Source organism: Rhipicephalus sanguineus, chromosome 10 (genome assembly GCF_013339695.2).
Source record: "Rhipicephalus sanguineus isolate Rsan-2018 chromosome 10, BIME_Rsan_1.4, whole genome shotgun sequence".
Taxonomy (NCBI): Eukaryota; Metazoa; Arthropoda; class Arachnida; order Ixodida; family Ixodidae; genus Rhipicephalus; species Rhipicephalus sanguineus.
In genome coordinates this window covers 76,695,515-76,767,603 of record NC_051185.1, presented here as the reverse complement: position 1 = coordinate 76,767,603, position 72,089 = coordinate 76,695,515, and the positions used below count along the sequence as shown (strand labels likewise).

The window sequence follows — 72,089 nt, the reverse complement described above, 5'->3', positions numbered from 1 at the left end:
ATTCAATGCCAGCAAGGAGCTCGGAGACTACCTACGAAAACGGAATAACCATGCACCATGTGGGTGTGCGCACCGGTGAGTGAAAATGCACTGCTTTGCATTTTAATATAGCTTTTTTTGCATGCGCTACGGTTTTTGTCATTTCAAAAGGTTTCACGACTCGTCCAGCTGATCGGATGCACCGCTTGTGGATTACAATGACATTTTCTAAGATTATTTACTTCATTCTCACTTTTGCAAAAAATATCTTTACCGCTAAACTTTGTAACACAGATCACAGCATAAGTTTTACCTATTTCTGCGCAAATTAGTCTTCTGAGATAAATGCTCATAAGTCCAATGCATGGTAAAGCCAAGTGAACTTATAGTACATTTTCGTAAGTTTACAATCATACATATTACATTTGCACATACCATGTAGTTTATAGGGTTGGGAAATTAACTAACTTAGTATCCTCTAATTGAGGCTTGGTCAGACACGGTCCACTGAAGGTCACCACTAAAACAAATTCACAACAAAGCAATGTTATGTGCACACTATTTTTCTCATGCAGTGCTCTCATATACATTCTTCTCAGACATGAATCGCAATCCACTCACGCTTCTACCATAGTAATCATTATTTTTTCCTCTTCCAACCCAACCACAGCCTCCAAGAAACTGCTCATATCAGCACACGCTCGGATGCTTTATCTCTGAACCTACCTCAAGTCAGCAGAGGATTTTCCACTACTGAAAGTAAATTCGTCGTCCCAAATCCTCACAAGGTATGGTTGTGGACACTTTACTTACTGAACCAATTTTTTTTCTTTCATCATTTCTTTCTTGCTTTTTCTCATGACTCAATTTTTTTTTCTTCTCAGAAAACTGGACAAAAGAGAGATCATTGGTTTCCAAGCTACCCACACCAAGTCGTAAGAAGCTCAAGAGTCGCCTATCCACCACCAAAGTTTACCAGGCGGACAAATGCAAGCCTTATACTGAAAAGCAGTGATAGTGTACGGTATGTTGAAGCATACAAAACTGGGTCCACAAATTATTGCTTCTTGCTTCATGAATTACTCAGTTTAGAGGAAATGTGCTGGCTTCAAGTTTCTTGGATAGTGCATGTGATGGGGTGAACATACTGTACTTTAATCTACGTGTGAAACTTTGCATGGAGTATCACATGTAACTTGGTAGCAAGTGGGCCAGTAGTAGTGCATATTTAGCAGCACTTGGCTTTTAGCAGCACCCAGTGAATATAGTTTTGCTGCAATTGTGGAGGCTGTTGCAAAGCAATGGCAGGGAAAGCTACAGTAGTGCTGAAACAAAGAGTTATGTGTACCGATTGCTTGTAGGGAGGGACATTGTGAAGGTTCTAAAATAGAAAACTGTGTGCAAACATTCGTGCCTTCATTAAACAAGGCATTTCGTGTAGTGGTCACCTGGAGAATAGTTTCAGGGTCACTACTCTGGGATAAATAACGTTTGATGATGGTAGCAGGAGAATAGAAGCATGTGCATAAGGACATTTTGGGCAGTGTCTATGAAACAGGCTGTTGAATTTGTAAAGCATTTGAAAATTTAGTCTTTAGTTTTATTCAATGAACTTCGCCAGTACATTAATGGGATGATATGTAAACAGACACATCCAAAAAAGAGGGTACAGCACTGTTGCATTTGTGCAAGCAATTTGTTTTGTATGTGAAGTGGAACCACAGACAAGTAGCAAATAATATTTGTTCTAGATAACAGACCTGACACATGACACGGAGTTTTTAAAAGCATGTTTATTTTTAACAGAAAAATAAATGAGTGCACTCAAAAGATACAATCAGAGTTAATAGAGTTGGCCAGTGTTTTTGCATGTTACAGATTTGAATGTGTAATAACTGCCATTTCTTTGATATTGGCGTGAGCTATATATCCAAAAAAGGCTAGTTTTGTGTTCATGCTTGTGATGCGCTGCAGGTAGACACGGACCAGAAAAAACGAGAACAACACAGGGTGATGCGCAACACCTTGTGCTGTTCTCGTTTTTTCTGGTCCGTGTCTACCTGCAGCGCATCACAAGCATGAAGACGTGCCATCTAGCCCCTGTTGCCGCCTTATTAGTTTTGTGTGACACCCGTGTTAAGAGTGAGGCAGACAATTAGGAGGTAGTGAAGAATGAAAATGTAAATTCAGCTTCTGCAATCGTTCATCGTTTAAGCAGTGTCTTTCACGACTATGCACTATTGGCACCAGAAAAAAATGGACTAATTTATTTATTTTTCAGTGCGAAACATAGCAGTTAAACAAAAAAGCTAATTATATACATTTCACAGAAATGATTACTCACTGCCTAGTTTCCCAACATTACTACTATTACTTCCAGCACCTACTAGCTGTCTAGTATACTACTGTTCCAAATGTCTCTATTGTGCGCGCACACATCATGTGCAGTCGATTGTCGGTGCTGTCCACTGGTACATCATTCTTTTTTATTTATAAATGAGTGCTTTCAGGAACACGCGCAGGCATCCGCTATCACATACGTCAGTTGATAAACAGTGGGCGAGCAAGGGTAGCTCACTTCTCGAAACTTGTCTTCCGTGACAACCTTTACAGGAATGTTCACTTGCTGAAATGTTGGATTCAGGCTAAGGCTTTCCTTATTCGCCAACAGTTACTCAACTGAAGTGTTTGTCCCTGCAACCTCTTTTGAAACATGAACCAAGCTTCCTTTTTCAACCTGATACCGTAAATGGTGTTTTCCCAGAACACACGAGCTTAGCTGAACTGAAAGTTGAGCTAAATGGTCGGAATTCATCGTAAAAAGATTGGCGCGCAGGCACGAACACAAGGATATTGAGCACAATAACGAGAACACGTTATGTACAGGAATAGCTAGCACAACAGTGTGGTTTCACTGTTTTTTTTTTCAGCGCCGAGTGGCTCTCGCCAATGTGTTGTCAAAATAGTACGTCGGGCTGAAGCTAATCTTACTGACACTGCATCTTTTGCGAGCTTTGATGCTGTTTGTTTATTACCGCTCAAATCGTCAAACGCGCATGTGTAAGTGAGAAAGAAGACGGGCAGCACTGTACGCAAGTACTGTGCAAGGGTCACCCATCGTAAATAGTATCGTCTGACGCTTCGTTCTGCGTACTATAAGAGGTATGCTGAACGAGCCAAGAGACATAGAGTTGCTCAGTTTCAGCTGGCAATTTTATTAAGCAGATGGATATTTCTGTTTCTTGTATGTATTGTTCAACTCTGTAACTGACAGTGCTGCTTGTTTACATGTATACTGCTGCATTCACGATTGCCAATAAACAATGTAAGCTTACTTGCTTGGCGTGTTTTCTGCCAGTTGAGGCCGTTCGGTCACCTGACGACGTAACGAAAATATTTGTAGTAACGATAGGCTGCCGCGGCGCGCGAATACAACCTCCGGACAGCAGTGAATAAACGCCCAGAACCAGCGGGCGCGCACCGCGACCGCCCGCACCCGCCAGCAATGCGGCATCCATATAGCCCCGGCGCAATGATGATGATAGTTTTCGCAGTGCCATCTCTTGGTCGGATACTTTAGTTCACAACGCCACCGCTACCCTTATTTCCGTTGCACTGTCAAAGGTACAGTTTCCCTTCTGTAAATGGTAGTATAAGTGTTCTGTGATACTACCGACCTCGCGTCGTGGAACGCAAAGAGGGACGCTGCGCGCGTCGTATCTTCCATCTAGCCTGGCCGTTAATTCTCACAGGGCGAGCGGGGAACGCGGTCGACAGGCGGGCGAGAGGGGGGCAGCGTAGGAGAGGAGAGAGAAGGGGAGGGGACGCGCATGCGCTCGAGCTCACCGCGGCGTTTCGCAGGAGAGAATTTCGGCATGTCTAGCCCGCGTTTCAGAGGAAGAGTGGAAAGGGGGAGGGAGAGGGATATGGGAGAGGGGGAGGGGAGAGGTAAAGTGGAGAGGGGTAGGGATAGGGTATGCGCATGCGCAGTAAGGGTGGTCACGCCGCACACCACCACCACCGGATTGAGCTCCGCCTTAAGATACTTCGCATCTAAAAGTCACAGTTTCGCCTCAAGGGCGAAGCAATGCATGCGATAGCAAGAAATTGGAATGTTACAGGAAGATCAAGGTCCATCTAAATAGGTCGTGAAGCTTCGGGCGAAAAGCGGTTAAAGACCTATTGCCAACGACACCAGCAAGGGGAGTTATGGGTAGAGTGACCTAGAATAGGGGGAGTGTCCAAAGCGCCGCGCGAATACATGGGAGGAGCGAGGGCCTTTTGCGGTGAACTTACGCGCCGCGGCGCGGCCGTGCCGGACCCGTGGGCTTTCTCCGCGGCGGAAGCCGCGTCAAAGCTGCGAGCGTCTGCTACGCGCCTGATATTTTGGCCGCTATCGGCTAAAATTGTGGAAATTTGAGCGACATTTAATACTGCGTCACTGCAACATAATACTGCAGCGACTCATCACACAGAGAACTCGTTCGTGTGTTGTGAAACGGGGTTTTTATATATATCTTTGCAACTGGTTTGTCACCGCATTGGTCCACACTTCCGCGGCTGTTTGAGGAACGCATCCTGCGCGCACTTCATTGTGAGAAAAGGCGCTTAGCTTACTTTCGTGTGGAATGACGAACGTAAACTTGCTGCAGGAGAGAATAAACAGGAGATAACCAGCAGAACGTAGCACATATGCACGTAGTAAATAGCTCATGCATGCTAACGCATTTGCACCCTTCATATCCTATCTTTTATTTCGTGCATTCGATTTGTTTTACAAGGCTGCCTCCGGCGCTCTGCTGTTTCAAGCCATTTCATGCGAAGCCGAATGTGCCACTCGGCGTGGCCGCGGTACCAAAAGTAAAAAATTACTCGCGTAACTCGCGTCTCGTTCACTTGGTATACACGAAAATTGGCACGGAGGGGCACGAATGTACGTATGCCCAACCCGACCGATAGTTCATGGCATCACTAACTTTACATGCTTGCCATTTGCGTAACGACTAACAATAATAATAGGGTGTGTGGCGCGCAAACCCGCTTTCAGCCAGAAATAATTCTGACGATGTGTGGTCTGACGATTTGTTTCCGTCAGGTTACAGAAGACGTGGTGGTCACCAATATCGATGTCAACATGTTAGACTTACCCATACATATTGAAGAACTGACCGCGTAGGTAAAATGTATGCGAAAAAATTACATGAATAAAAAAAGGCATGGTCCCTTATGCATTCGCCGGAGATGACTCGAAAACGAAAGCCACCTCCCTCGCCCCTCTCCGAAAGCTTTCGGCACATAACGTGGTTTCGGACTGCCCACAGGATCGAAGGCATTGCAAGCTTTCTGCACCTCACCTGCTTTTACATTGCCTACATCGGAGGCCGATCACGGAGGCAATGGAAAGCGACCATGTCATGTGATGGCATTATCATATGACGTCACGTTGAATGACGCCATAGTGACGTCACAAGTTCTGTCGACGTCATCGCGTGATGATTTTGTGCATCACTCGTGTTGGCTACGCGGGACGCCTACGGTCAATTTTCGTGTTTGATGAGGTATCTAAGGCGTTAGCGTTAAAAAAAAGACAAACCAAAGAAAATGAAACGATAACAGTTCAACATCGTGTATGCCTCACTTCATGTTACGAGCGATCGCCCGAAAACAAACGTGATTCTCAGTTCAGAGCAGCTGATTGCACTCGTCTGCGTGACAAAAGAGGCTTGCTTTACCCGTCTGGTCATCTCTTTATATTTATTCAAGAGATGAGCAGACTCGCTATTTAAGTACCCCGGAGCTTCAGCACGAAATTGTGGTGGACGCTATATTGAGGTCATCAGGAAAAAGCGGGAAATTGCGGTTGGGTGCCCTGTTGGCGCGCACTCAACTGCCGCAGAAACAATGGTATTTTATGTAATTACTCGTCCACATCTTCTCGTAAAGTCTCTGAACCGGGCGAATACTAACCTCCGAGAACCGTGAAAACATCTGAAGTTGAGAATGAGTTGTTTGAAACTGTTTTCATTTCATATGGTGAAGGCTTGAAGCAATGCACGCAGCTCGCGCGAACGTTTCATACTGACGTTCAGCGATCCAAAGCAACATGCGATTATATATATATATTATGTATATATATATATATAAATATATATATATATATATATATATATATATATATATATATATATATATATATATATATATATATATTAATGAGCACTAACAGACAATAATGCCAAGGAAAGTATAGGGGATGTCTTTTAGTAATAAATGTAAGGTAATTGTGAAGAAAGAAAAGTGGACGAAAAGATAGCTTGCCGCGGGCAGGGACCGAACCTGCGACCTTCGAATAACGCGTATATATATATATATATATATATATATATATATATATATATATATATATATATATATATATATATATATATATATATATATATATTTTCTTGCAGTATTTTCGTTCAGGCAGCTTGTACAGCAAGAATGGGGGCATTTGTTTGCAACTTTGTTTCATGATGTCTGGATATTTGTAAAGCATTTTCTATATTACGCCTTTTATGCAAAAACTTGTGCAATAAGGTTAGTTTACCTGGCATTGTTTTTCTTTCAAATGTTTGCGCACGGTGAGCATTGTTGTACGCTACCTCAGAAACGAAAATAAGCCAACAGCGTTGCGGTCGTATGGCCGTCTCTACTCTTTTTTATCTTTTTTTTTGTTTCCCTTGCGTCTTCCCGGTGTGCTCCGTACATAATAAAGAGCTTTTGGAGGCTAATAAATTGTCAAATAAAGCGGTGTGCATATGGCTAGCAAACTAGTGGCGACTATGAGTAAAAAGCTCATGAAGTGACTGCGCGCAAGTATTTCAGCTGACTGCGCGTGCAATTTACTTTTTTCATTACTCTTAAGATTGCTCGTGCGAATAGGTTTTTCTTTTTTCGTTCTTTGCTTGTGCGTGTCCGCTTTGCGCGTTTTTACACACGCACCAACGTTCTCGAACTCTGTGACCGGAACTAGGCCACGCTGATGCTGCTTGACACATGATTTTTTGCTTTCTGTTGTTGCCCCAGCACTAACACAACGCTTAAAGATGGATAAGCTCTATTCCGCACCACATTATAAAGGTTAAGTAGACTTGAAATGCCCCGTGTGGAAACGCGGCGCAAGAAACTACAGCGCGTAGCAGACGCCCCTCGCTTTCCGCGCGCTTCCCGAGCGCGGAAAGCCCACGGGTCCGGCGCAGCAGCGGCGCGGCGCGGGAGTTCACGACAAAAGGCCCACGCTGGAGCCGGCGCTTTGGACAATCCACCTATTCTAGGTCACTCTAGTTATGGGCATGGAGATGGGGGTGCGACTGTTTTCACAACAAATCCGTGCAGGGCGGGGCCTCGCCTCTATGACGTAGGCACCATTTTCTTTCTTTTTTTCTCTCCGTTTGGCGGCGCCGGCGTCGCGGTGGTCACAATTTTTGTCTTTTTTTTTTTCTCTCCGTCTCTCTCTCTCGGTTTGTGGCGCGAGTGCGGTACGCCTTGCGGCCTTACTGGCTTTTCTCGAGGATGCTGAACTATGGGCCCTTGACTCTAGGGACCCTAGCTGAACTCGGACGCCATTCTCCTGCCCCCCCCCCCCTCTCATTTTCTTTTTTCTCTCTCATACCTTTTTTTTTCTTCCTTTGCCATACTCTTTTCACTCTCACTGTCCCTTCATTCCCCAATCCCCCGTGAGTGTATGCACTCCATACCCAATTTTCATTTCCATTTCCTTCTTTAAGAATCAACCCCCCTCCCCGGCGTGTATGCGGCGTGTTTTGTCTTGTTTCGCTTGTGGCCGAAGGCGCGGAATGATGCATGAGTCTTCTGACCGTCAGAATGTGATCGAAAAATACCTCCAAGGGTTACATCATCATGAAGACGGCTACTCCCACGGCTACCTGAAGTCAGACGATGAGCTTAAGCTTTTTGAAAGGTCCTTGGCTGTCGTCAACGAGAGGTATGCTGTACGGCATCAAGAGACCTGAACAAGTCGTCTAAATGTAAGGATGTATCGATTGCTTCTTAATGTGTCGCTATGCGCGTTGACTTAGCATTGAAAAACGCAGTAGTAACCCGGCAGAACGATTTGTTTTCAGTGAGGGTTAGTGCAACACTACACGAACGATTTTGCGGTTTTGAAGATCGGGTTATCATTTTTCTGGTTACCAGTTTAGAGTTTTCCTGGCACCGATTTATTTCGGTTTGAGACTTTGAGTGGAGTGTTGTTCTGGTTACCGGAACATTACCCGAGCTTCAGAAATTTAGATAAACGTAATTGGAACTTAGCTGTTATTTTTCCGGTTGCAGTCATGATTATAACCGCGCATGCAAGCAAAGGTGAATTGTAAATCACCCAGACTTTTTTGTGAGGTTTTAAGAAGTAACAATTTGAAAGGAGCACCAACAAGCTACCGTTTGGTTGGGCCTTGGCACTTTAATATAATACGACAAAAAGCTCGGCGCCTTGCTCTAGACGTCTAATTCACACTTCTAGCAGGACCACGGATTGCGCACACGGCCGTGTGCCGACATGGAGTACTGTCATACTGCAAATAGTGTCTCGTATTGCGCACGATTGCTTTTTCAATGTTAAAAAAAATGCACAGATGCATACAGAACAAACGCCCAAGCGCAGCTCTGCCTAGAATTCAAAGCACTTATGTGAAGAGCACAGGGGCAGACTTAATTCTTTTTTAAGTCGCGATTTGCTTGCATGCGCGGTTATAAATCATAACTGCAACCGGAAAAATAACAGCTAAGTTCCAATTACGTTTATCTAAATTTCTAAAGCTCGGGTCATGTTCCGGTAACCAGAACAACACTCCACTCAAAGTCTCAAACCGAAATAAATCGGTGCCAGGAAATCTCTGAACCGGTAACCAGAAAAATAACCCGATCTTCAAAACCGCGAAATCGTTCGTGTAGTGTTGCCCTAACCCTCACTGAAAACAAGTCGTTCTGCCGGGTTATTACTGCGTTTTTCAGTGCTAAGTACATACCTCTCGTTGACGGCAGCCAAGGACCTCTCCAAAAGCTTAAGCTCATCGTCTGACTTCACGTAGCCGTGGGAGTAGCCGTCTTCATGATGATGTAACCCTTGGAGGTATTTTTCGATCACATTCTGTCGGTCAGAAGACTTGTGCATCGTTGCTTTCCGCGCCTCGCTAGCGCCACAAACCGAGAGACGGAGAAAAAAAAAAGAAAAAAAAATTGTGACCACCGCGACGCCGGCGCCGCCAAACGGAGAGAAAAAAAGAAAGAAAATGGTGCCTACGTCATAGAGGCGAGGCCCCGCCCTGCACGGATTTGTTGTGAAAACAGTCGCACCCCATGGAGGAAGGAAAAATAAGGAGAGGCCCTGACGTCACGTTCGTGAAGCCTGCACATCGCAAACACCCGCATCGCCTCCTAGCGAAGGAGCCTCGAAACATTTCGCGACTTCCGCCGTGTCGTTTGGAAGCGCATGCGCGATTAGAGTGACCTAGAATAGGGGGAGTGTCCAAAGCGCCGCGCAAATACATGGGAGGAGCGAGGGCTTTTTGCGGTGAACTCCCGCGCCGCGGCGCTGCCGTGCCGGACCCGTTAGAGTCACTTTAGGTAGCAGAGTTGCGCATAGGTCCGGCTAGCAACCACAGCTATGCGGTGAAGTCGCACTTCGTTTTTACAGGCGACATGCCTACCGTGACGCCGATTAACCTGTCTGGCGTGTCGAAGACCGGCAATAAACATTGGCTGTCGATGGCGAGTGTTAATTCAGTTCGCTGCAGCGGCGGCGTCGAGAAATAAAAAAATTGGCCCAAGCGGCAGCTTCTCCGCAATGCATGGTTGCTAGCGGCTTTGGAAGACAGATGCGCAACTCTGCTACCTAAAGGTAGCATATACAGTAACTCTAGGACCCGTGGGCTTTCTCCGCGGCGGAAGCCGCGTCAAAGCGGCGAGCGTCTGCTACGCGCGTGATATTTTGGCCGCTATTAGCTAAAGTTGCGGAAAATTGGGCAATATTTAATACTGCGTCACTGCAACATAATACTGCAGTGACTCATCACACAGAGAACGCGTTTGTTAGTGTGTGTGTCATGAAACGGGGATTTTGTATATACCCTTTCAGCTGGTTTGTCACCGCATTGGTCCACACTTCCGTGGCTGTTTGAGGAATGCGTCCTGCGCGCACTTCATCGTGAGAAAAGGCGCTCAACTTACTTTCGTGTGGAATGACGAACGTAAACTTGCTGCAGGAGAGAATAAACTGGAGAAAACCAGGAGAACGTAGCACATATGCACGTATTAACTAGCTCATGCATGCTAACGCCTTTGCACCCTTCATATCCTATCTTTTATTTCGTGTATTCAATTTGTTTTACAAGGCTGCCTCCGGCTCTCTGCTGTTTCAAGCCATTTCATGCGAAGCCGAATGTGTCAGTTGGCGGGGACACGGTACCAAAAGTAAAAAAATTACTCGCGTAACTCGCGTCTCGTTCACTTGGTATACACGAAAATTGGCACGGAGGGGCACGAATGTACGTATGCCCAACACGACCGATAGGTCATGGCATCACTAACTTGACATGGTTTCCATTTGCGTAACGACTAACAATAATAATATGGCGTGTGGCGCGCAAACCCGCTTTCTGTAGCCAGAAATAATTCTGACGATGTGTGGTCTGACGATTTGTTTCCGTCAGGTTATAAAAAACGTGGTGGCCAATATCGATGTCAACATGTTGGACTTACCCATACATTTTGAAGAACTGACCGCATAGGTAAAATTTATGCGAAAAAATTACATGAAAAAAAAAACATGGTCCCTTATGCACTCGCCTGAGATGACTCAAAAACGAAAGCCATCTTTTTCGTCAGTCGATGAATTGATCCACCCTCGCCCCTCTATGAAAGCTTTCTGCTCATTACGTGGTTTCGGACTGCCGACAGGATCGAAGGCATTGCAAACTTTCTGCACCTCACCTGCTTTTACATTGCCTTCGTGATCGGTCTCCGATCACGGAGGCAATGCAAAGCGACCATGTCGTGTGATGGCGTCACGTTGAATGACGTCATAGTGACGTCCCAAGTTCTGTTGACGTCATGGCGTGATGATTTTGTGCATCACTCGTGTTGACTACGCGGGACGCCGACGGTCAATTTTCGTGTTTGATGAGGCATCTGAGGCTTTAGCCTTAAAAAAAAGACAAACCAAAGAAAATGAAACGATAACAGTGCAACATCATGTATGCCTCACTTCACGTTACGAGCGATCGTCTGAAAACAAACGTGATTCTCAGTTCAGAGCAGCTGATTGCACGCGTCTGCGGGACAAAAGAGGCTTGCTTTACCCGTCTGGTCATCTCTTTATATTTATTCAAGAGATGAGCAGACTCGCTATTTCAGTACTCCGGAGATTCAGCACGAAATTGTGGTGGACGCTATATTGAGGTCATCAGGAAAAAGCGGGAAATTGCGGTCGGGTGCCCTTTTGGCGCGCAGTCAACTGCCGCGGAAACAGTTGTATTTTATGTAACTACTCGCCCACATCGTTTTGTAGTCTCTGAACCGGGCGAAGGCTAACCTCCGAGAACCGTGAAAACATCTGAAGTTGAGAATGAGTTGTTTGAAACTGTTTTCATTTCGTATGGTGAAGGCTTGAAGCAATGCACTCATCTCGCGCGGAGGCTCATACTGACGTTCAGCGATCCATTGCAACATGCGGCTAGGTACAAAAGGTATCTTTGCATTTGAACAATTTTCTGAAGTGATTGAGATATTACACTTCCATTTGTCCATTTCTCACCGTATTTTCGTTTCGGCAGCTTGTACAGCAACAATGGGGGCATTTGTAACTTTGTTTCATGATATCTGGATATTTGTAAAGGATTTGCTATATTACGCCTTTTATGCAAAAACTTGGTGGAATAAGGTTAGTTTACCTGGCATTGCTTTTCTTTCAAATGTTTGCGCACGGTGAGCCTTGTTGTACGCTACCTCAGAAGCAAAAATAAGCCATAAGCATTGCGGTCGTATGGCCGTCTCTACTCCTTCTTTTTTCTTTTTTTTTTGTTTCCCCTGTGTCTTCCCGGTGTGCTCTGGCCATAATAAAGTGCTAGTGGAGGCTAATTAATTGTCGAATAAAGCGGTGTGCATATGGCTAGCAAACCAGTGGCGACCATGAGTAAAAAGCTCGTAGTGTGAAGCGGTCACTGCGCGCAAGTATTTCAGCTGACTGCGCGTGCGATTTACTTTTTTTTATTACTCTTAATTCGTGCATGCGTGATGCTATTGCCCGATTACTCGTGTAAATAGGTTATTTTTTCGTTCTTTGCTTGTGCGTGTCCGTTTTGCGCGTTTTTACACACGCACCAACGTTCTCGAATTCTGTGACCGCAACTAGGCCACGCTGGTGCCGCTTGACACACGATTTTTTGCCTTCTGTTGTTGCCCCAGCACCAACGCAACGCTTAAAGATGGATAAGCTCCATTCCGCACCGCATCATAAAAGTTAAGTAGACTTTAAGTGCCTTGTGTGGAAACACGGCGCAAAAAACTACAGCGCGTAGCAGACGCCCCTCGCTTTCCGCGCGCTTCCCGAGCGCGGAAAGCCCACGGGTCCGGCGCAGCAGCGGCGCGGCGCGGGAGTTCACGACAAAAGGCCCACGCGGGAGCCGGCGCTTTGGACACTCCCCCTATTCTAGGTCACTCTAGCGCGATTCGAGCCTTTTTTTTTTTTCGCCGTGCAAGCGTCGCCGCGGCGCAGTCGATTCACGCGTGCTGCTCCTTGTGTGTGTTCTTTAGGAAAGCTACGCAATGCCTAGCTGTTGCGTGTGGTTGCGTATACCCGGTGCAAATCGCGTGCACTGCGGAAAGTACCGGCTGTCCGTTTTCATGTGTACGTACACGTTCGCTTCATTGCTGATCACTAATGCTCTCGGATGTGCGCTCTGTTGCTTCTTACTCATTGTGTCAACTCAGAACACACGTGAACTTTTGTTTTTGGCGTCTGACGCGCCGTACATAACATGCGCCGAAGGCATCGTACGTTTTTAGAGGCTGTGTCGTTCAACGAAAGGGCAATAAACTTATGTTGTTGTTATCGGACTACGTGATGTATGTATTGTGCGGTGTGCGCTCGCTGCGTGCTTGTTGTGTGCGCACTGGAATTACAAACTTTACGTGCACGATCGCGTATACAATACAGCGGTGTCCTCTTTTCGACGTGAAGTTACGTCAACTATAGGTTGGCGTTGCGCCAAATAGCTACAACGCTCACTCCATATACACGAACAAAGAACCGCTAATCCGGCAACAGATCGAGCTACGAGAAAGGGAAAGCCTATAACGCCCAGCAGAACGCGTAAGTCAGTGCTGGGTGAGTTCGAATACGATGATGCAGGGGCTGTACGTTTTTGATCACGGCACGTACCGGTATTCTGTACTGTTGCACAAAAACACTCCACGAAGAATTTCAGCACGCAGCGCTCGGGCCTGCCACGCACGAACAGCCTGGTAAGCGTCTGCTTGCAACATTTTACTGCGTGCGAACCAGGGCCTCTCCTTAGCATTCCTTCCTCCATGGTTATGGGTACTGCGATTGAAGCGCGACTATGTTTGGAGGGAACAAACACCAATGCCGAAAAAGCAAGCTTTTTTTCAAGGGTAAAGCAATCTTTATGTTTTACAAATTACATTTCTTTCCCGAACAATATTATGTAGGTGCAATGTGCCAAGAATGTACGACAGCGTTTAATTATTGCGAAAAACTTTTTTTTCTTAGCGCCCCTTGAAGAGAGGCGCACGTCATATTTATTCAGTGCAGCCCTTGCGGTGCATGAAAACGCGCGCTCGTAAGTTCTTCTGCGACGACGCGTCCCCTCACGTGTTCTGGTGTTTCGAACTTGCATGCGTTGTGCGAATTATTGTGGCGAGAATTTGATTGTTGCTGTGCGCGAAGTAGCGAGGTGTGTTTCATCGTTGGTGAACGTGTTGGTTACGGTGTTCAACGGGCAATGGCACGACGCGGCTAACATTTAACGCCGAACGCTTTCCTCTGTACTTGCGGAGACGATGCGGTGTTCCAAGGATGCAATAGCAAGACGCGTACGCCTGGCGAGCCCTCTCTTCTAGATAAGACACCGGGCCAACGGTTCGGAGTAGTGTGCTTGCTGGGATTTTCATGGATCAGTATTCCTGCTGCCCGGTTTCCTTCGTGAACACGCGGTGCCTACTATATTTCCTGTTATCGGTGAGCACATCGCTAAGTTATCTGTCGCGCTACAATTCGCATGCCTTGATACATTACACGTAACGTTAATTTATCGGAACATAAGGCAGAACATTGTGCACGTAGTGTACGCACTTCTTGTACTTATTACGACATTTGTTGCTCATTGTGTAGGGTGTGATCAAATTGCACTATTGTGACGATTGAATAAAACTGAAATATCATTATTTTAGCGTAACCAGGCGTCATTTCGTCTCGTTAGAACTGAAGCACACATGCAATGCGCTCTTTAAGTCCCCTGCGCATGTGCGAAGCAAATGAGTAACGCTGCAAACACGAGAGGTACGCTGTTGCCTACTTTATTCACGCTGTGGAAGATGACACGAACGCAGAATAAAAGCTCCAAGAATAAGGTATCCTAATAAAACCAAGGCGAATTAACGACGGTACACTTAAACACCGCTGTTTAGTCACGAGTCGATATTAGTTTTGCTAGCATTGGCTTCGAACGCACACGCCAAGGGCTTGCCGGCTCGCCGTAGCGTGAGTCCTTAGCGATCAAGGGCCTAATAAAACTATTTTGAGGTCAAACTTCGTGCTAGTGCAAACAAAATGACGTCATTTTTTTTACCGGATGCTGCGTCACATCCGCTTTACTTTTTGTTCCGCTGGAAGTATTCCCTCCTCAACAGATGGCGCTAAGCCCCATGAGCAGCTGATGATCAGCCATTTTGTGAACCCCCCCGTATGGGCTTCTATGAAAGCTTCGCTACCAGTTACATGTACCTTAGGAAGATTGCCAAGCAGCTAGAAACTTGCTGCGCGCTGCTCAAGCACAAAGGACGCCGGAAAAGAACACACACGAGGCGAGTGCGCGCTAACAACTGTCGAAGCTCGACACTTGCAGCGCGCTGCTCCACCACGAAGAAGGACGCACGGAAAGAACGCACAGCAATACACAGGATGAGCGCGAACTGTCACATTCGTTACTTCAACTAGCCCTTACTTTGACTGTTCTAGCTAGCAGCTCACTCTTTTAAAGGAAACGCGGCCGCTGCAGCGAGCAAAGTGTCCTTCGTGCGGTCAACAGTTTCAACCCAAACTTTCCGGTGAAAGCGCAAGACGTACAAAGCCCCCCCCCCCCCCCCCTCAAGCGATAATGGCGCGAGCACAGTCGACCACGCCCTGTATGTCAGAGTACAAGTCGAAGGCGCACATCTTCCCAACTCCGGCGAAACACTAGAGATTTTTAGAACTGCGGACCCAAGAAATGTGCGAGCCGCCAGGACGCATGCGCAGAACGCAAGGCACTGTGGGACTCTTTCGCTCGCATTGTCCCAAGATCCTGCAACGCCTTCCTTTGGGCGGTGAACTAAACCGGAGAGCGCGTGACCTCAAGAGAAGAAAATAAAAAATTGGCCGCATATCTGCGTGCTTCGCTGCAAATGTCGTCTAAAGACGATAGAAGAGGCGCTGCGTGCGATATGGACGCTATCTGGCAATACGTCGGGAAACATGAGTGCTGTGTTGCGGGCTGGTAGTCCCGGCGCAGCAGCAGGCGAAGACCGGCGGTGACCAACGCGACCGGCGGGGACGCCAGCCAGCCCGAATACGCGGTTTGGCGCGAAGCGCTGAAGCAGAAGAAACGTCCGCACTCAACGAGTACTCTCCACACACTCTTTTATTTACACGTCGCCTGCGTAAAACAGGAATGCCAGAGCGGCGCCCCATGGCATTCGTACAGTGCAATACAGATCCGAAACCGAAACACAACAATGTGCTCGTGCAGAGGGCACGGAGGAAGGCAAGTTACAGCGCTGTCGCATTTTCAGCGCAACTTAAGAAACTACGGTCTTTAGAATTACATATGTATGCATTTTCTATTAAAGGAACACCCCACCTAATACTTACCTAGTGATGTTGCGCCTCAGATATGCGTGATATTTACTTTTTGATCGACAAGGTTCACAAGTATGAACAGCCGTACCAGTTCAAGATGGCTGGCCCTTGGGCAAGTGGTTCAACTTTGGCTGGGTGGTTGATCGAGTGACGTGGCGACAAACAGAAAGACAGTCCAAAATTTCTCCTTAGAAGTATCCCAAGAAAGACTATGGGCTTTAAAACTGTTTAAAACGGCACTTGGCAGTGACACGTGAAGTCCGGCTCATGTTCCCTGCGGGCGTCGATTTTGGTCAATAAAGTAAAACTTCCTTTGGGTCTACTCGGTAGATATTCCAGATGCTAAAATTACAGCCCAAACGCACTTCTTTGTCTTTCTCACTTCTCCTTTACTTCTTCGTCCCTGCAACCAACTGAATATGGTTTCATGTTTTCGCGTATCCCATCATTTTCGTTACACGCTTTGGTTTCACTTCTGAGGTACTTTAGTCAAGAAAACATTTTATGTCTGCTGTTGTCGAATGAAATGAAATCGTAGATAGGTATTCAGAAAGAGAAAGCAAATCAACAGCAGTCTAAGCTTCAATGCAATCGAATGAAGAATGCCTGCATAGCGCTTTCTGCTGCAATGGTTTAAATTTAAGACTAGTGTATGTTCTTCCTACTAGGAACCATGTTTAGTGTGATGAGTTCAACATTCATGTAGAAGTGGCAGGAAAGAGTGAATTGGTTCAACCAAACATTTAGGTGAGCTCAAATATAGAGCGTCGAATAACTTAGGTCTTCTTCTACCAATGTTAATTGTGCCTTGCAATAAGTTCAGCACGCATTCTGTGCGTCCCGGTTGCATCTTCTGCCTCCACTAGATAGAAATTACGTGCTTATTTCGGTGATGACAACCGCACTGGTGCGTTTATCTATTTTTGCCGGGTGTACATCTTTATTTTTTTAATGCATACCTGTAGAAAACCTTATCAATATTTTTCTCCATGGGACGTTTTACTAACAACAAGTTGCAAATATTCAAAAAGGACTTTTAAAATCCAGTACTTGACCTGTAGCCTTTTTTTGTGTCAGGTGAAGTGCTGAATTGCGAACAAAATGTATGCTCCACAAAAAGAATAGTGGTGCGCCTGCGTTTCGCCTCTGGAAGGGAGTGGTGTCAGCTGGTTTACGTTCGGAACGTAAGCACGTTCTTTTTGTGGAAGTAAATAAAGGCATATTGCAGAATAGATATTGTTCATTTGTAGTTGGTAATGCCTTAGTGGTACAACGATGGCTGTGGACGGAGCTTCCATTCTTTCTTAGGCTGTAACAGACTTCGGATGTTTCAAACTTCTGCAGGCTATGTGCATGGCTTACGTGTCTTCTGCTTGAACGATCTGTGGAGTACTTTTATGTTTGGCTTGATAGCTAGAGTGTATACCGTATAACACAATTCCACTGTGCTCTACCTTGTGGCAGTGTTAATTTAGCAAATGTCTACGTAATAAAAAAAAACTACAGGTGCAGGAATGGTTGCGATAGGGACAACTAATGTTTAGTGCAGGACAACGAAATAACATAGCGGCTATATTGACTTGATAATTCATTCTCTCATACATGTGTCACATGAAAAAAATGTGGTTTATTTAAACCGTAATAGAAGACGGCTTGGCCGACGAGCACCGATTTTTGTTTTATATAGACAGTTGAGTGTCTTTAAAGAGATACATTACATACAAATGTAAAAAGTCCAGTTATTATGTACGTTAAAGCAGTGAGAATAGGAACGGGAATTCGCCAGATTTTCACCAGAAATGGTAATTCGCCAGATCACCAGATTTTCGTGGTGGTCTGTGCATCCCGATGGCTAGTTCATGTAACAGTATCCCTTACACCATGGATTAGTGCTGACGCACCTTGTGCATGGACTTGGGCAGCTCTCAGGCCCGCAAGTCTGCGAAAAAGAAAACACAAAAAAAAGAATGAGGACATTTGTTGTTCGTGTTGGGTTGTCTACAGTTTCATATGAAGCGGCTTTAAACTTGCCACAGTTGATGATTATCTTGCCTCTTGCTAAGTGTCACGCCTCTTGCTGCGTGTTACAGAGTACGAGGGTTAATTTGCCAGTACTCATGTCGTATTCCGAAATGACCGGCCTTCAAGAAAAGTTCATGTATTGCGCATTTTGTATCCGTGATGAAACCTCCAGGTGGTCATTAAAGCAAGGTGCGTAACCAACCTATTCCACGATAATGAGCGCAGCGCGAAAGCAGGCAAACTGTATAGGCGAACAAGAACGCCGGTGCTTGTTTCCGTCGCTTCCTTTGCATGTGTTTACCGTCGCCCCGCTGGACACCTTACAATGCCAAAAATTACTCCTTTGCTGACAGTACTACCGTCTATTACCTCAGCAGCCATTACTTTCACGCAATGATCTGTCTAACCTATAAAAAAATGAAGATACGAGAAAAATCAGGTTTGTGCTTTTTGTAACTTTTATGAACGACGTGACGAAAAAAAAATTTACGAAAGGAGCAAGCACATACTCTAAGGGCTGCTTCGGAACTTAATGCCACAAAATGTTCTTTTTTTAATTGGTTCATAGGAAACGCGTAAAATTGCTAATGGAGTGCCTAACTTCTCCCTAATTTTTGTGTTGCGCAGTGACTGAGTTCGCGAATAACTTTCAATGAAATAAGCATCGTTAATTGTACATCTTCGATGAAAAGGTGCAATTGGTGCGTTAAGGTTAGTACTCCACCACGGAAATAAGCGTAAACTGACCTGCTGCTTTTATCCTTTTTCAAAACGTTATAGAGGCCATCACATTGTCAATTTTGAAAATTAGAAGCATCAAAGTCACCATGTTATCTTATTAGATAGATAGAGACTTATTTAAAAGAAAGAGAACTGTTTGCTTGCTACCGATGTCCATACTTTTCAAGCACAGGAAATTACATCTGGGGAGCTATTCTCGATGTGTCCGTGTAATGTACGGCCCATTTCGGCCACCGCTGATTGGCTGGAGCTCGGCGTGCAGTGCACCCCCTGTTTCCAGTTGTTCTTCCGCAAAGTCATTTCGACGTTATGGAATTTTGACAACTCTCGACACAAATCAGAGGGACAAAATGCGCTTCAGCGCAACGAACGTAGCCTCCAGAGATCCGCTTTTGGGTGCGCGAATCTAGGAAGCCGTGCACGAATTCTGATTTCGTGATCGCCTTAGCGCTCGAATTAGGTTTAATGCGGCCGCCCATCTAATGCACCTTCGAAGGCTGGTGCGCATTTCCTGCATCATTCTCAATCATCTGGGACACGCTGACATGCAAGGACAGATTTCTCAAGCTTGTTTAGGTGTTCTGCAACTACATATCCCCGATTTCTTTATGTTTGCGCCGGAAGTGCGCCGCGCCGGTTCTGTGCGTCGACGTGGTCAAGAGAGCGGTGACGTCACGACTCGGTGCTTTCTCGAGTAACTGAATGCACTCCGCAAAAATAGACATGTCTATTAGATAGATACATCGAGAACAGCTCCCCTGGATTTCCTCAGGGCTGTGTTTTGGTACTATTGCTCTTTTTTTAACACGGGAGTGTTTGACGCCACCGACCACGGCGGCCGCACTTTCGATGAAGGTGAAAATGATTGAAGCCCGTGTGCTTAGAATTAAGGGCATGTTAAAGAACCGCAGGTGGTCGAAATTTTCGGAGCCCTCAACTAAGGCGTGTCTCATAACCATATTGTGGTTTTAGGACGTTACACCCCCACAATTATTAAGTGTTTGATGCCGGTATCCACCAAGACTTCACTGACGTACTACCGTAACGGAGATACGTCAGTGAAATACAAATGAAAAAGTAAACGTTTCGTTAATTTGGATGAGCTGGTAGTCGAACCCACACTCTCTGTCTAAGAAGATAGGTGCCAGGCGCTCTATCTACTGCGTTACTTGCACACATGCTTAAAACTCACAAACGCGCCCTAATTCTCTCACACCTTCTCCCTCTCATGGCGCTCTTGGTCAACGTTACTAGAACAAACTCAGTTTCAAAGCTCCGTATCTCCGCCAGCGGAGGAGAGTGGTCCGAACGGCGGTCGCGAGAACTAGCGGCGCTGCAGTTCCGTCTTGCGCCACTATCGGCGCGCCGTCTGCTGCCACGGCATAACGCTGCGGTCCGCCGCGCAGTTGCTCGCGGCAACTGCGCGGCAACTTTCTTATTGTACTAGTTAGGCGGATACTTAGGTGGATATGCATAAGGTCGTCTGTATGCATTGGCCCGCGTGCGTTGTTCATTGATTGGCTAAGAATCGATGTTCGGTCTATATTGCCACGCCCACTTCTTGTTTTATTTTGATGTATTCGGGTTTGACCAGCAAGGACGGTTATCAACCTTCGACGCTGTCCGCGAAGCAGTGTTCGAGAAGCTTCGCGATTGTAGTAGATCGTTTTGGTAAGATTGCGCGCTGCACGCGAATGTTCCAGCTTTGTCGAGAGATAACGCCGCCACCAGCGATATCGCTGGAAAGTTCGATAGCGCCTGTATAAAAGCCGACGCGCTTGACCGCTTGTCAGTTGATCGACGGTCGACGCTCTGTTCGCCGCTATCAGTGTATTGCTGTAGTTTGACTTTCAGTTTCCCGGCCACAAGTTCGGCCAAATAAAGAGTTTCATCTCGGACCTACTGACTGCTGCCTTCGTCGACGTCACGACCCTGTGACAATATTTGAGCTGTCTACATTGCGCTTAACTTCCAAGCATAGCAGTTTCTAAGCGAATGAGGGTTTTCAGCGTAATTTTTATAACTACCACCACAATTTTAGCCGCTGCCGTCTTATCTAGACCAAGAACAACCCAACACGTTTGTAAAAGCCTTCATAGTGTACAAAGAAGCGTACTTACTCGAGATACAAAAACGTTCTATAAAAACAGTACTCATGTTTCTACAATTTATTGAAAAAAAAACTTTCTCGAAAAACATCAATGCTTTGCAATGTTTACAAGACACGTTTTCGCGACGGTTAAAGGCATACTGACCCAAAATCGGAAAATTTTACGAGAACTCGGTAAATAAAATCTCAGTGTGCGATTACATCGAATAGATGTCGTCTCTGAGCAATTTTTTCAGCGGATAGTTGTATTTTCGGTGTCTCATCTTTCTACGGTGCCTTAAACAATTCGAACAGAGCGACCGTGATGTGAGCACCGAGCAGTTAGTTATTCGCGCGTACTCTGTCGCTAGGAGAGTCGTCAGTATTCAACTTCAGTTTTTCAACTTCACCGAGCAGGTGTTCCATGCCCGCAGCACTTCTTACACTGTACGACAGCCGTTTGCGTTTCGTGCTGTAGCCGTTCACTACGCAGTTAAACTGCTCGTCAACTACAATTATATTTTGCACAAGTAAGTCTCCGTTCCCGAAGCAAAGTGTGGGATTGGGCTAGTTGGTATTCCATTATTAAACTGCTCAGCGCAAAAAATTTGACACGGCACACATAGAAAAGACAAGGACCAGCGCTGGTCATCGTCTTTTCTATGTGTACCGTGTCAAATATTTGCGCTGAGCAGCCCGTTCCCGAGCCGGCGATTGTAAAATATTCCGCACATCTTGTTCAATACCTCGTCGTAAAATCTCTCGAAAATCCACTACTTTGAAGGCATAGCGACAGCTGACAACTGATCGAATGTTAGTGTGATGCAACTCTCAATCTCGATAGCGTATATAGGTAATCGCCTGCCTTTCGTTTTGCTGTTCTATTTCTGGAGCAGGGGCGTAGCCATGGGGGGGTTGTGGGGGTTCAACGCCCCCCCCCCCCGAAATTTTTCAATTTTGCTTGCGTATATATACACGCACACATACAAACGCACGCACGAACATACATAAAGTATGGTTAACCTCCCCCCCCCCGAGAAAAATTTCTGGCTACGCCCCTGTTCTGGCGGCTCCTCCAAATTGGGCACCGGGGTTTCGCGGGACGCCGTGCGCCTTGGGGGGGGGGGGGGGGATTTGCGCCTAAACCCCGAACATTTTGGCTTTGAAATGTGGGGTGGAAGTGCTAGGAACAAGCGCGGCACGGCACCTGGCCCGAGTTCCCACTTTCCACGTGCCATGGGATCAAAACTTCTTGTCCCGCAACGACACGACGATAGTGCTTTACAATGTCGTCACTCTCAAAATGAACGTCACAGACCTTGCGTTTCGCAGTAAGCTTTCTATCTTTGCGATGCAAAGCTTGAATTGCGTAGGGTCTTTTGGAGGTCCGAAGAAGTGTCGTGAAGCGGAGTCGTCGTTGCGGTAGCCGCTCTTACAGCCCGGCGTAAAGCAAGTCGGCATACCGCACTGTGAATCTGTTCGCCCTCGTTACGCTTCGTACATCATGCACGTGTCTTCGTACAAGACGCTAAGCCTGCTCAAGAACAGTCGCAAAAATGACGAGCTAACAAAGCGCAGACGACGCTGTAAACCACGTGCGCTCGTACATCGGCGGCGCCGATCACAAGCGCCAGCCGCGGGAGCTAGACGTGACTGCAGCGCCATTAGTTCTCACGACCGCCACGCGGACCGCCTCTCCGGCGGAGCTTTTAAACTGAGTTTGTTCTAGTAACGTTGGCTTTTGGTTTGCGGGCGGTGTCGCCATCTATAAGCAGTGAACGGAAGTACTGGATCATGATACTAACGAGCGCTGACAGGGGGCGCTTCAATAGTGTCAGCACTAGAGTCACTCTATATGCTACTCTATATGCTACCTTTAGGTAGCAGAGTTGCGCATAGGTCCGGCTAGCAACCACAGCTATGCGGTGAAGTCGCACTTCGCTTTTGCAGGCGACATGCCTACCGTGTCGCCGATTAACCTGTCTGGCGTGTCGAAGACCGGCGATAAACATTGGCTGTCGATGGCTAGTGTTAATTCAGTTCGCTGCAGCGGCGGCGTCGAGAAATAAAAAATTGGCCCAAGCGGCAGCTTCTCCGCAATGCATGGTTGCTAGCGGCGTTGGAAGACAGATGCGCAACTCTGCTACCTAAAGGTAGCATATACAGTAGTTCTAGTCAGCACTATTATGGTGGTTAGAGGGGGAAGTGTGACGGGCGCTGTATCCCCGCCGTGGGACAGGGATGCGCGGAACGCAGTGAAAGTTCTGGCCGCCGCAAGGGGCGCTTGTGTAGTAGTAGGTGCTCGCGCTCGCCGCGCTTGCGTTGGCTCGTCTGGGCTCGTTCGTTGTCTTCTCACTGTGCTGTGCCGTCACCTTGTTCGGATGCCTCGCCTTCGCTGTCGTCGTTCTTTTTTTTTTTACCCGCCACTGTAACCACGTTTTCTGCGAACCATGCCGTCAAATCGCGCAAGTAGTACATGCTTCGTCCCTGGCTGTAAAGGCGGGTATAGATCGTGCTCGAAGCTTTCAGTCTTTAAAACCCCGAAGGATCTCTCAAGGCGAGAGCAATGAGCTCGAAATATTAAGCGGACTGACAAAGAGCTGACGAGGGACAGCGTTGTTTGCGAGCGGCACTTCGACGTGAGTTTCATCGGAAGGACATACCAACACATTATAAACGGTGAGGCTGCTGAGATACCCGCGTTTGTCAGAAGACGCTGTGCCTACGGTGTTTCCGGACGCACCGAAGTACTTTACCAAAAAAGTAAAGCAAACAGGAGTGTCCAAAGGGAGCGCGAAAAACTTGAAGTTGAGTAGGGTCAAGTAATTTGACCTCTTAACGTGATAGGGAAGTATGTGATAACAAATGTCTGACATAATTATGGGATGACAAATGTGTGATAAATAAACATGTTTTACCATTTCCGTTGCGTGTATTTAGTATGCATCTAATGCCGTAAGTTAACAGAAATCAATGGTCCTTGCATAGATAGAACTATCGCTAAAATATTGAAATAAAATGTCCAGTATCAAACAGCCTCCAGCTCCAGCATTCCGATCGCCACTTCAATTTTCTCAAGGAAAAGGAGCCGGAAAATGTAAATGCTTTGAACATTTCGCGCTCAAGAGAACCCCCTACAAACAGAGGAAATGAAGGGAGGGGGGGGGGAGAGAAAAAACGCACTGCACTGGAGCCAATATACTCGTTATGAACGATTGTAAACAAAACACTTTAAAGTCAGCTGAGCTAATGCAGCCGAGTGAGTGGTTTAGTTATGGTAAAAGAAGCGCAAAAGGAACACGATAATAATAAGAACGACACAGAACCAGCGCTGAACAGTTCAGCGCCTGTCCTGTGTCGTTCTTCTCGTGTTGCCGTCTTTTTGCGCTGCTTTTACCATGAAAATCAACCAAGTAGCCCAGTTTTTGCACACTGTTGCAGATTAAACATGTCAAAGCAAAGAGATATTAAGAAACATTTAAATACGAATACCTGGAGGCACGCCAGTACCGTCTGATTTAAAAGCGTTCCTGGTTTTCTTTTTTTTTTCCGCTTGCTTAACACCGCTCAGAACATGCAACACATGCTTATTAGCGAAACAAACACGTAGCGCATTTAACAGCACGGGCGCGGGGTGTAAGCGATTATTAGAAACAAGTGAAACTAACGTCTAGCGGCCATACGCAAAGCAGGCAAATGCCGCCGCAAGCACCTACGGCGCAGGTAGCGCCACCTGGTGTGACCGCCATCTTTCATTGGGAATTCGTACAGCCTTCCGCTCTCGCCCGTCACACTTCCCCCTCTAGCCACCATAGCACTATAGTGACTGGAAAATTTTCAGAGTATCGCATCTGTTTTCTGCGCGCCGCCGCGGACGCGATTGGCTTACTCGCATCACGTGACCTCTCGCCGCCATATCCCTTCCAAGCGCTTTGGTTGCAGGCGCGTTGAATGCAGAGCGTGGCCGGACATTTAGCAGTACAACAGTCCCTAGAAGTACTTCGTCGCTTTTTTGAAGGCGTCATGCAGATGCCAGTGAGTAGCTCACCAGCAACGGAAGGTTACTGGTGAGCTGTTAATGTTTCCGACACGGAATGCAAAAATATGCGAGATTCCCGGAGTAGCTGACCAGCAATCGAACGTTGCTGGTGAGCTACTCCGGGAATTTCGTATATTTTTTGCATTCCGTGTGGGAAACATCAAAGAGCGTCATTCTACGTAGCTGCATAGTTGGCGGTGGAATGAATTCGCCCCCCTCGAAGAACACTCCTTTCCGCAGTGAACTACACACACTTTGCTGGAAAAGCTCTCATGCAACAGGATACTTCACCTTTTCGGTTCGCTATGTTCAGCGATATTGAAAACTACATACCTTTCTATTTGGTCGGCTGTTTATAGTATATTGATCTGTTCAACAGATTGTGCATGCATTTCGAGTTATAAGGGTGTCACGCACGAGAGCGAAATCGAAGAGTTAATAAAATAATATTTGTTTACTGTATACCTTGAAGGCAATTGTGGCATGATCATTTGCCACTGCGCGAAACTGAAGCGTGGAACTCTGTTAATAAACTTGGTATAAGGCAATGTCATTAAGCGTATTTTTTTATTTTTTAAAAAATGTTGGTAATGCTGCATTGCGCCGAGCGTACCCTTACAGTACTGTTTACCGGGTGAGAAATGGTCACAGCAAAAAAAATCGGCTTATCCTCCCACGCATTGAGGGAATCGATTTCATGCGAGCCCTAGGTCTATATATACATACTGTGTTGCAGTAGCGTGCGGGTTAAAAATTTTCGGGATGCGCTATTTATGATCAAAATAACATAAAACAGAGGTAGTTTTAACAAGAGTGCATCAAGAAAAACAAAAACACCAGCTGTTTACGCGCTGGCAACGCCAACAAAAAAAAGAACTGTTTGTCGGCACACATCAAAATATTCGCAAATGCACTGTAGCGATGGGAATAATAAGGAGACAAAAATAGGAAATTTATTAGTATACCCCCAAGACCCAGAGGGTGTTACAGAGGGTGTGGGTACAATATGAGCGTAGCAAAAATAATAACAAGAGTGAAGAAAATACAACAAATAACAGTAGTTGAAAAAGAGAAAAAACAACAAAAAAACGAAAAACAATAGTGTGCAGTTACACCATAATGTGTCTCGACACTGCGGACTTGAACAGCCCTTGGTCCTTAGTGGCAGCAATGGAGGGGGGAAGGCGGTTCCAGTCCCTGCTCGTTTTCGGAAGAAAAGATTGCAAAAAGTGGTTTGTGCGGCAGAAAGGAATGGCTACTTTATTCGGGTGGTCAACACGGGATGAGAGGTAAGCAGGTCCTGAGATTAATTCCTTTCGAAGTACTTGATTATGAAAGAAAATTTTATGAACGAGCGACAGACGGAAAATTGTTCTTCTAGTGACGAGATCAGGGAGTTGAAGAGTAGATTTTATTAAGGTCACACTGGCAGTACGGGCATAGTTGTTATGAGTGAAGCGGGCTGATCTGTTTTGGACAGCTTCTAAGGCTTCAATTAATGTTTGTTGATTTGGGTCCCATAGGGCAGACGCGTACTCGAGCTTTGGTCGGACTGTTGTTTGGTAAAGCTGTAATTTAAGGTGTGATGGTGCTTGGCGAAAGTTTCTGCGGAGGTAACCAAGAGAACGGTTAGCGTTGGTGATAATGTAGGTAATGTGAGAATGCCACGATAGGTCATTTGTTATGTAAACGCCAAGGTATTTGTAGCTACTAACCTGCTCTAATCTAGTTCCATTTAATGTGTAGTCGAAAAGTTTCGGAGTGATGGAAGAACGTGTGATTGTCATGCTTTTACACTTAGTAACGTTAAGGTTCATCAGCCACGTATTGCACCAGTCAGAGACGCGATTAAGAGAGAGAGATAAACATTTTAATGAAGCTGGAGATGTTTGCCTGGCTGTTCGCCTGACATGCTACTCCAGGTGCTGGGTGACGATTATGATATATACAGTGATAACCACATAACACATACAGTCACACAAGTTTACCAAGTTTCGTTCAGGCTCGTGGCCCGCAAGAAATTCAACAGCGCTTTCGTGGCACGTAGCGCACAGGTGCTGCTTTGCCATGGGCCCAGAACATGTCGCAACTCTAAGCACGATCCCCATTGAAGATGTAAGGCTGCCTTCAGAGACTGTCTCTCTGATGCGTATCGCTTGCATTCACAAAGAACATGATGTAGATCTTCTTGGACGTTGCATTGGACGCACATTGGTGAGTCCGACAGCTTAATCTTGCTCCTGAAGTAGTTGGTGAATGCGACGTTCAGTCTGATGCGGTGCAAGCATGTTTCATCTTGCCTGTTTAGGTCTCGCGGCATATCAAAGTTACACGATGGGTCAATCTTGTAAAGTGGTCCACACTGGTGATTAGCATCTGTCCAGAGGGATCGCAGGAGCCACCAAGCGTGTGCCGATACGATTGTCGCGGCATCTTTTCTCGAGAAAGGTATCTTGATGATTTCTCTCGAGGCGTCATGTCCAGCTTTGGCAGCGTCATCAGCCTGGACGTTGCCTTGTATTCCACAGTGGGCAGGTATCCGCTGCAGAGCAATGCGGTGATGGAGGTCACAGGCTTTGTTGCATAGATATTTGATGTCCATGACGAGTTGGTCTTGAGTGCGTGGAGACTTCAGAGACTGCATCACCGCTCTTGAGTCGGTGAAAATGACCCAAGACTCAGCTGTCTGATCTACAATGTAAATAAAAGCAGCCCGTAGTGCAGCCAGTTCAGTCGCTGTAGATGAACGCGATTAAGATCACCTTGAAGAAGTAAGTTGTTATCTTCGTTATTTATTCTGCGGTACAAAACGCAGTCGTCTGCAAATAGTTTTATGGAGGACTTAATGTTACTTGCTAGGTCATTTATGTAAACTAAAAAGAGTACAGGACCTAAAACGGAACCTTGCGGTACGCCAGATCTAACTGCACAGGGGTTTGAGGAACAATTATTAGCGGTGACATACTGAGTGCGGTTAGTAAGAAAGCATTCAATCCATTTCAGAGCGTTGGGGTCGATATTCAGTGTGCTAAGCTTAAGTAGTAGTAATTCGTGTGAGACTTTACAAAGGCTTTCGCGAAATCTAAAAAAATGCAATCAACCAGTATTTTGTTATCTAGTGCTGAGATGACGTCATGTGTAAAAGATAGAAGCTGAGTTTCGCAGGAGTGATGCTTACGAAATGAAACAAGTAGTGATGTCAATAATTTTTGATGGCCTATTTTCTGCGTATCTGATTGGAAATGACAACGTATTCGCAAAATAAGATGCACCTTACCTACCGCACGCCCATTTGCCCGTGCGTTCGGCTGCTGGCGTTCCGAACCGAGACATAAATACTTCACGCACAACTTCCACTTACCGTACACACACCACTTCTATTACACATAACACCCAGCTGAACAGCAAGCATGGTGCGCAAGCAAGGTATGCGTCATCGAACAGTAGAAGGACGCATTATAAATGCGAATGCATTTCTTAGTCGGGCTATGTAAGGCATTCGGCGTTGTCCGCGCACCTCTCCGCTCTCACTCCCTCTCCCATAGCAACAGCTGCGGGCGCGCGCGCTTATGCTCGCCTCTAGCAACCGGAGCAGGTGGTGCGGGCGGAGTAGCGGAGAGTGAGTGGAGAGGAGGAGCGCGCTCTGGCATGTGTGGACAGAGTGTAGGAGAGGGTAGGTGCAGTGTTTCACCGCTCCTTCTCTCGCCGTTCGCTCTCTCTCCTCCCTGTGCCACCGCCTCAATACAGTGCGTTTGAAACGCGTTTGTAGCGTTTGTGCTGCCTTGGTACAGCCTGAAAACAGCGCGTTCTAAACGCGTTTGTGCTGCATTGAAGGCGGTGGCAACATCCCTGAGGATGATTACGAACGCACGTAGGAAGCGTTCGTTGAAAGAGGCGCCCAAAAGGGAGACACTTGAGCGCGTCGATGTGTCCAGCTTTACGCCAATAAAATTACTACGCCGTATACTATCGGCGCAAGAAATGCATTCGCATTTCCTCACGATTCCCTTCGGGGAGGTGGGGGCATTTTTTTTAGTGTTCTCGATGTTCGATAGTGTTCTCGAGTGCGCTATGAAGTGAACCTGAACACCGACTGCAAAGCTAGCGCAAACAGTCAATATTCGCCAAGTGTCCAAGTAAATGGTATCTCGCTCGGTCATTACGCTAATGCGACTCTGTTTAGAGCTCCCGACCTTGCGAACACATCCGGCCTTGGCACAAAAAGAGACCGATGAAGCCACGAAGAGAGTTCGCGAGCACATGGCAACATTCGCCGCACGTTTCATTAGTTACACCGCTTACCACGCAGTCTATTCATAACTGTCGATGACTCGAAATCACTTCTGATATCCTGTTGAAGAAACACACACGCCTTGGCACAAAAAGAGACCGATGAAGCCACGAAGAGAGTTCGCGAGCACATGGCAACATTCGCCGCACGTTTCATTAGTTACACCGCTTACCACGCAGTCTATTCATAACTGTCGATGACTCGAAATCACTTCTGATATCCTGTTAAAGAAAAACACACGCATATTGCAAGTACGCCGAGCGTAACACGGCATCGAGGCGAAAAGATCGGTCACTTCTCAACACACGCTACCAACGCGCCGGCTGGTCTGGAAGAGAAGTGGCCGCCGCCGCCCACTGTTGCCCGCGTGCAGCCTACCTTTGCGGTACTCTGAATTTTTCCGGTGACTCTAGTCAGCACAGCGGAGGCCTGCTCCCCGATTTACACTCTCATTTCGTTTCAATAAAGTTTGGCACCGACTATGAAAGCTGCGGCATTAAGCGCCACAGAAAGGCAACAAGGTCGACGGGCGAATGTCGCGCGAGTAATTTGGTTCAGCGAGAGACACGCCAGCAGGAAGCTGAACGCCTGCGCGCGTTCACAGCTCAAGCTACAAGAACTGCTTCTCACGTTCCTGAAGCACTGTGGGGAACCTCATGCATGAGGAGAGGTGTATGTTACCCAGTTACTGGAGTGCGTAAAGTTTGCCCTTTCTCTCCTCAAATGAAGATGATTTCTATAGGCGCATATCGAGTACGAGTGTGTATTATGCGCTTGTTTACTCAATCTTTGCGCGGTAATTAACCATATGCTGTGTCCGGGTGTAAACTACTTCAGCTACCACAAAGGTTCAGTCATGATCATTGGCGTAAGTCGTCGGGATGGAGATGTGCCACCAGGCGTCAACGTAGGTATATCCGCATTAAACGGTGGTATAGCAGCCAAACAGCAACAGACATTGTGCAAGCTCATTTATCGATTAACTGTAAAGATGTTTATTGGACGGCACTCGAAAAAGTGCAATGACGACAGTCAAGCCAGAGCAAGAACGCCCAGCACGAGCGGCGTTTCTTCATAAAAGAGCCAAAGAGGACGACCCACTAGAAGGCGCCGGAGAGGATGACCCATTACAGCGTTCCAAGGCTTCTCTACAATTACCCCGGATACAAAAAGGGAGCCGCCGGGTGACCAGGCAGGTAGACATGGGCGCGTGATGGTAGGTCTTGGGGCACTCCACTTTGAAAATGTCACGCTTTCGACGGTGCATGTCTGAAGATGGTTCAACGGATTCGATCAGGTAGTTAACCGGGGATGTGCGTTCGGCGACACGGTAGGGGTCTTCGTATTTTGGCAGCAGTTTTCAAGAGTGGCCAGTTGCAGTGGTAAAGACCGAGAGCCACACAAGCCCTCCAGGGAGGAACGTAGGCGCAAAAGTGGTGTCGTCACCGCGAATGCTCTTCTGCCGCTCTTGGATATTTGTAGTAAAGGTCCGGGCAAGATGGCGACACTTTTCGGCAAGCCTGGCTGTGGAAAAAATGGGCGCCCACTCACATGGATCCGGCTTGTATGGAAGGATTGTGTGGATTGTGTGTGACGGGCGCCAGCCGTACAATAGGAAGAAGGGTGCAACGCCAGTAGTACTCTAAGGGGTGGTATTGTAGGTGTAGGTCATGAACGGCAGAATGGCATCCCAATTTGTGCGCTCTACGGCGACGTATATTGAGAGCATGTCGCCAACCATACAGTCAAAGCGTTCTGTCAGGCCATTCGTCTGCGGGCGGTAAGCAGGAGTTTTGCGGTGAACAACGTGGCACTCTTTGAGAATGGCATCGACGACTTCCAACAAGAACACACGGACTCCATCGCTGAGCAGCTCGTGAAGTAGAAAGGAGGCAACATCGCGCACTGTAGAACATGGTAGAGTGGCAGTTTCGGCGTATTGCGCGACATCGTCAACAGCGACGTTAGCCCAGCGGTAAACAGGCGACGCCAATGCGCAAAGGCCGGTTAGGGCAAGGTAATTGTTGCAAACCTGCTGGGTACAGGTGCGGTAAAGCTTTCTGGCTCTGAGAGTCGAGGCAAGAGAGCGATCTCTGTACGAAGTTTTGTATACTTCAGAGTGTGGACACCGCGGATCAGAGTGGAACGACACGCAAATTCAGAACGCAGGCTGCCGGGTCCTACTAGTAACCACTGGTGGCTGTCGGCGTCACACTTGCGTCGGTGGAGGAGGTCGTCACGAAAGGCGAAATGGTAGGCTTGATGACGCTACACGCGAGCGGTTGATATTGCCGACCGATCAGGGATCAAATCTATCAGAGAGGCGATCGATTTATCCTTGCGCTGTTCGGTAGAGATTATGTGAAGGCGATGAAAGAAACGGCAAGGTATGATAGAAAGCAGTGGACATTGTCGTCGGGCATGGGGGAGCGCGAGAGGGCGTCGGCGTCAGCATGCTGGCGTTCGTTGCGGTAATGCACGCGGATATCGCATTCCTGCAGGCGAAGTGCCCCGGGGGCACTTCGCCTGCAGGACTCCAAAAAATGTTGTTTCCGGCAATCCATCCCCGCAAGGGAGAAGGGATAAGGACATGCACAGATTTGCAGGTGTGCCATGCGCATCGGCTGAGCCTGCGCGGGAACCACTACGAATGCGTTCTCGCATGCATTCCTTCCACCTGCCGTGGCCGTTACCTGGCTGATTTTCCCTGCCTTCGGACCTCTGGATTGCAGCGCGCTTCGGAGAAAAAAAAAGATTCAGAACCCCAGGCCGGCGCGTCATCAGTGGAATGTCCCACGTGTTGCCCCGGCGCCGATTCGAATGTGCCGCACCAGAACTACCGTCTTTCTTGCTCTCTTGCAATCAACCACCACCATTGGGGAGGAAGCCAGTCCTCGTCGTCAGTCGTCCGTCGACATATGAAGATGCCTCTGTAGTCATCTTACTCACTGTGCCTAGAAAGACGAAGACGACAGCGCAAGGGCTCACGCTTTGTACAGGAGGCAGAAAGAAGAAAGAGCTCACTGGCGCGCGGTATTAAAAAGACCGAGCTGCAGTGAAACCTTTTGCTCCATGGCTCACATGCTCTGGCGATGTCCCGCGTTGCCTCAAACCCTTCTCTCCAGCGAAGCCGAATGGGAGGAGGCCATCAGAAGCACGGCACTCCGACAGCAAGCCCAGGCTATCCAGAGGGCCCAGGAAAGGGCGGAGCGTCACGGCGTTCTGTCCTCTACGTGGGCGCGGCCAGCAGTTACAACGGCCTCCCGTTAGGGGGTCGTAACTCCTCAGGATCCAATAAAGTTCGTTGTCTGTCTGTCTGTCTGTCTGCTGCTCTTCTCTCGATCTTTGCGTTGCGACACTGGTGGAAGTGCTGGAGCCTGCAACCTGATGCAGGAGAGCCTTATTCGGGCACGTACACACACTCCGGAGAGTAAGCCTCTCGTCTCGACTCCAGTAGACCTATTCAGGCGGCGCCTACTAGACCTAGGTCTGGAGTTCTCGACTATTCTTCCTCATCCCAGCATGGCACCTCCTACATCAGCGGATCTCCTTCCTTCCCAGGTGGCCCTTGGGCATCCTCACGTGACTGATATCTTCCATGGGGAAGCGTATTAGGATGTCGAGGACTGGCTCGAACAGTTCGAACGGGTCGCTGTGGAGAATCGAAGTAGGCACGGCCAAGCGAAAGCTTGGCTGTGCCTATTTCGCTCTGGAAAATAGCGCTCTCACATGGTACGAGAACCGCAAGCCTTCTTTCCAAACTTGGCAAAATTTCCGCCACAAGCTGCTCGAAAGATTCCAGAGCTCACAACAGCGGGACCACGCACAACGACTGACTGAAACCCGCGTGCAGAAGCCCAACGAAACCGTTGCCATGTTCGCAGAGGATATGACTCGTCTGTTTCGCCGAGCTGACCCTGACATGCCCGGGTCGAAGAAGGTGCATCATCTGATGCGGGGCATCAAGGAACCGCTGTTCGCGGGCCTCGCACGAAATCCGCCAACAGTAGACCAATTTTTAAAGGAGGCGACTGTTATCGAGCGGGCACTGCAGCAACGATGCCGCCACTTTGACCACCTGCCGAACCACACGTTAATAAGTGCTGCGGCTGAGAACGCTGCCGTTGGCGAAAGTTCGCTGCGACAAATGATCATTGAAATACTGCGTGAGGAACGTCGGGCCCTCGGCGTTTTTTCTACCGAGCCGCCAGTTGCTTCTGTTACCGAAATCGTGCTCCAGGAGTTGCGGCAAGCGTTTACTTCACCCACGCCATGTCCTGAGCCGCGTCCGTTGAGCTATGCTCATGTGGTCCGTCGTCCTCCACCTTCACCTGAGGCAGCGCCCTTCCAGCTACCGCCCGCTGCCATGCCTTGGTGGCAACGGGATTCTGCGAGACGACCACCAGTTCGCAGAACCGACTCGTGGCGCACGGCTGACCGTCGACCCCTTTTCTTCCACTGCGGGGAACCAGGCCACATTTCCTGCTACTGCCATCATCGAGACGCCCGGTTTAGCAACTTCACTCGTCCTGCTTCTTTTCGCTTTGAAGACCGTCGCGCCCCCGATGGTGATCGCTTGTCGGCCAGCCAAGTAGCTTCACGAAGTCGTCGTTAGCAATCTCCGTCACCTGTGCGTCACACTTCCCCGAACCACCAGAGCTATGCTGACGTCGCGAGAGGCCGTTCCTCTAGCCCGCGCTGGGGAAACTAACTGCTGCAACCTCCGGGGGCAAGGTTGCCAATCGTCCAGACGCCGAAAAGGAAGAGTCACCCCTATCACCGCAAGAAAATGACATGAAGACGACTACGACGACGACGATCACGACGACGACGAATACTAATGCCTACGAAATCGTACGTGCTGATCTTAGTTCTCATAGACGGACATCACGTGACAGCAATTGTTGACACAGGCGCTGACTTCTCGATTATGCGGCAAGAGCTCGCCAACCGCCTTCGGAAGGTTAAGACGCCGCGGACAGGGCCGCACTTAAGAAGTGCTGGTGGTCAGCTAATGCCTCCAACGGGTAAATGCACCGCTCGGCTCGTAATCGTCAATTCCAGCTTCGTCGCCACTTTTGTCCTTTTACCAGAATGTTGTAAACAGGTCATTTCGGGTATGGATTTTCTGCCAGAGTACGACGCTGTCATCAACATCCCGGACCGTATGGGGACGTTTTCCGCACATCCGTATGTCGACACCACAGCGAACACCACTGACGAACGACACGAGCGTTTGCGAGTAGCCTACGATCCTGCGGCCCTGTGTCTGTATCATGTGAGCGGCCGTGTCATAAGGATGTGATAGCGGAGCAAATAGCTACGCTATTGCTTACGCAAGGTGTTTGCATCGCGAGAGGCGTTCTGACACTAGCTGATGCGCAGGCAGAAGTACTCCTCACCAACTGCAGCAACGAGCGCCGTGACATCTAAAAGGACACCGCGACTGACTACTACGACAACATAGACCAAGCGAGGGATTGTTTCGCTTTGCAACCACACGACGCGACCACGCCTGCCTCGACGCCTTTGTCTGTCGACATCTGCTCTACCCTGTACCCCTCCGATAGGCAGCGCCTATTGGAAGTGATACACCCGTTCAAAAACTGCTTTTCGTGTACATCAAAGGTCAAGCAAACACCATTGACCAAGAACCGAATCGTTGTTGAAGGTAACACGTGACCAATCCGACAAAATTTCTATGTGGCTCCGAAAGAACGCGAGGAGATTCAAAAGCAAGTACAGAAGATGCTCCAGGATGACGTCATACACCCTTCAAAACGTCCTTGGGCATCGCCCGTGGTATTGGTTAAAAAGAAAGACGGCAGCTTGCGCTTCTGTATAGATTACCGCGAGTTAAATCAAGTTATGAAAAAAAGACGTCTAACCGCTGCCACGCATAGACGATTCTCTTGATAGCCTGCGGCATGCACGCTATTCCTCATCAATGGGCCTGCGAAGAAAGAGGCTATTGGCAGATAGAGGTCGACGAGAGAAATCGTGAGATAACTGCCTTCGTGACGCCCGACGGTCTTTATGAATTTAAAGGGCTTCCATTCGGGTTATGCTCAGCGCCAGCCACTTTTCAACGTTTAATGGACACCGTCCTATCAGGACTGAAATGGCAAACACGCTTGGTCTATCTAGACGACGTCATTGTCTTCTCAGCTACATTTGAAGAACATCTAAGCCGGTTATTCACGGTTCTCCAAGCTATACGTTCGGCTGGCCTGATGTTAAAACCAGAAAAAGATACCATTTGGGTTTCAATGAACTTTGCTTGCTAGGCCACGTCGTACGTCACGAGGGTGTTCGACCTGACCCAGTCAAAATAGACGCTGTCGCAAACTTTCCTGCACCACATGACGAAAAACAGTGAGGCGTTTCTTAGGACTATGTGCCTATTACCGACGATTCATCGCGGATTTTTCGTCTATTGCGGCACCTTTGACATGACTCACACGAGAGGATGTTCCCTTTGTTCGGGGCGAAAAGGAGCCAGTGGCATTTCACGACTCACGTCAACGCTTCCAAACACCTCCAGTTCTTGCGCACTTTGACCAGGAAGCGCCAACAGCACTTTACACCGACGCCAGCAATGTAGGCCTGGGCGCCGTACTGGTACAGTGGCAAAACGGCACTGAAAAAGGGAGAGCTCTGCTGGCCTATGCCAGCAGCATACACTACGACCAGCGAGCTAGCCGTAGGCAACAAGGTCTACCGCCGGAGTACGGACCTCTACCCGACAAGACCAGGAAGACTCCGACCATGACCACCACATCAGCGACGGCGACAGGGCCCATGGCGCCTGCAACTGTGCTGCTACATCAACCAAGGGAGTCACCTACCTTCCGCGGGTCACCGCTCGAAGACCCGGAAAGTTGGCTTGAAAGGTACGACCGCGACACTCTTTTCAACAACTGGACTGATCCCGAGAAGCTACGGCACGTGTACTTCGCCTTGGAAGACGCCGCTCGAACATGGTTCTAGAACCGAGAGGCCACGCTCACAACCTGAGACCTTTTTCGCGCCGCTTTCCTGGACACCTTCACGAGCGTCGTCCGGAAGGAAAGAGCCGAAACTCTGCTACAGACTCGTCTACAGCTGCCGAACGAATACATCGACATGTACACTGAAGAAATGGTCCGCCTTTTTCGCCATGCTGACCCCGCTATGTCCGAGGAGAAGAAGATCCGCTTCCTAATGCGAGGAGTCAAGCAGAAACTGTTTGCCGGCCTTGTTCGTAACCCACCTAAGACGGTCGCGGAATTCGTCTCGGAGACTACAGCAATACACGCTGTACACTCTTAGTGGCGAACAGGGCGTAGGTCGTCGATGAAACTGCCCATGGCTGCGACGCGCCGTCTATTATACATCACCCATCGAACTTTCCAGCCTTATCACTGGTGGTCGCGCAAGCTCTGAAATAAGCTAGAGTGTTCGCGTCTGACGCGCGATCTTAACAAAACGATCTACAATAATCGCGAAGCTTCTCCAGCAATGAGGCGCGGTTTGCGCTGAGCGTTGCTGACAGTCTTTGTGGGCGAAAACCGAATGCAGCAAAAGTGATAATAAGAAACGCTCGTGGCAATATATATACATTGGGGCTGCTTGTGTTCTGCGGTGTACACAGGCAATGATGTGTTCTCATAGAGAGTGGTGCATTTATGGTCACTCCTTTCGCAAAATATTTAGAAGCAACTGCAAGTAGCGCTTGTTCAGTCTTTTGCAGCATTCAGCATGCGCACCGCACCGCTAGTTCACATTTCGACACTGTGGTCGTAACTGAAATATGTTGCATAGATTTCTTTCCGTGTTACCCATTTTTATTTCTACAAATAAATGTGGTCAACATAATTGCTGACGAATATCTGAAAGCCTCATGCAGCTATTTAAAAAATGCTGTTTCCTCCGATTATTCCTTCACTTTTAACGCACCCCTGTCAAACGGGAAGGTGTAATGCCATTTGCGTCTAATGGCATCCGACAAATGATATAACATTAGGCGCCCTGTGGTGCTACGCGGCCGGAGAAAATATCGTTTGCGGACGATGACAATCACAATGCGGCGAAGACAGGAATGAACAAAGAAGTCACAACTTCTTCAAAAAAATGTTATTACGCATATCAAGTGCTAGTAAACATTGTTTCTAGCAAACGTTGGTCAGACTGCGTCACTGGTGGTACGCAGGCTGCACTTCTTACTGACGGCTACTACTGAGCACATGGCCTCACATCGCTGGGAATGCTCTTGGCATTGTCGGTCGCTGGGAACGATCAGGCTCATAATGTTAATTGTTTGGCAGGAAACAAGAAATAGTGCGCTTGAAAGTAAAATTGCATTGACCGTTATAATCAATTGTGTACTTCTTATTACATAATTTCTTCGCGGTCTCTCTTCGATGGTGTGGGGGGAGTGTATTCATTCGCGACAAAAACGCATTCGAATAATCTCAGGAAAAGTATTTGTTTGTACATATCATTTCCATTTAATGGCATAGGCGTTCCCGCGACGTAGCCAGATAACCACATTAAATGTAGGTGTCATCAGGTAGAAATGACATTACAGTTTCTCGTGTGACAAGGTACTATTTATATCTACATGACTCATGCAAACCTGGTTTTTAAATCTATATCTCATTCACATACAAATGGCGTGCTAGTCATATTTGTTTTTTTTTCTGTAAAATAGAAACTGGGTGATACAATATGAAAATTTCAGACTTCAAGTGTGTCAGTAAAAGACTCAGGCACTGTTCTCCCAACTCAGGATCTCGCTCCGCGTAGAAGTGCTTGCTCCTGTCGGAGATGCCTGCTAAACACGAACGCCTGCCTTCTTCAATCGCCGGCTCACTCGAAAAGCTCTCACGAAAAGAAATCTGATGCGGCTCGTCGAAGAGGCTGGACGCTTCCACGTACAGCACACTATTTCCGCTGTTTTGTTACTGAAATTCTTCAGACCGAAGAACATAAGGTTTTGGGTACGCTTATGCCTTCGATGAAACACCGCGATTCAATGCCACAATATAGAAACTTCTGCACATCGCCAAGTGAAAGTGCCGCCGTGTCCCTGGATATCACAGCCATCTTTGTTTATTTGGTCCATGTTACCAGAACAAGCAGCATGTTCTGGAGTTGGTAATAGTATAACAATGCTGAACAGAAGCTTGACGCAGAAAAATACGCTGTGTAAATTCGTGCGAAGTAATCGCATCACTCGTGCGAAATTTTGCATCACAGATCTTAGGTAATTAACTAATCATGCGTGATATAAAAAAGCTTAAGAGAGCTTCGCAGTAGTCGTGCCAAGCCTGAAGGAACGACCGAGCTGGGTGACCTTCCTTGTTTCTCGTTATTTTTCTCTTTCTTCCTCTCTTTCTCTTTCAGACTATGTTCTATGTCGTTTTGTGTTGTTTTCTTTCTATTTCTTTATCTAGTTCTCTCTCCTTTTCTCGCTCTCTATGTTTTTTTTTCTTTTTTTCCCTCTCTCTTTTAATTACTTTCCCTCTCATTCTTTGATTACCCCTTTTCTTTTTTCTGTTTCTGTTTTCTTCCCTTTCTGCCTCCCTATTTCTCACTTTTCTATGATATACCTAACCCGCTCCCCTCCTCCCTTCCCTCCTCCTCACTTCTCTCTCTCACCCCCTTGCTATACTATAATCACGGCCGCTGGATGAAAAAGCGCACGGTACGGCCTGCCGCGTCAGGCGGCTTTCTATGGGAGAGCGCGTGTTGGCCCTAGTTGCAGTTGCGGCCGCTGCAGCGCGACGGGGCGGGGAAAGAGAAACGGGTGCCGGCGGCTCCGTTGGGGCAACAGCCGCAGCAAATTAGTTGGTGGTGGTCACAACAACGGTCCCACTCAGCTGTTCTAAGCGGTTTTTTTCTATCTCATCTGTCGCAGTCATGACATATCATGCATTCAGTTGAGTCCGTTCGCGTAATCTGGTTAAATAGCCACTTAAGTTTCCGTGTACGTGCCGAGCTCCTGGAATTCTTTTTTCCAGGACTAACTTTTTGCTTTGTGTCTGAAAGAATATTCCACAATGCGCTGAATATTCCACAATATAAGGCGCTGAATGTGTGAAAAAGTGGTTGTTAGTTATATTTATGTGCGGGTAATCAATGCATCGTTTGTTATTTTAACATATTGATTTCCGTGACATTTCTTCAGCACCTTTGAGTTTTCTTAGCTGCAAATTCTTGACAGGTATTCATTTGAAACATCTGACAATACACGTTCATGTTCTTTATACACAGAAAGTGCACGTAAAAACATACGTCGAATCTTTTTCATGATGTCTGATACATGATACTGTGCCGAAAACTAATTCAGCTTCGGATGCTCGATACTGCGGATTCTACAAATATAGCGACGCACTCCTCGTAACTTTGTTGGAAAGGCTGCGAAATTATATATTCATTAGAAGTGGCTTGCAAATTTCTTGACAGTTCTTAGCAGGGCAATGTCATCAAATTTATGTAGTTATATAAGGCCGATCACTGGAGTGACTAATATCTCGAAGAATGAAGCTGACAATAATAGGCCACAACTGAAGTTTTCTTTAACCCAAGAAACAAAACCACGAAATGGCGGGGATCAACTCAAGCTACATAATATATATATATATATATATATATATATATGATGTATTGATGCGTGCCAATCGCTTACCCGTGTTTTTTTTCGAGACGGCCGGGTCAAGTGACAACCACGCAAAACCACGGCTGCTGTAAGACAGTCAAGTACGTACCTTTGTTGGATCGAGCACGGGTGCCTTTGCAGACAATATATAATAGAAAAAATAAACAGTAATAGATGACAGAACCACATGACGGAGATTGCCAGAAGACAATCACGTTGGTGTGCAACGAAGATTCGCCAGTGCCTGTACAGCGGCTAACATCAAAGGACCAAAACGAAAGGTCTGCACAGACTGGAAGTAGACAGGGAAGCCAAAAATTGGGCTCACAAGCTGGAGGCATAACAAAACAATAATAAAAAATAAGAAGAAAACAGAGACGAGTATAAGAAAAGCGTTTACCCCCCCCCCCCCTTTTTTTTTGTTTACCGTATAGCTGTCAAAAGCGACCCACCTTAACTTTGTCCCCGTGAGTCGCTCGCAACGTGTGTGTTGGCTACCACGTATATTTGTTTGAAATGAAGTCTTGTCGTCGCCCACCAGCCGCTTTTCTGCACTTTTTTGTCTCCGCATGTTTTGCTGAGGTAAGTTTGAGTCTGTGCCCCGTTCCGCAAATGACCAGACAACTCAACTCTCTAAATGAAAGGGATACACGTGCTTTTCACGGCAACCAACATCAGGGGTGCTATCGCGGAACGATTCTATTTTTTATTCCAATGCTTTTCGTGCTTTTCGCGCTTGGCCATTGGTCAGAACGACGGTCCGTCCGCGTTATCAACGCGATCAGCCAGCCGCGAGTGGTCGATGATAAGAATAGCATAGAATATGGCATTGGAATCGGGAATAGCATCGTTCCGCGATTACACCCCAGTACCACATGGCACTGCGGGGCAACGCACGCCACCGCAACGCGACAGCGTTCGGAAACAACCGGTACAGATGACAAAGGTTGAAAGGTGGGAACTAGAAAAAAACGAGAGATAAGAGAAAACGGGAAGGTGGTGTCACGGCCGTTGGATTTCGACAACGTTTGCAACCAGCCGCCGTTTGCAGCTAGCAGGGATGAGCCCTGAATTTATAATAAATAAAATAACTTCTCACATTTTGTCCAGATATTATGTTCACTATTGAATTCGTTACAAATTACCATGAAAACGGCGTGACGGGAAGAGACAAAAAGACTGAAAAGCGCAGGAATGCAAGCAGTTGTGTTCGTGTGTTTTCAGCTTTTTCATCACTCTTTTCGTCTGACCGTTTTCATATTAATCCGTAACAGCTCACCCAATTGTCAGTATTGAAGATATAGTCACTGAAATTTCAAATTGGCTCGAATCTCCTTCTATGAGATGGTCGCACACATGATAAGCATTATTTCATGGCAGTTTCACGCGATACTGTATGGTATGTGTACTATATAGATGTTTGGAGGAAGGAAAAAGTTTATCTTATTTTGTGTAAAATTAACAGTGGCCGCTGCAATTTTTGAGATCACTTTTTCAAATGAAATTATTAAATCTGAAGCAACATACTCAGAGCCAAAACAAAGAATTTCGATGCATTAGGAAAGGTGCAGCGCCTCCATTTTGGTTAGTTGTGGTCTTCTAGGATACCAGAAAAATATGCCCATGCGATTTATTCCGCAAAAAGCGATCGGTGTGCGAAGTTACATCTTGGGCAAGGCAAGACCAAAAATTCCCAAGAGCTGCAAGTATGTACAAGAAATATCGGTAATTAACTGATGTGTACACGCTAGATGGATTTTAGAAGAAGATTTCGGGCGTCACATGAAGACGCACGCGCTCAAGCATAACTACCGCAAGCGCGCCGCGCATGTGATTCTGCGGGCGTCCGCGAAACCCGTCCCCCCCCCGGTGGCGCTGCGGCGGCGGTCCGGGAAACTAGACCCGTCACGCCAGTTTCGGAGCACGCGGCAGGCCGTACCCGTGCGCTTTTTCATCCAGCGGCCGTGCTATAATATACAAGGCTATGTTATGCTCTGCCAGCGTGCCCGGATAGCCGAGTGGTTACGATGCTCACTTTCCGGTCGTAGGCATACGGGTTCAAAGTGCGCCTCGTCAAGATATTTTTTGCCAAGAATTTCTCTCTTTCTCTCTGCCTGTACCTGTTTTCTCAGTACGAGTACCCAGGTAGCACAAAGCGGTTAATTGATGTTTTATAAACGTTTATCCAAGACTATAAAAAATGATGGCTGATCCCTCCGTCATAGGAATAGGCATAACACGAAAGTGAAACGTGTCGTCACAGAAGTAGTTGACTGCTTTAGTGCATTTGTATATGAGAGCTTGTACAATGTCTACTGTTGTTTGGCAGATATATCACCGCTTGATATCGACACATCTCTCTTACGTTGACGCCTAGTGGCACATCTCCGTACCGACCACTAACGCACATGATCATGATTTAACCCTTGCGGCAGCTGAAGTTATTAACATATACGTGGACGCCGCATATGGTGAACTCCGCGCAATGATGGTGTGGGATGCCGTGTCGATGGAAGGACGCATCTCAACATAAAACGTAAGAACTGTTTATTAACGAAGTAGCAGCAGCGGGGCGAGCATACCGACGCTGCGCTCGGTCGGGTAGCGAAGGAATGATCTGATCAGAGCTTGGCAGCTTGGGTTTATAGCCACCGTCGGTGACGTAAGCCTTCGGTGACGCTGCGGTGGCGCTGTCCCTTATCGGAGGCGTGGTGCAGCATGCAGCCGTGTCACGCCGGGCTAGCTAGTGACGAGGCGGAGGTTGCGCCGGTTTGTGCGCAGTGTGTCGCCACATCACCCCCCCCCCCTCGCGGAGTGCAGAGCCCTCAGGGTCTGTAAAAATCCGGGATGGTGCGTGCGTTGAGGGCACGGTAGTCCCCACAGGGCCGCCAGCCTTCGGTCTTCTTTGGAACAAGGTGAAGTGGCGAGGCCTATGGACCGTCAGAGCGGCGGGCGATTCCTTCGCAGAGCATGGCCTCGAACTCTGCTTTGGCTATGCGCATGAGGTCCGGGGCGAGGCGACGGGCGCGGCAGAAGACCGGGGGGTCTGAAGTGGTCCGGATGTAGTGCACGGTGGTGTGCTGCACTTTGCGTGGCAGTCCGCTGGGGCGCGTCAATCCGGGAAATTCTGCGAGGATGGCGGGGTACGGCGAATGGTTGTCAACACTGAGTACCTTGATGCTTGGCTGGTGGACAGTCGTTCGCTGTCCTGGTGTGGAATGTCCCGTTGTCGCGTCGATTAGGAGGTCGTTGCGGCAGTCCGGAAGGAGGTTGTAGTGGGCCAGAAAGTCTGAGCCGATGATTGGCTCGGCGACGTCGGCGATGACAAAGTTCCTGTGAAGGTCACGGCGTAAGTTTCTGAGCTGGATGTGCAGGCGGAGCGAGCCGTACGTCTTGATGGTGGAGCGGTTTGCCGCACTGAGCTCGAAAGACGTAGGCGGACGAGGACCTTGAAGATGGGATCGCGGGTAGCAGCAAATGTCGGAACCGCTGTCGACAAGGAACCGCTGCTTCGTGATTTGGTCAGTGACGAAGATGCGACGGCCTCTGGATTGGCAGTTTGCAGCCGTCTCTACGAGCTGCCGTTGGCGTTTTCCGCATGCCCAGCGGAACAGGGTGGTCGACATTGCCGGGCTCTGTCCCCGAAGCGTCGGTGGTAGTAACACGGGCGGCCGTTGTTGTCGGGTTGCCGCGACAAAGTGGTGTTACGGTCGCGGCTTTGCCAGTGGCGGCGCTGGTGCATCGGAAAACCTTCACCCAGGCGTTGTTCAATGAAGGTGAGCTGCCGGTCGATGTCGTTTATACGGCGTGCAAGCTCGGTGGTGTTCAGCGGTGCGGCGACAGCCTGGATGGTGGGCGACAACTGCGGCAAGGAGACCTCGATGACGCAATCAGCGACCTCGGCAAGTTGGTCGAGAGGTAGCGTCAGCTGAGCCCGCAGAATTGCCTGAACGTGCAGTGGAAGTCGTTGGAGCCCCCCCCCCCCCCCCCCCAGAGTGATCGCAGGAAAGATTCCTGGACTTCCATGTTACCTGCGAGAGCACGCATGTGGCGGAGTAACTGCGAAGGTTTGCGCTCGGCAAGTTCTGCGGACTGAAGTTGTCGCACTTTCTGGTCTTCCGAGAGTGACAGCCGGTGGATGAGTTCGGTCTTGAGGTATTCGTACAGATTGGCCGTTGGTGGCTTGGCGAGGATATTCCGGACCTCGTTGGCGTAGCGGGCGTCCAGGTGGGCGACGGCGTAGTCGTAGCGGGCCGGTCTTGTGCGATGCGCGCCAGGGAGAACTAGGCCTCGACTTGGGCGAACCACACCTCGGGCGAGTCCGCCCAAAATGGCGGAAGCTTGACAGAGACACGCCAGACGTCCAGGTCGGTAGCGGCCGCAGTAGTAGCAGCATCTGCGTTGACAGCGACCGTTATAACGGAGCTTTGGGGGGCGTAGTCCACAAGAGGCTGCGCGGAATCGCCGGGCGAATGCGGTCCGTTTTGCATGCGCTGCTGCTGTTCCTGAAGTTGCTGTTGAATTTGTTCCACTTGCTGCCGAAGAGCGGCAAGGGCTTCCATGTCGGCCATAGCGGTGCGGTTTGTTCGGTTTCCGGGTCACCAGATGTTGGATGCCGTGTCGACTGAAGAACGCATCCCAACATAAAACGTAACAACTGTTTATTAACGAAGTAGCAGCAGCGGGACGAGCATACCGACGCTGTGCTCGGTCGGGTAGCGAAGGGATGATCTGATCAGAGCTTGGCAGCTTGGGTTTACGTCACCGTCGGTGACGTAAGCCTCCGGAGACGCTGCGGTGGCGCTGTCCCTTATCGGAGGCGTGGTGCAGCATGCAGCCGTGTCACGCCGGGCTAGCTAGTGACGAGGCGGAGGTTGCGCCGGTTTGTGCGCAGTGTGTCGCCACAATGCCATCAACAAGCACATAATAAACACTGATACTCGATATGCACTCCTTCAAATTGTCGTGAAATGCGAAGAGAAACGCTACGCCCGCCGTATCTTCCCTCTAGCCTGGCCGTTACTTCTCACAAGAGCGAGCGGGGAACGCGGTGCGACAGCCAGGCGAGCGTCGGAGAGCATATATATATATATATATATATATATATATATATATATATATATATATATATAGATTCCATGGATGAATCGCAGCTTGCTGCAAACTTCACGTCGCGTTCGTCGTCTGCGCCGTTTGAAAAAGACAGGTAATCCAGATGTTATCAGTCGCTTTAACACTGCTGTGATAGATCTGCGTAAAAAATGGAATGTGCTAGGAACTTTTATTTCCAAATTGAACTACCAGCATTATTAAAATCTAACCCACGCAAATTCTGGTCTTCTATTAACCCCGCTAGAACCGATACAGTTACCTTTATATTAGATGGCACGGCAGTTTCAGACCCTATTAAGATAGCTAATGCGTTCAATATCTATTTTCAGTCAGTGTTCACGCACGACAATAATGCTCTCCCTTCGCTTAGAAGTTCTAATCCAGAGCTGTCCGTCGACGATCTGGTAATTAGCACAGATGGTATCCTAAACTTGATTCTCAAGTTAGATACGAAGAAGTGCACTGGCCCCGATAACATTCCAAATAGCTTTCTGGTGCGATACGCCCTGTGGTGTTCACGTTATTTGACCATAATTTTTAACAAATCTTTGTCTTCAAGTACAGTCCCCGAGTCCTGGAAGTTAGCCAAGGTCCTGCCTCTGCATAAATCAGGAAACAGACAACTCCTCTCCAACTATAGACCCATATCACTTACTTCCAATTCTGGAAAGCTGCTCGAACACATCATTCATAAACACATAACTGAGTTTCTTGAATCGAATAATCTTCTGTCCTGCACACAACATGGATTTCGTCGCGGCTTCAGCACAATAACGCAACTGGTGGAATTTTCACATGATATTATTAGTAATTTAGATATTGGTAATCAAATTGATGCAATATTTATAGATTTCTCGAAGGCTTTCGACACCGTTATACACAGCAAGCTTATAGGTAAACTAGAGGTACTTTTAAATAATCCGCAATTAATTGACTGGTTAGCAAGCTTTCTAAACTCGCGCTCTCAATTCGTCTCATTCAATTCCAAGTCCTCGTCAGCAGTAGAAGTTACATCTGGTGTCCCGCAGGGCTCCGTTCTCGGTCCCCTATTATTTCTGATTTTTATAAATGACCTTCCCAGCAATATTAGGTCCCAAGTTCGCCTGTACGCCGACGACTGTGTACTTTACCAGGTAATTACTTCTCCTAATGATCATGCCATACTTCAAGATTCTTTCTCGCAGTTTTGTTCTTGGTGCTCGGATTGGCAGATGCAGATAAACTTCCAAAAAACAGTAGTTTTGTCTTTCACGAACAGCCATTCTCCATCACAATATGCATACTCCTTCAACAACATCGCAGTTCCCCGAGCACAGACATACAAATACCTTGGCGTTATGTTCACATACAACATGCAATGGTCGCATCACATAGATTACATTACATCTGAAGCATTAAAAAATGTAGGTTATTTAAGACGTACATCATCTGCATCGCCAAAATCCACCAAATTACTAATGTACAAAACACTGATCCGCCCTATATTAGAGTACGCTTCGTGTGTGTGGAATCCATACAAAGTGTGTGACGTGAATAAAATTGAATCTGTCCAAAGGAAATCTGTTCGCTTCATTTTTCATCGCTATGACCATGATTTTTCGCCCTCATCTGCAATGAAATCTTTGAATTTATCTCCATTGTGCGCTAGGCGTGATATTGACTCTTTGAAACTTTTGCACTCTTATGTTCATTCATCATGCCGGCTATCTAACGATAATTACATCGTGTATGCTTATGCTCTTGCAACTAGACGTGGTCACAATCTTAACATAAGGCCATTCTTCGCACGTACTAATATGTTAAAATACAGTTTTTTTCCGAAAATTATTGTCTACTGGAACGATCTACCCGGTTCTGTTCGTGAATTGAATATGTCAGATTTTTTGGAGGCACTTGAATGACATTGTTGTCCTTTTTTTTTCTTCTTCTTCTTCTTTTCATTTATGTACCCGGTTGTGCTCAAGAGGTGGCGATATTTGTTCTGAAGAAGAACTTGTTGTGCTGTTACTGTTATTCTTTCCTATTGTATGTACCCCACTCCTGCAATAGCCCTGCATTGGGCTGCAGTATTTGAAAATAAATAAATAAATATTGTAAAGAACAGAGACGGACACAGCACCCGTTCCTGGGCCAGCTGTTCCATTCTCTGCTTCTTCTTTCTCTACCTCCCGCATGCTGCCCGCACGCCCGAAGCCCAGCGTCGTTCTTGGTCATCACACTCGGCCATGACTGCTGGTGCGGTTGGCTGACGACAATGTCTCTGGTGGGCAGCACTGACTGTTTCGGAGTGGCCGGACTCGGCCACGCTGGAACTTCGTCTGGAAATTTGTTAAATATAATTCCGCTGGCCGAAACAGGCTATGTCTCCGTGGTCGTTCGCTATGTTGTTCTAGACGCTTGGGCTTGGCTTGAACTTTTGCCGATGACGACTCTGGGGGACGACATTGACTGTGTCGTGGTGGTCTACGACCTCGGCCACGCTGCGATTTGGCAGAGAAAGCTGTCTCATTTTCCTCTCGTGGACGGAGTTGGCAGTTTCGCGGCAGTCGAAGTTTTGTGACATGATGCGGCTTGGCGAAGAGTTCTCTCGGCGACAATTCTGGCGGGCGGCTCTGACTGTACAGGCATGGTCGCAGGTGCATCGCGCAAGGCTGGCCTTTGCGCCACATTTTCGACAACAGGGTAGGAGATGATGAATCTGGTAACGCAACATGCAGCACCAAGCGCGACCGTCTGCGCATTTTGCAGCAAGTTGCAAACGTTCTCACGTTCTGCCATTGCATGTTGTGAGGTACGCTGATCCGCTTTCGTCTGTTCAGAGGGGGTCTTGCTGTAATCCAAGGAGAGGTACGGCGCGTTGCATGGTAGAGCGTCCAGTACTGCAAGTGCCGGTGCCTCCAAGCGCTCAAGCGACGACGAGCATGGGGGCAGCGTTTCCGACAGATGTGGCCGGAAAACGATCTCGGACACGGGCAGGGATGTTCTGGCGTTGGACACTGACGCCGAGTCCGTGACCTGAGGTGGTATGCCTGGTCTCAGTTGTGTGCTTGTCCCAGGGCAGGTTGAGACAGTGTCTGCAGGTGAGCTGCAGCGCGCAGTTGCAGCCTCGAGGTGGTGCCCCTTCAGAGCTCCATCCTCGGTAGCGGTGACGTTGGACAGGGTGGTGGCAGCGAGGTGGTGGTCAATCGGTCCAAAGGCAGCTATGAGCCCTGTGCTCCACTCGGCCCAGGATTGCTGCCTCACGCCGTCGTACCTGTGCCACGCCGCGGCACCTTCCCGAAGGCGGTCTATCGCCATGGACCATTTCTGCGCCTCCTTCCAGGCTTCGCGATCTCCCAGGGCATTGACGGTCGCCACCCATTTTTCGGCGTCGTCCTGGAAGCCGCGGAATTCCGGTAGTACAAAGGTAGCCTGGGATAATGATATGGCAGGAGCGAAACGGCAGAGTATGTGCGCGAATTCACCAAGTTGGATAGAGACCTGGCTGAGGGTAGACCGGAGCTCTCTACGTTGCTCAGGCGAGCTGGCCTCGAGGTCTAGCGAGGTGGCCACATCCAACATGGCGTTGATGGCTGTCAGTGCCGGAATGATGGGAGGAAGCAGCACAGAACTCGACGCCGTCAAGGCGTTGGCCGTGACGCGAAGTCGCGCAATGGTACGCCGCAGGTGCGCGGCGCTCTCCGATGGTTCGCGTGCGGAGCCAGTCATGTCGGACCAGTAGGTGGTGGTTGGGCCCATGACGGCGGGCTGCTGGTCCGAAGGAGCTTGTACCGCATCCGAAAGCGCCTCAGCTGCCGGTGGAGCCCTGAATGAGAGGGTGTCGCCACGGGAAGCGTGAGCGGCATTCCCGGGCAACGGTAGGCCGTGCATTGTCTTGGCGGCGCCAGGGTAAGCGTGCCCTTGAGCCACCGAGGAGGCCTGGACGCCGTCCTGGGATGGCTTGATGGGTAGCTGTAGCAGCGGTCGGGCCATGGTGTCCATGATCGAGGAAGCGTGGACGGCGTTCCTAGGATGGAGAGACCCGCGCTGCCGACGACGCGCGATGACAGGTGGCTTCAGCTGCAAGGTTCGGCTTGCGTTGTAGGCTGCGCCATTGTGATGAACTCAGACATAGAACAGCCGGCCCAGGAACGGGTGCTGTCTCTATGTCTGAGTTCATCACAATATATACATATTAAATGCGAAGCATTTCTTAGCGAACCTCTGGCACTTTGAGCGTTTCTATCTACGTATCTATCTATCTATCTAGCCGCCTACGTCTGGGTGCTCTCATGATCGCCTCCTTAACTTGGTGTAGACCAAAATTTGCATGGGAGGGTAAGAGGATTTGACGAATATGACTGCCGGGTCATGACATGATTAACGTTAAAATCTTGTCGCGTACGTCGTCAAACCCTTTCCACTATACACGTGTGGCACATACCCGTTTACCACGGGCCGCGGTGTACGGGTATGCGCCACAGGTGATTGACAGTTTATGTCTACCTAGGAACGGCGAGAACAGACATTGTTAACTTAAATGCTAGAGCGTTAAGAAAAACCAACGTCGGCAGCGTTGACTCAACGAATGGAAAGAATGAAAATTAGGATCCCACCAGGAATCGAACCCAAGCATTCTGCGTGGCACTCAAGTATTCTACCACTGAGCCACGCCAGGTCTATAAATTGGTTTGGAAAAACAGCCTACGCAGGCGTAATAGCGGTGCAACATCAATTGTGGTTGTGGTCTTGTTATCTAATTTTACAAGGAAGCAATAAACACTACACGATACTCCTACGATGTCTACTCCTACGATACAGGCATCATATCAGATTAACGTCTGTAGTTCCAGTGTTGGCTCCGCTTTTATAGCAGTCTAATAAACATTACGTTTGTATTCCTATGATTCAGCAAGCTTATTGAAGCATTGCTCGACCCCGGAGGAATACATTAACGAAAGTTACATATGATATCCACATCACCGCACCGTAAAGTGCACTTAGTCCGCCAGAACGACGCAGTGTCCTCTTCATTTCTTACGAGGCTGGCGATGGCCTCATGCTGACCGAGGATGATGCCAGATTGATTGACAGCCGCTTTGTAGACTAGGCTACGTAGGCCACATACGCTCAGGTAGTCTACAAGTACGACAAACACCATCCACTGATGCTGGTCTTCGTAGCACTATCCAGGCCTACCAGCCTCGACGGCCTATACCTCACCAACGCGAAGGGTGCCTTCAGGGTCCGACAGGTCGCCGGCTCTATCGACAGACAATTTGTCGACGAAATGACCGAGCCATCCGCGAATTCCAACAGCTATACTATACCACATACTTCAGTACACATGAACCCCTCGTCACCACGATCACGACCGGATCCTACAACAAGTCATGACCAGCTGCTGGTGCTCACTGATCACGGTGATGATGCCCTTGTTCAAGAACTGTCAAGAACATCTTGCACACATGCACACGGGTTCGTGAAACGTGCGTGCGTTCTCGGGACACGTATAAGCACTACATATCAGCTTACCGCTTCTGGTGTTGGTAATACCCCCGTTGCCATTGGCAGCGTTACCCAACCGTAAACTGGTTATATAACACATACGCGGCTCTTCAACATATATAAGTGTGCGTATAAAATTTATACAAATATTTAGCGTCATTTTGTAACGTGTCGCTCAGTAAAAAAAGGTTACGCCACAGTCACCTACCCGCCGCATGCTTCGCATAACATCGACTCCCACGGTACGTGGGATCTGCCGAATTTTTGTTAAGCTGTTTATTGGACGGCACTCGGCGACAACTCGCTATGGCGACAGTCAAGGCCAAAGCACGGGCTCCGAGAGCGAGCGGCGTTTGTAAGAGGACGACCCACTAGGAGCCGCTGGAGAACGCAACCGTTAAACAGTACCAAATGCTTCGCCACAATTACCCCGGGTACGAAAAGGGAGCCGTCCGGCGACCTAACAGCTCGTCACTATGAGTGGGTCATAGTAGGCCTTGAGGCGCTCCACGTTGACTATGTCGCGCCCTCGACGGCGCATGTCCGAAGCTGGTTCGATGGGTTCGATCAAGTAGTTGACCGGGGATGTGCGCTCGACGACCCGGTATGGGCCTTCGTATTTCGGCAGCAGTTTTGAAGAGAGGCCACTTGCAGTGGTAGGGACCGAGAGCCATACGAGCGATCCAGGGAGGAACGTGGGCTCAGAAGTGGTGGTGCCATCGCGAATGCTCTTCTGCAGCTCTTGTTCCTGCGTCGTAAATGTCTTGGCAAGCTCTCGACACTCTTCAGCAAGCCTGGCTGTGTCAGAAATAGGCGCACACTCAGATGGATCCGGCTTGTATGGCAGTATCGTGTCGATGGTGTGCGACGGGTGCCTTCCGTACAGTAAGAAGGGTGAAAAACCAGTAGTGCTCTGAGGGGCGGTATTATAAGCGTAGGTGACGAAGGGCAGAATAGCATCCCAATTGGTGTGATCGGCGGCGACGTACATTGACAGCATGTCGCCGAGCGTGCGGTTAAAGCGTTCGGTTAGGCCATTCGTCTGCGGGTGGTAAGCAGTAGTTTTGCGGTGAACAGCATGGCACTCTTTCAGAATGGCTTCCACGACTTCCGATAAGAAGACACGGCCCCGATCGCTGAGAAGCTCTTGGGGTGGACCGTGACGCAGTATGAATCGGTGTAGTAGGAAGGAGGCAACATCGCGCGCTGTAGCCGCTGGGAGGGCAGCGGTTTCGGCGTATCGCGTTAGATGGTCAACAGCGACGATGGCCCAGCGGTTACCAGCCGAAGTCAGAGGAAGTGGTCCATACAAATCGATGCCTACGCGCCCAAACGGACGGTTAGGGCAAGGTAATGGTTGTAGACCTGCTGGCGACACGTGCGTTGCAGGTTTTCGGCGTTGGCAATCGAGGCAGGAGCGAACGAACTTCTGCACGTAGCGGTACATCCCACGCCAGAAGTATCGTTGTCGAATGCGGTGGTAAGTTTTGGATACCCCAGAGTGCGCACATTGCGGGTCAGTGTGGAAGGCCTCGCATATTTCAGAACGCAGACTGCGGGGTATCACTAGTAGCCACTGGCGGCCGTCGGCGTTGTAATTGCGTCGGTGCAGGAGGTCGTCGCGAACGGCGAAATGGTGGGCTTGACGACGCAACGCGCGAGGGGATGGTGTCGCCGACGGATCAGTGAGCAAGTCGATCAGCGAGGTGATCCATTTATCCTTGCGCTGTTCGGTAGCGATGGTGTAAACGTCGATTGAAGCAACAGCTATGTGAGATACTGAGCAGGGGGCATGGTCGTCAGGCAAGGGAGAGCGCGAGAGAGCGTCGGCGTCAGCGTGCTGGCGTCCGTTGCGGTACAGCACGCGGATGTCGTAGTCCTGCAGGCGAAGTGCCCAGTGGGCGAGACGGCCTGAGGGATCCTTCAATGACGACAGCCAGCATAGTGCATGATGGTCGGTGACGACATCAAATGGGCGACCATACAAATAAGGTCGAAACTTTGTAAGGGCCCATATGATCGCCAGACACTCTTTCTCCGTGACTGAGTAATTGGTCTCGGCTCTGGTAAGCGTACGGCTTGCGTATGCCACGACATATTCGGGGAACCCTGGTTTGCGCTGCGCAAGGACAGCGCCGAGGCCTACACCGCTGGCGTCCGTGTGTACCTCCGTTGGGGCCGTAGGATCGTAGTGGCGTAGTATGGGAGGAGACGTCAACAAACGACGGAGCTTTGCGAACGCGTCGTCACACTCGGACGACCACGAATTTAGGGGTCCGTTACTTCCAAGGAGCTTCGTCAGCGGCGATATGATGGTGGCAAAGTTTCGTATGAAGCGTCGAAAGTACGAACACAGTCCTACGAAACTGCGCAGTTCTTTTACGGACGTAGGTTTGGGAAATTCGGCCACGGCCCGAAGCTTGGCCGGATCGGGAAGTATTCCGTCCTTGGACACGACGTAGCCGAGGATTGTCAGCTGCCGTGCTGCAAATCGGCACTTCTTCAGATTCAGTTGGAGGCCGGCGTTGCGCAAACGCGTCAAAACATGCCGCAGACGTTGGAGATGCGTGGAGAAGTCCGGAGCGAAAACCACGACGTCGTCCAGGTAACACAAGCACGTGTGCCATTTCAAGTTGCGCAGAACGGTGTCCATCATGCGCTCGAAGGTCGCGGGCGCATTACACAGACCAAACGGCATGACGTTGAACTCGTACAAGCCGTCAGGCGTGACAAAAGCTGTCTTCGGTCGAGCGTCATCCGCCATGGGTACTTGCCAGTACCCCGAGCGCAAATCAAGAGATGAAAAGAATTCGGCTCCTTGCAGGCTGTCAATTGCGTCGTCGATTCGCGGCAGCGGATAAACATCCTTGCGAGTGATCTTGTTGAGCCGTCGGTAGTCCACACAGAACCGCACGGAACCGTCCTTCTTCGCAACGAGAACAACAGGAGACGCCCATGGGCTGTCCGAGGGCCGAATAACGTCGCGTCGAAGCATATCGTCGACTTGCTCATTAATGACCCGCCGTTCTGCGGGAGACACGCGATATGGACGTTGCCGCAGTGGTGGTTGGGCGCCGGTGTCGATGCGATGCGTAACGGTGGAAGTGCGGCCGAGAGAAGTTTTCCCGACATCGAAAGAAGAACGAAATTCTTCCAGCAGGCACAGAAGTTGGGAACGCTGGACCGATGTGAGGTTGTCAGCAATGGAGGACCTAAACACATCAGCAGGTGACGAATCGGACGCGGAAACAGCACTGAGCGTACCGGAACTGGGACAGTGCGTGTCATCGGGTGCGTCCATAACTTGTGCGTCTTCGAGGGGTTCCACGCTGCCGAGACATTCCCCACGGACCAACATAACACTGTACGGAGATGGGTTGATAACAAAAATTGACGTACTGTCCTGAGTGACTTGGACGGTCGCGAAAGGTGCCAGCAAGCCTCTCCTTGTGCAAACGTGGTCAGATGGCGAAATGAGTGCAATGGTGTCGGAGAGACCGGCGCAGTCGACTGACACAGCCATCGACGAGTTTGGAGGCACATTGGTATCGTCTTTGACGAGGATCTTGCTCGATACCGATGAAGTGTCTGCCGGCGTCAGATCTGAGAACGGGGAGAGTTCGATTTCGGCTTGTGCACAATGAATTACGGCGTCGTGGCGGGAGAGAAAATCCCATCCCAGGATGACGTCGTGAGAGCATGCAGCAATTATAATGAACTCGACGTCGTACAGAACGTCCTGAATGACGACGCGAGCTGTGCATATTGCTGTAGGATGAATACTCTGGGAGCTGGCTGTACGAAGAGACATCCCAGAAAGTGGCGTCCTCACTTTTCGTAGTAATCGGCTCAATTTTTGGTCCATAACGGATACGGCGGCTCCAGTGTCGACAAGGGCAGATGCGGGAACACCGTCGACAAACACGTCTATCACGTTCGATGGGCTTCGCTGAGGGCTTTCGCAGTTCGATAGCGTCGCAGCCCTTGCCTCCTGGACTGCGACGACTAGTTTTCCTGGTCGCGTGCGACAGGACGTGGGCGCATCGGCGACAGTGAGCGACGTCGTGGAGACGGAGAGCGCCGAGTAGATGGAGCTTGGCGTGACGTCAGTGACAGAGGCGTAGGTGGGGCGTAAAATGTGCGGTTTGACTGGCTGGTGTCGGGCGACACGACTTGAGGCGGCTGGACGCGATTGCAATAACGCGCCACGTGGCCGGCGTAACCGCATGCGAAGCAGATGGGGCGGTTGTCAGGTGTGCGCCATCGGTTGGCTGGAGCAGGGCCCGCCCATGGCGCAGGACGTGATTGACGGGGTGGCGACTGATATGACGGCGTCGTGGGCTGCAGTCGTGGCCTCTGCATGACGTCGGCGTAGGTAGCCGGCACAGCCGCTTCGAAGGACCGATGTCTAGCGGCGGCTTCGGCGTAACTGTGTGGGGCTGCCGTAGGTATTACTGGGGACGTCCTGGCGACAACTTGGGCGTAACTGAGTGGTGCAGGAGCCGGATGGTGCTGGTGGTACTCAGGCATGACCTCCGCGATTTCCTGCTCAATCGCTCGACGGAGGGGAGGGAGAAGAGTGGTTGACGGCTGGTGAACGTACTGAGGTTGAGCAAAGTCCAGCAGAGAGAACTGGCGCGCAATTTCCTCGCGCACGAATGACTTCACCTCTGCGAGCAAGGCTGAGTGGTCGGATATGGTCGACAAGCCAGCGAGCTCGGCGTCGCGGGATGGAGAGCGACGGGTCATCTACCGCTGCCGGCGCAGCTCCTCGTAGCTCTGGCAGAGCGTGATGACCTCGGCCACTGTGCTGGGGTTTTTGGCAAGCAGCATCGTGAAGGCATCGTCGTCGATGCCTTTCAGAATGTGCCTCATCTTGTCAGATTCCGACATGGTGGCGTCGGCTTTCTTACACAAATCGAGGATGTCTTCAATGTAGCTGGTAAAGATTTCGCCGGCCTGCTGAGCTCGTTCTCGCAAACGCTGTTCGGCCTGCAGCTTACGAACGGCAGGGCGGCCAAACACGTTGATAATGGCGGTCTTGAAGTCGGACCACGTCGTGAAATCGGATGCGTGGTTGTTGTACCACAGGCCGGCCACACCCGCGAGGTAGAAAACCAAGTTGGTCAATTTTCCTGCCTCGTCCCATTTATTGGGGACACTCACGCGTTCGTAGATCGCGAGCCAGTCCTCCACGTCGGTCCCATCTGCGCCAGTGAAGACTGGGGGGTCGCGGATACGAGGGACACCGGGACATGAGGTCGGTGTAGGCGGAGGCGTCTGCTGGGCGGCGTCTTGAGGCATGGTAGCTGGTAGGGTACGGGATCGAAGCTCCAGAGGCATCGAATGGGAGCACAGCACTCTCCACCAATTTGTTAAGCTGTTTATTGGACGGCACTCGGCGACAACTCGCTATGGCGACAGTCAAGGCCAAAGCACGGGCTCCGAGAGCGAGCGGCGTTTGTAAGAGGACGACCCACTAGGAGCCGCTGGAGAACGCAACCGTTAAACAGTACCAAATGCTTCGCCACAATATATATGGGTCATTCCATATCAAGTGTACCTGGTCGTTTTTCGACCATCTCCAATCTCGCTGAAAAAAAATCACGTTGTTACACCTTCACATGGAAAGCAATTATTGCAGCATCATTTTTTTGGGAAAAAATTTCTGGGGCCTAGGGGGCGCTTTAAACTTAACGCTCGGAAGTCAATCTGTGTCGTGCAAAATAATTTGAATAAAATTATTGCTGCGCGGCATTACTAACGCACATTTATTTTCTTATTCTTAATACATTGGTCTTTCATGACTATGAGAGTTTGTTCATCTTTGCATGAATTTACACTATTTTTCTGTGTGAGGAAACATTGCGAAAAGCAGCATTTTTAGGAATTTTTTTAAAAAGCACTGTTCCTTTCGTGAGAAATATAAGCACAATATCAGCATAACAGGGACCTATACTAACGACAAAAAATACTGCTTCGACAAACGGAGCTGAAACATCGTGCCTAAATTTCAGAAAAGTTTGAAAAAATTACAATTTTACCCACATTACGCCGTCATTTTTGCAATGTAGCGGTATGAGTAAAAATCTGAGCTATAAACCATTTTATTGTTCAATTTGTTGCTAACTTACACCAAAAGTTTCAAAAGAGTAGATTTTGTTTTAAGCGAGAAAAAAATTTTTGAACTTAACAACCACATACCTGCGCTAAGCTTCTTTTTGTGTCGCCTTCACCTCACACCACGTCGGCGCCGGGTTGGAGTGGCTGCCCTTTCGCCGTCGCCCAGGCTAGCGTGCTGCGAATAACGCAAGTCATAGAGCTGTCCTTCATGGGCCGCTCACGCTAGCGGCACGGCAGCTCGCCGTTTGCCGTTCTCCGGCTGCCGGAGAGAGACGTGGCCAAGCAGCGACGGAGGAGTGGTTGCCATGACAACGGTGCGCCGCTTCGTCTGCTTTCGGCTTTCCGCGTCGTCTGCGTCTGCCGCGGTACGCTTCGAGCTGCTTGCTTTTTGCTCCACGTTTTTCACGCTAGAAGTGCCGGATGTCGTCCGTGTCGTTGCCAGGCATAGTTCCAGCAGTCAATAGAGCGTTTGAGTCAATAGGGCGACGGCGAAATGGCAGCCGCTCCGACCCGGCGGCGACGTGTTGTGAGGTGAAGGCGACACAAAAAGAAGCTTAGCGCAGGTATGAGGTTGTTAAGTTCAAAAATTGTTTTCTCGCTTAAAACAAAATCTACTCTTTTGAAACTTTTGGTGTAAGTTAGTAACAAATTGAACAATAAAATGGTTTATAGCTCAGATTTTTACTCAGACCGCTACATTGCAAAAATGACGGCGTAATGTGGGTAAAATTGTAATTTTTTCAAACTTTTCTGAAATTTAGGCACGATGTTTCAGCTCCGTTTGTCGAAGCAGTATTTTTTGTCGTTAGTATAGGTCCCTGTTATGCTGATATTGTGCTTATATTTCTCACGAAAGAAACAGTGCTTTTTTAAAAAATTCCTAAAAATGCTGCTTTTCGCAATGTTTCCTCACACAGAAAAATAGTGTAAATTCATGCAAAGATGAACAAACTCTCATAGTCATGAAAGACCAATGTATTAAGAATAAGAAAATAAATGTGCGTTAGTAATGCCGCGCAGCAATAATTTTATTCAAATTATTTCGCACGACACAGATTGACTTCCGAGCGGAAAGTTTAAAGCGCCCCCTAGGCCCCAGAAATTTTTTCCCAAAAAAATGATGCTGCAATAATTGCTTTCCATGTGAAGGTGTAACAACGTGATTTTTTTTCAGCGAGATTGGAGATGGTCGAAAAACGACCAGGTACACTTGATATGGAATGACCCATATATGTGTGTGTGTGTGTGTGTGTGTGTGTGTGTGTGTGTGTGTGTGTGTGTGTGTGTGTGTGTGTGTGTGTGTGTGTGTGTGTGTGTGTGTGTGTGTGTGTGTGTGTGTGTGTGTGTGTGTGTGTGTGTGTGTGTGTGTGTGTGTGTGTGTGTGTGTGTGTGTGTGTGTGTAGACATAGAATATTTAGGATAGACTTATCATGATGTCTTAATCATCAAGACAGCACACAACGAAGTCTACAGAGAGTGGCACTAGAAAAACCTACACTGTCCGTTTTTTTTTCTTCTCGGCACTCGAGATTCTGAGTGCCAGTCGCCAACTTTAGGTTTAAATTATCCCGCACGTTATGTAAGTTTACATTTACGAAACAAGACTGCGTGTGCCAACGCGATAATACTTACTTCACCAACACACGAGGGGTCAGTAGGTTTTCGTGTAGGCTCAGAACTTGAACATGAGCCTCCTTGTACACTAAAAAAGATAGAAAATATAAAATCAAGGCCAAATACTCAACCTAAATAAACCATGCACGAACTAATGTAGAATTTTCGAAATGCGGATTTCTCCTTATGTTTCAGGTTTCTTGGTTTGGTTTGGGAAAGCATTATTAATAAATGTCCAGAAGCGTGTACCCTAGCACACGGTGGGCCACCCCAGCGACTGGACAGTCGGGCCGAGAGCTACCACGGCTTGAGGTTTGTTCGCAATATTTTATTAGGCTGGCTTTTGAGAACTGTAACTTATTATCTCGAGACCGGCCGGCGTGACGACAACAGGATCGAAATGATGAGACCAACCAAGGAGGGCATTTGCACGAGAGCACTTAAGAACCCCAACCTGGGTTTTATTCCCCCATTATATGCATTATACTTTTTACGACGGCGACTCACACTTTGTCCGCCGGTTCATATTTACAGATCGGGGCCGAAAAGTTAAACTTGGCACGTTGTCGACATCAACCTTCAAATTGTTGTATATTATATCACAAAAGGTAAGGTATGCAGGCCATTCACTTGTAAGCATATGTTTTGTAGAGCCCAGTTTCATAGCTTGGGAAGCAAAGTCTCAGCTTGTACAGCCTGCGCAACCGTTACTTAAAACTGTCATGTTGTAACCCATCACAAAATCATCACTAGTGTTGCGACTCGGGTCTGGCGGGTCACGTCAACAGTACCTCGCCATCGCCGGTATACCCGTTAGCCCATCTATTGCAGAGAGGAAGGCGCGTTCGTACTGAAGAGATCAGACGTTTATTTACATAGAGGCATGATGGGATATATCAACAGAGGGAGAGATTTTTAGAACAAGTCTTCGGCTTATAAAGCCCCAAATCAGACAACTGTGAGGCACTCAAAACCGGTGTCCGCAGCTCCCGTCAATCCGGTGACTTCCCATCCCGGCGTTCGGCCTCCAGAGAGGAGGCAATGATTCGCACAGTACACAAGCCACGCCCCGACGACTCAAAACGGGAATATCAGCGAGGAAGTTGAGTCTGAAGAAGGAGAGGCGAGGTGTCGTTCACCTCGAGGGGGAGACGGATGGCTCCCTTGAACTCGCACAAACTTTCACGTCTGCGTTCGGGATAAGGAATGCAGAGGTTTGGTGGGAACCTCGAGGTAGGCGCTGTCCCGTGCCGACTGCACCTGGTGCTGGTGTAAAGAGCTGTCCGAGGCTTCCCCATTGTTCCAGTCAGAACCCGTCTGCGGCTGCACACTATGCTTGCCTGCCCACGCCGCCATAACTTCCCGAAAAATGCCGATCTCCGTGGCCTCCTCAAAGTGTCTGCCTAAGTGGAATCCTTATGAGTGACAAGCGTGACTGACAGCATTGCGCACAATGGCACCGGCCACGTCACATTCCAAAGCCGGTCGTAACACTTGCCTGCGGAACTGGACTTTCTAATGATATATATAATTGATGCTCCTAACTGCGTAATGATATCTACGGCAATGCGGTTTGTGGACTACTGTCTTTTATTGCGATAGCAATTATATGGACAGTCTCGGCTCATTTTTGCCGTCACTGTCACCGCCGTCATGCACCGTATATGTCTATATATATATATATATATATATATATATATAAAGCCACAAAGAAAAATAATTCAGAAAAACTCCGTCACGCGGAATCAAACAAGTGACCTTTCGCTTTGCAGCTCGCGGCGTTAGACGGTTAGGCCACCAACAATACCGTCTCTCAGCCTGCTAACGGCGAGCTATTTATATACACCATTTACTTCAACATCATTTTTAGTCGCCACATAGATGACGCGGTGTGCGCGCGTGGCGCGCTTTAAACGTCGTCGCCCCACTCCTGCGAACGCCGTTGCTCTTCGCCCTACAGGGCGTGGTCGCCTTCGTGCGCTTATCTCGAGGAAAGAAGGGGGCGGTCGGGGGGGGGCGGACCGGGGGGTTGTATGTCTTGTGCTTTCCCCACGATGTCCGCGCTGAAGTCACAGAGCATACGAAGGTCACTTCGCTCGCTGCAGCGGCCACGTTTGAGAAAGGAGCGCGCTGTTCAAACAGAAATAAGTAACAACTGTGACAGTTGGCGCTCTTCCTGTGCGTACCTGTTCGTTCGTTTCGTGCGTCCTGCTTTATATTTCAGCAGTGCGCTTCAAGTGTCGAGCTGTGACGCATGATAGTTCGCGCTCGTCCTGTGTGCGTTCTTTTCATGCGTCCTTTGGGCTCGAGCGACGCGCTGGCACTTTCGAGCCGCTTTCCGTTCTTCGCGTTACATTCCAATTTTGTGCTATCGCATTCATTGCTTCGCCGTTGCGACGAAACTGTGACTTTTGTTCTTGCAGTTACTAATTACTAATGCAACCAACCAACAGCCGGCATCTTCAAAATGACCTTAGCAAATCATTGAACTGGTACTTCAACTTTCTCTCGGAACTTAGTACTACAAGTGTAAATGCACGTATTTATACCATAAACCTGACAGCTGGAGTACGCGTAAATAACTTTTTTTTTTGCCTACTGGTCTTATCATTGCAACTTCGACTCATATAAGTAGTTATGGTATCCTACCTTCCCCATATGTTTCATAGAAAATACTCCCCGATAACGTAGCTATAGCGCTGTTAATAGCACCGTAGCGTATATTCCATGAGTCACGACACAAGCACGAAATATAGAAAAAGAGGGCGTGACCGGCGAGCGCTACCGCCCGTGCGAAATCGGGGAGCTTAACTGACATTGCAGAAATAGCAGACGCGTGGATGGAGGCAGTCAGCGCAAAAACCTTCGCGAGGGAGTCAGACGGTTATCGCTGCGAGTAAATTACAGTGAATTACGTAAAGTTTACTGGTTCACGAAAATTGAAGTCTTCATAGTTGCCCCGCCACGATGGTGTAGTGGTTATGGCGCTCGACTGCTACACCTATAGCGATGTTAATAGCACCGCAGCGTATATTTATGCAATATGGTTACCTTTAAGGGTGCTTATGTGAAGCTCACTCCACATAAACCTCCCATTTATAGACGGATATAGATGGATACTCATGCTTCATATGAGACTCTATACAGTACAATCTTATCCTTACTCTCGAATCCATTTCGAATCGTTGCACTCATTTTATGCTGTCGACTCCCGACAAAAGTAACTACCGTCACTCTTTGTCATGACCATGAAAACCTGCTTTGACGTACCAGACCTGTCGTTACACCACGAAGCACTACCTTTATTCCTTACTGAATATCAGTGCTTATACAATGAAGCCTCCATACTCTCTCTTGTTACATTTCTCCCCACGCTCACCAAAGTTACAAAGTCGTTCTTGCATGTTTTTGTATTAATGCTTATATCGACAACCTTCTTAAAAAACGTTACAGCTACTGCAACCACCTTCCATACATTTCGCATCGGGAAAAAAAGAACGATGGCGAGTAAATGGATGAAGACGCCATGGAGTGACGAGGTGGTTGAACTATGTGGCAGGATAATGATGTTTCGCTCACAGAAGACCACGTTCTATCATTCTTCGAGAGAGAAACTCTGGGAAGGGCTGCGCAGTTCCGAAAGCTGCCTGCGTGGAAAGCGCAGCACAGTCACAGCGAAAGCTCGAAAAGCGGCATTTCTAGAGCCCGTTATAAACTCTCTCGCGGCTACTAATACTAGTAAACTAGCAACTTATCCACTACGCCACAAATAATAATTTTTGTCAAGTTGGGAAGCACTCACCACGACATTATTCGTCATTCTGCGGACAAAGGAGCTACCATATGTTAGGCATTACGTGCACTTTGTTGATGCGGCGGCTGATGACGATGAAGAATTATGACAGAGCCCTTTGTAATGGGTTGGAAGCATTCAACAATCCACTCGTTGTGCAATTCGCATTATGTGACGCCTGGTTACAAAATTCGCGTTGTGTCACGCCTGGTTGTTATTTTACTCTTCCACCACGCTACATTACATATGTTAATTCCGTTCCTTCCGGACATCAAGCCTATATAGGGTCTTTTTACGAACCAGTTTGAATCACCGCCGTGGCACTGAGGTAGAATACTGGGCTCCCACGCAGAAAGCCCTGGTTCGAGCGCCGTTCCATTCTGGATATTTTTCCATTGTTTCGTTTTTTTTTTTTCTTATCTCGCGCAGTAGTGGTTGCAGGCGGTGGCGGCAGACAACTACGGCGTCAAAAACGGCCCTTGTTGTGATCTCATAACAGCTTTCGCTGTAAAAGTGTTGACATGAAGTAATAACACGGCAGAGCTCCTAGCACAGCTTTCTTTTTACACAGGGATGTTCCATGTGCTACACAAGTTTCTTCTTGACAACTTGTGTAGGCGTAGTTTGTAGCTTGACGCTATAAATATTCTACCGCAAACTTTTCTAATAATTATTTCCCTCGTCTTTCAGAATGCCAGAAAAGTGATAAGGTGCAGCTGCTAGAGCGAGACTTACCTTGAGAAGAGATGGAATCCACACAAGAATATAACAATCAAGCAGATAGGCTGGCGCATCTTGGATGGTAGGAACCGTGCTGGTTGAACTGAAGAAAAAACAGCAACTGGTTGGAGGCACAAAAACGAAACCTAAAAGCCTTTTCACGCTTTCAGTACAGTATTAGCGGTTCTCTAATTTTCAGAGAAATACAGTGTGCGACTTTCCGACACGATCAATGTATGAAACATACTATTTCCGTAGCCTAGCTCTCATGCACACATGCCACAAGGCAAGGAAGTACAAACAAATCCGTCCTTTCCAGCTCAAGGGAAAATTGCGCATCCGACATAATATACATCATCGCAAAGTGCAAAATGACAAGCACAGTTAACTAAACGTGGAGTAAATTACCAGGATTCTTACAAAGTTTATGAACCATAGCCAGTGATGCAAAAAAGAAGAGTTCGGCCAGAATTAGATTGTGCACGTATTTTCAGGTGTCGTGCATATTGTACGCTAACCGCGCTTTATTGCCATTGCAATAATATGGACACTCTCGGTAAACTTTTACCGTCGGCTTCGGCACCGCCTTGACGTTCCGCATAATGCACCAAATAGGTAACCTCGCGCCGAATGTGCGTGCGAGTGAAAGTATGCGAACTCTGACGATGAACTCTTATCTGGCCGAGAAGAAGCGCGCCCGCCGTCTTTCGTAGCGCGAGAGGCCCATTGGGGCGGAGGGGTGACAGCATGGCTCCGCACGTCGCCCAGCCGGGCGTAGTCGCTTATCTTTACAAGCATCCGCAGTCGGCTTATATACCGGCAGGGACGGTTATCATCTCTCGACGCTTCTAGAACACTACTTCGCCGACAGCGTCGAGCGATGATAACCGTCCCTGCCGGTCAAACCCGAATACATCAAAACAAGACAAGAAGTGGGCGTGGCAATATTTCTACGTGCTGCTCTCACCGCATGCTTTCTGGTGAAGTCATAGACATCACGAAGTTCGCTTCAACGCTGCAGCGTTCATATTTTTCTTTACGCCTGCGTTTTGTTGAGTTACGCCAGGCTGGATGAGGAGTTAGGTGCTAGCCTGTCTGTTATTTATTTATTTATTTATTTATTTATTTATTTATTTATTTATTTATTTATTTATTTATTTATTTATTTTCAATACTGCTGCTCTCAGCTGAGAGCGTAGCAGGAGGGCAATACAGAAATTCAGTACAATATACGAAATGTTTACAGGATAATAAACTATGCAAACGAACGTAGAAAAAAAGAGGTTACAATAATATATTACAACAAACAGTGGTTACATAAATACATACGATCAACTTGCATACATTCATCAAATCACTCAAGTGACACTGTGTTAAGGTTGAACACCATTTGTACAATGAAGCAGTAATATCACATCCCATGAAAAGTATTTTCAGACAAAGAGGGAATTAGCCTGTATGTTTTCCTAGCTGCGCCAAGGGGAGGCAACCGACAAGTGCTAATGGGGGATAGCAGTAGGCAGTATGACATCTGATTGGGACAATACTATAGTTGTGTGTACCTTCAATTTTATTGGCGAATTCCGAGAACGATTTGGTGTTTGTGGTAGATGGGTGTAGTTGATTCCATTCCCTAATGGCAAGTGGAAAAAATGAACGTTTAAAAGTTTCATTACTATATGAATATTCTGTTAGTTCATTTGCGTGTCTTTGACGCGTAAGTCGAGATTCGGAAAACGAAATGTATTTGGACGCGTTTATCCTGAAGTTGTTGTTAAGAATCTGAAACAAAAACTTTAGCCGGGCTTCTTTCGCTCTTTCTGACAGCGTTTTTAGACTGGATACATTTAGAAGGTTAGTTGGCGAGTCTGTGCGCCTGTACCTGTTGTGGATAAATCTTATGGCTTTTCTTTGCACTGCTTCCAGTTTTTTTAAGTTAGTCTTCGTATGCGGGAACCAAACCACATTGGCGTACTCTAAAATCGGTCTTATAAATGTATTATAGGCGAGCAGCTTAATCGGGGTAGGAGCTAGTTTTAGGCATCTTTTAAGAAAAAATAACTTGCGTAGTGCTGCTGCGGTAATGTTATCGACGTGCTGGGTCCAATTAAGGTCTGCAGTAAGCGTCACACCTAAGTATTTATGGTCGTATACCCTAGTCAGTACGGTGCCGTCGACTGCATAAGCGAAGTGGGAAGGATTTTTTCTTTTAGTTGTCGTAATCACGGCGGATTTTTTTACGTTAACTGACATCTGCCATAGCTTACACCACTCGGATATTGTGTTAAGGGAAGCACTCAGAGCAAGGTGGTCTGTATAACTATTAATTTCCTGGTATATAACACAGTCGTCGGCAAAAAGTTTAATGTTAGAATTGATGTTCATTGCGATGTCGTTAATATAGATTAAAAATAGCATCGGTCCAAGAACTGACCCTTGTGGTACGCCTGATGACACAGAAACAGTTTTTGATGTAGCGTGTTCAAAGAATACAAACTGTTTTCGATTAAGCAAGAAGTCCTTAATCCAACAGGTGAATGGACTGTTACCTAAGACGGCTTCTAATATTACGGTTAATTTGTTGCGACATACACTGTCAAATGCTTTTGAAAAATCTAACAGGACCATATCTGTTTGACTGCGGTTGTTGAGGCTATATGCAAGGTCATGTACAACTTCGGTCAATTGTGTAATAGTTGACAAACCGTTTCTGAATCCATGCTGGTTGGGAGAAAGAAAGTGTACTCCTTCAAGGAAAAGTGTGATGTGTTTAAAAATAATGTGTTCTAGCAGTTTACGCGATGTACTTGTGAGCGATATAGGCATATAATTGGATACCATACCTTTATCTCCTGATTTATGTATTGGTATGATTTTAGCTAATTTCCAGTCTGACGGTAATTGAGCGAGCTGGAAAGACTTCCTAAAAATTAGTCCGAGATATTTACTACTCCATTCCGCGTACCTTTTAAGAAATTCGTTCGGAATGTTATCGGGCCCACTAGATTTCTTGGGATCAATTTTTAACAGCAGGTTCATGATACCGGCATCTGTAATGATTAGGTCATCGATGCTTGTGGTAATGCGCGAACTGACCGAGGGTACAGTTTTGTTTTCAAATGTGAATACTGATTGAAAAAAATCGTTAAAGTAATCAGCTTTCTGTTGTTTTTCTTCTGCAGATAGTTCTGCCACTGCCACTCTTCCACTGAAATGTTTCCAGAACCTACGAGGGTTATTTGCAAGGAAATTCGGTAGTGTTACGTTAAAGTAATGATCCTTTGCCGCTTTGGCCTTATCTCGGAGATCAGATTTAGCGTACTGCAATTTTAACGTTATCGACTGGCTTGGGTTATGTTTTGCTGTTTTACGAAGCCGATTCACGCGACGTTTTGAGTGAATAACTTCTCGCGTGATCCATGGGTTTGACCTCTGTTGTTTCCTAATTTTTCGGGGAACATACTTGTAGATACAAAAACATACAATTGATTTGAACGTAATCCAGAGAGTATCTATGTCACATGATGCGTCACACGCGAGTTGTGAAAAGTTGCCAAACTCGTAGTCTAAGTGTGTTAGTATGCTGTTGTCATCCGCCTTTTGAAAGTCAGTTATCACTGATACTTCGCTACGATTTATTAGGGTATTGCTAACTGGTAAAGTGCATAACGGTATATCGTGGTCCGAAATGCCTTTAACAACACTCGATTTAATAGCACTGATCGGGAAGTGCTGGCTGAGGAGGATAAGATCCAGAATGTTTTTTTTTACGGCACCTTGTATGCGTGTAGGCTAATTCACGATTTGCTGAAGGTTAAATGCAAGCATAATATTGTCACGTCGCTTCAGAGGTCCAGGCAGGGTTTATTTAACGTAGAGTAACAGGGCTCTTGCCAGACGCGTCGGTTGAGCTTGTTCGCCAAAAGGGACAGCGCGCGCACTTCTTCCTTTCGTGGCCTGTGCCTCTGCCTTTGCGTATAACCCACTACTACAGGTGGCATTATTCCCTCCTCCGCGAAAAAGAGCATCGGCTCGATGCTGCAAGGTAGTTGTAAGAGAAAAAAAAAACAAAGCAGCTTACACAACGCGAATGGACAATGGTGAAATGTTACGCGCGCAGTCAATGAACGGTGAGGCGATGCTAGTGACACAAATAAAGGAAACAAAAAAAATGAACGGTAGGAAAATTATGAACGAGCAAAATAAGGCTTCATGCGCACGACATGAACTATGTCGGAGCTCGGTTGTCTTCGTTGTGTTCCAGTTGACGACGCAATGTCCGGAACCACTTCGTAGTTTACGTCGCTCACGCGGCGTAACACCTTATACGGACCGAAGTATCTGCTCAGCAACTTTTCGGAGAGGCCACGGCGACGAACAGAGGTCCACACCCAAACTTTGTCTCCTGGACTGTAGGATACGTCTCTGTGGCGGACGTTGTAGCGTCGTGCATCTGCCTGTTGCTGCAGACCGATGTGCAGTCGCGCGAGCTGGCGAGCTTCCTCTGCACGCTCTGCAAATTCTTCGGCGTCAGTTTTAACTGATCAGCCTCTTGACAAGGAAGCATGGCGTCCAACATCGTCTGAACCTCGCGGCCGTAGAGAAGGCGAAATGGTGTGAATCGCGTTGTCTCTTGCACGGCGGTGTTATAAGCGAACGTCACGTAAGGTAAAATCCGATCCCATGTTTTGTGTTTGACGTCGATATACATGGAGATCATGTCTGTGACGGTCTTATTTAAACGCTCGGTAAGTCCGTTGCTCTGCGGATGGTAGGCAGTCGTCTTTCGATGTTTAGTGTTGCTTAATCGAAAAACTTCGTCCATGAGCTGCGCAGTGAACGCTGTGCCTCTATCGGTTATGACTGCAGAGGGAGCACCGTGACGCAGTACGACGTGGCACATGAAGAACTGTGCTACCTCGGAAGCCGTGGCTCGTGGGACCGCCTCCGTCTCGGCATACCGTGTCAGATAGTCAGTTGCGACAATCACCCATTTGTTGCCGTCGGTAGACAGAGGAAAAGGGCCGAGGAGGTCCATGCCAACTTGGTCAAATGGCTTATGAGGAGGGTCAATTGGTTGAAGTAGTCCAGCCGGCTTACGGGATGATGTCTTCCGGCGCTGGCATTCACGACAGCCTTGGACGTACTGCTTGACGCTTGCCGAAAGTCCGGGCCAATAGTAAGTCTCGCCTACTCTAGCGAAGGTTCGTGAGTAGCCTAGGTGGCCAGATGTGGGCTCGTCATGACAAGCGAAGAGGACGTCGTCCCGCATGTCCCTTGGAACCACGAGGAGGTAAGCGCGGCTCGTAGAACGAGTGTTTTTCTTGTACAGGACATTGTCTCGGAGGCAGAATGATGTCAACACGCGGGATAGATGGCGTGGTATAACTGCGCTACGACCCTCTAAATAATCGATGACCGGTCGAATTTCTTCATCGTCTCGCTGCCGTCTGCTCAAGTCCGATGAGCTAAGGGCGCCCAGGAAGCCGTCATCGTCCTCTGCTTCTTGGTTGACGAGATGAATGGGTGCACGCGACAGTGTATCAGCGTCTTCGTGTTTCCGGCCAGACTTATTCGCAATGCCCATAGACTGTCGCGCCACCGAGCGGAATTCATGAGCGTCCTCTCGAGGAGGGTTAGTAGACGACAAAATGGCGGCACTATGCAGTCGCTCCCTTGTTCGGCTGTGCTAGCCTCAGTGTTAACGCGTTGGCAAGAAAGGAACACTACGACTTTGCATGTTCCCTGCATCAGTGAACAAACCGGGCCCTCCGTGACACGAGAAATCTGATTCGTTCTTGCGAGACGCGAAGTTTTCGTGAAAATACGTGGCAACTCGCGCTTTCAATGCTAGCCCACAGTGTACACATACTATCAGCTTCGCGAGGCTTTCTGTAGCCACGTAGGTAAGTTAAATGTTATCGTCTGACATATTCAGTTGAAGCTCATCCTGTTTTACTTGCATATATAATTGGTCAGTGTTTCTTGTAGTGCATGAGTCCCATAACACTGCACGCGGGAGGGAGATCGCGCGGGCTCGCGATGTGCTCATGTATAACTGAGCGATCTCAAGTTGGCGATACATTAAAATAGGGCCTCTATCCTTTGTCAGCAAAGCGCTGTTACGAATCGTGCGAGCGACGTTTCAGTCATTCGAGGACGCGTCTGCTCGACGCCTTTCGTGGAGCGAACGCTTTCCATCCACGCCGTCCTTCGCCAGTGTGTTGGGTTTCATAGCCACCGCTGCGCCGCTTGTTTTTGTACGTTTGTTGATAGGTGGCAGCACACTGCAAGCGATTTGCTTGTTGACCGGTCTGAGAGCAAGATTGGGAAGATGTTCTCCGTGCCCAGACGTCTAATTGTAAACGTGGTGACGTGGAGTGGTCGAAGTCGTTCGACGGAGGAAATTCTTCAGATTGCTTTCAGCAGTGATGTTGAAAGAAACCATCTTGACGACGAGGATTTTTCACTGGACGTAGAAGACTGTGAACGCACTCAGAGTGACAGCGACGATGAACCACCAGCCGCTAACTCACGAGGAGCGAGTTGCACTTCACGTCCCCTCGTGCGTTAATGTTCTTTCACGCTCGTAAGTCATTTTGATTGCATTTAATGTATAATATCCTTGAGCGAGATCAAAATAAAAGCATAGTTCCTCTTGTGCATTGCATGTATCACAATTATTGTGGATATTATGGAGCGCCGCATGCCGCCAACACGCTCGAGCTCGACCAACGAAGCGAAATGGTTAGAGCGATGGAACGTGCAGTCACGGCCACAATCCACGCCTCTCGGCGAACTTCTTCGACGTTGCGAAAAGCATACGTGGTTATTCTTTTCGATATTCATGTTTCGATCGTGCTGATCGAACCTGCAACGTGCGAGTGAAGTACACACGGCTAGAGTCTCAGCATGGCTGTGACACAAGCGCTACTGAATGGCATGTTAAATGCTTGTGTTCCGTTGAAGACGTAACTCCGCGTTTTCGACTGCGCAAGTAATGACGACGGGGTATTATCACAGAACACTTTTATATTTGCAAGCCATCATCACGCGCAGCAGCGATGGTGCTACTCGCTGGCGGCCTACTACTGCGGCAATTGCGTCAGGCAGGCTCGGTACGTACTACCTCGGAGTGCCGTTCAGCTCATACGTCAGTTCTAGTTCATACAGGTTTATGTAGCACGCACAGGATTTCGCAAAGCATCGTTATGCACGGTAACGGAGCTGAAACATAACCTTTCACTTCGCAGCAAATAATTAGGTGGCGAGTACTTAGCACTTTCCATGGTTTGGGAAAGTATTTTAGTCTCATATCAATTTCAGCGCAGCTCATGACTTCATCCGGTGAAAGTGGCACGGTCCGTACGTCCGCACGTCCTATCTGTTCCTATGCTAACAAACGGGTTGACCCTCCTCCTGGCGCCATATTGAAAAGCACGGCGCGCCACCTATAGTTCGTGGGCATTGCGAATAGACGATGGTTACATCAAATTCCTGTAGGCGCAAGCTCCACCGGGCCAGTCGTCCTGAGGGATCACGTATGTTTGCCAACCAGCACAGGGCATGGTGGTCTGTCACCACTTTGAATGGACGACCATAGAGGTAAGGGCGAAACTTGGTGATCGCCCATACGACTGCGAGGCATTCTTTCTCTGTGGTCGAGTAATTCGCCTCGGCACGGGACAGGGAGCGGCTGGCATAGGCTATTACTCTCTCCTCTCCGTGTTGATGCTGGACGAGCACTGCGCCGAGGCCGATGTTGCTGGCGTCAGTATGCACCTCGGTGTCAGCATCATCGTCAAAATGTGCAAGAACGGGTGCTGACTGCATGCGCTGTCGTAGTTCGGCAAAAGCAGCCTGTTGCTCGTTATCCCAAACAAATGGCGTGTCGTCTCTTGTAAGCCGAGTCAAGGGTTCCGCTATCTTGGAAAAGCCTTTAATAAACCGTCGATAATAGGCGCACAAGCCCAGGAAGCGCCGGACAGCCTTCTTGTCGGTAGGAGCCGGAAATGTTGCTACAGCGGTAAGCTTGTCAGGATCGGGTCGGACTCCTCTGGCGCTCACTACATGGCCGAGGAACTTGAGCTCTTCATAACCAAAGTGACACTTTTCTGGTTTGAGTGTGAGATCTGCCGATCGAATAGCCTCTAGGACACTACGCAGGCGGTGGAGATGTTGCTCGAACGTTTCAGAAAAGACGACTACATCATCGAGGTACACGAGACAAGTCTGCCACTTCAGTCCAGAAAGTACAGTGTCCATCATTCGCTGGAAAGTTGTCGGTGCTGAACACAAACCGAAAGGAAGTACTCGAAATTCATATAGGCCGTCGGGGGTCACAAATGGCGTTTTCTCGCGGTCCCTCTCGTCTACCTCGATCTGCCAATACCCGCTTTTTAAATCCAGGGAGGAAAAATACTGGGCACGGCGTAGCCTATCTAATGAGTCGTCGATACGTGGCAGCGGGTACACGTCTTTTTTAGTCACGTTGTTCAACTTCTGGTAGTCGACGCAAAAACGTAGCGTTCCGTCTTTCTTTTTGACTAGGACGACCGGAGATGACCACGCGCTGTTGGAAGGTTCGATGATGCCGTCGTCAAGCATTTCTCGGACTTGCGTTCGAATCGCTTCGCGTTCTTTTGTTGACACGCGGTAAGGTTGCTGGTGTATCGGGCGTGCGTCGTCGTAAGTAATTATCCTGTGCCGAGTGATGGAAGTCTGGCGCACCTTAGAAGAACTGGCGAAGCATGACTGGAATTCAAGCAAGAGCCTCCGCAGTGCTGTCTGATTATCGGACGACAGGTCAGAATTTATATCAATATTGGCCAGTGACGTATCTGCGGGCTCGACTGCCTCAGATGTGAAGCAGTTCCGAACGTTTGCTATTTCGTCTGCAAACGCTAACGAAGTGCCGCGCAAAAGGTGTCGATGTTCGTTACTGAAATTCGTAACAAGCAGTTGAGATCGGCCATTACGAAGCCATATGATACTCCGAGCCGCACAAACACCTTTTGTCAGCAGGTGTTCGAGGTTACTTTCTGCGAGCGCTTCACCATTTCGTAATCCACAGCATGTGAGACTATGACACTGGCTCGTGGCGGGAGCGTTACACTGTCAGCAGAAACGCGAAGAACGTCGGCACGCCGTTGATCGTCCTGCCCGTCGATTGCTCGGTCGACTGAGAAAGTGATACGACACTCCTGGAGATCAATAACAGCCCCATACTCCTGCAGGAAGTCGACACCAAGAATGACGTCGCGGGAACATTCACGTAGCACAAGGCAACTTGCTACGAA

General features: G+C 48.4%; 2 long non-coding RNA genes across 2 annotated transcripts in view; one reads left to right on the top strand and one right to left on the bottom strand.

The window, feature by feature from the left end:
• LOC125760004 (uncharacterized) overlaps nt 1-999 on the top strand; it is a 1,025-nt gene extending 26 nt beyond the window's left edge. Inside the window, exons 1-3 of the long non-coding RNA XR_007417665.1 lie at nt 1-75; nt 650-767; nt 864-999. The exon at nt 1-75 is cut by the window's left edge and continues 26 nt beyond it. This is a non-coding gene — a long non-coding RNA (uncharacterized LOC125760004). The remainder of the gene's footprint in view (nt 76-649; nt 768-863) is intronic.
• A 16,918-nt stretch (nt 1,000-17,917) lies between these two features.
• LOC119372151 (uncharacterized) lies at nt 17,918-62,938 on the bottom strand. The gene is made up of 3 exons (XR_005179445.2): nt 62,806-62,938; nt 58,296-58,365; nt 17,918-18,056 (listed from the first exon to the last, which is right to left on the bottom strand). It is a non-coding gene; the product is annotated as an uncharacterized LOC119372151 (long non-coding RNA).
• Between the last annotated feature and the right edge of the window lie 9,151 nt (nt 62,939-72,089).